Source organism: Jaculus jaculus, chromosome 4 (assembly GCF_020740685.1).
Source record: "Jaculus jaculus isolate mJacJac1 chromosome 4, mJacJac1.mat.Y.cur, whole genome shotgun sequence".
NCBI lineage: Eukaryota > Metazoa > Chordata > Mammalia > Rodentia > Dipodidae > Jaculus > Jaculus jaculus.
In genome coordinates this window covers 63,925,668-63,997,756 of record NC_059105.1, presented here as the reverse complement: position 1 = coordinate 63,997,756, position 72,089 = coordinate 63,925,668, and the positions used below count along the sequence as shown (strand labels likewise).

The 72,089-nt window shown below is 41.1% G+C and overlaps 1 long non-coding RNA gene and 1 pseudogene across 1 annotated transcript; one reads left to right on the top strand and one right to left on the bottom strand.

The window, feature by feature from the left end:
- The first annotated feature begins 18,103 nt into the window (after positions 1-18,103).
- On the top strand, positions 18,104-49,717 carry LOC123460158. The gene is made up of 4 exons (XR_006636820.1): positions 18,104-18,253; positions 26,412-26,515; positions 28,556-28,657; positions 49,664-49,717. It is a non-coding gene; the product is annotated as an uncharacterized LOC123460158 (long non-coding RNA).
- Positions 35,087-35,574, bottom strand: LOC101615167 (annotated as a pseudogene).
- Positions 49,718-72,089: the final 22,372 nt, after the last annotated feature.

Sequence of the window (72,089 nt, the reverse complement as noted above, 5' to 3'; positions counted from 1 at the left end):
AACTATACATGTTTGAGTATACATGTTTGATTGCCAAAAAAGACTCTTTTGGAGAAAACACAATTGCAATATCATTATCACATTTAACATTGGAAGTATTTAGCACTAATATCTTAATTTCAATACCCACTTAATATTCAGATATCACTTATTGTCAAATGACACTTTTCTTTTTTTTAAAAAATATGTATTTATTTATTTTATGTTTCTATTTTTATTTATTTGAGAGTGACAGACAGAGAGAGAGAGAAAGAGGAAGATAGAGAGAATGGGCACGCCAGGGCCTCCAGCCACTGCAAACAAACTCCAGACGTGCGCGCCCCCTTGTGTATCTGGCTTATATAGGTCCTGGGGAATCGAGCCTCCAACTGAGGTCCTTAAGCTTCACAGGCAAGTGCTTAACTACTAAGCCATCTCTCCAGCCTTATTTATTTATTTATTAGAGAGAAAGAGGCAGATCAGAATGGGCATGTCAGGGCCTCCAGCTGCTGCAAATGAACTCCAGATGCATGTACCACCTTGTGCATTTGGTTTATGTGGGTACTGGGGAATCAAACCTGAATCTTTGGCTTGCAGGCAAGCACCTTGACCACTAAGTCATCTCTCTAGACCTCTTTTTTTTTGGCTTTGTATATGTGTAGTGTGTGGCATGATGGCTGAGCAAGTACTTTATCCACTGAACTGTCTCCCAGATCTAGCTCATGGTATTTTTTTTTTAAAGTTTCTTGACATTAAAGATCTGGCCAGTCATGGGTGTGCATACCTGTAATCTCAGTACTGGGAAGGCTGAACCAGGAAAATTTTAAGCTGTAGGTCAGTCTGGACATAGGAGGATCCTGTCTGAAAAACCATTAATCAAATAAGCAAATAGGATCTGAATAAGCTTACATGTTGTAGTTAGCTATATATCTTTTTTAAAGTTCAAGAGAGAGAGAGAGACAGAGAGAGAAAGAGAGAGAGAGAGAGGCAGATAGAGAGAGAATGGGCTCACCAGGGCCTTTAGCCACTGGTGCAACTTTAGCAAACAAACTCCAGTCATGTGTGCCACCTTGTGCATCTGTCTTACATGGGTCCTGGGAATTGAACCTGGGTCCTTTGGCTTGTAGGCAAGCACCTTAAGTGCTAAGCCATCTTTCCAGCCCTAGCTATATATCTTTTCAATCTCTTTCTCTACTTCCTCTTTAGAAATTTGTGTTGTACAGTTGCTTACATTCTGAACTTTGACAATTTTATCTTCCTGATGTCACCTCACATGTTCACTAGAAATCCATATTTCCTGTAAGTTGGCAGTTTGATTTACAGGGCTGGTTATATTTGGGCTTTTGACTTTCTTAAAATAATCTCTTTAAAAAATATATTTTAGCTGGGCATGGTGGCGTACGCCTTTAATCCCAGCACTCGGGAGGCAGAGGTAGGATGATCGCTAGGAGTTCAAGGCCACCCTGGGATTACATAGTAAATTGTAGGTCAGCCTGAGCTTAAGTGAAACCCTACCTCAAAAAACCAATATATATATTTATTATATATATATAATAATAATAACATAATATATATTTATATATAAATTATATATAATATTATATATAATATAATCATATATATATATATATATATAAATTTATTTATTTGTCAGGGAGGAAAGAAAGGAGGGAGAGACAGAGAGGAGACAATGTGTACACTAGGGCTACAAAACGAACTCCAGATGCATGTGCCACTTTGTGCATCTGGCTTTATGTGGGTGCTGGGGAACTGAACCTGGGCCATCAGACTTTGCAAGCAAGTACCTGTAACTGCTGAGCCATCTCCCCAACCCAAAATAGCTTTCTTTAATTTTAAAAAATTTATTTATTTTTTATTTTTATTTATTTATTTCAGAACAACAGAGAGAGAGAGAGAGAGAGAGAGAGAGAGAAAGAGGCAGATAGATAGAGAGAGAATGGGTGCGCCAGGGCCTCCAGCCACAGCAAATGAGACGCGTGTGCCCCCTTGTGCATCTGGCTTATGTGGGTCCTGGGGAATCGAGCCTCGAACCAGGGTCCTTAGGTTTCACAGGCAAGCGCTTAACCGCAAAGCCATCTCCCCAGCCCTAAAAAATTTATTTTCATGCAGGCGTGCATGTGTGTATAGGTGTATGCCAGAGCGTATTGCTGATACAACCACCAGATGCTTGCGATACATTTTTTTTTTTTTTTGTGCTGGGTTACTTGAGTGGCCTGGGAATTGCAACCAGGTTGGCTGACTTAGCAACCAAAAAAAGCCTTTAACTGCTGAGCCATTTCCCTAGCCCAAAATGCCTTAAGTGTACCATTTAGGGAGCACATTATAACCGATTGTCTTTATTTTGATGTTAAAGTTGATCAGTGAGGGCTATAGAAGTTGCTCACTAAGTAGAGTGCTTGCCATACAAACAAGAAGACCTAAGTTTGGATACCCAACACCAACATAAAATGCCAGGTATGGTGGTGCATGTCTGTAATCCCAGTGCTGGGAAGGCAAAGACAGGGAATGCCTGGGGGCCACTGACCAGTTTGTCTAGCCATATAGGTGAGTTCTAAATTTAGCCAGGAATCTTATCTCAAAGAATAAAGTAGAGGGCCACTGAGGAACTCCAAGGCTCTTTTCTGCCCCCAGCCCCACACCACCCACAATGACCACCACATGATGCACACATACACATATGAACACACACATGCATAACCACATACACTTACAAAAACCCAATTTGGTGAGGTCAGCCTGATACTTTTCATTGTAAAGTTCCCCATGCTATTAAAAAAATATCTTATTTATTTATTAGAGAGAGAGAAAGAGACAGGGAGAGAGAGAGGGAGGGAGAGAATGGACACGCCAGGGCTTCCAGCCACCTCAAATGAACTCCACACGCATGCACCACCTTGTGCATCTGGCTTTACCTGGGTGCTGGGGAATCAAACCTGAGTCCTTAGGTTTGTAGGAAAGTGCCTTAAACCACTGAGCCATCTCTGTAGCCCCTTACAGCTTTTCTCATAGTGATTTTAGTGTCCACTGATGATTGCTGCCTCAATGAATTGTTTCATTAGAACTGAAAAATGACATCATTCTCTATCATTTCTTCTCCACTTAGTAATTGGAATTATTTTACAAAGAATTTTCCCTCATCAGCTATTTTTGTTATGTTGTATTCTAGTTAGAACCCAAAACAGGATGAATTCTGATTCTTTCCCTTACCATTTTTCCAAATGAGCCATATGTAATTTCAAACAATTAGGAAATGAGGCCACAGTGATTCATCCCACAGAGTATTCATGGGTGATAGCTCTTAAGTGAGGGGATTGGATGGTTTTCCATGTTTGAGAAAACGCAGGCAAGGTGCTCTCTAAGGTGAAATCTTACAAATCAGATGTCTCATGAGCACTTATGGCACATCATTTTTCTCATTCAGGAGCAGTAAGCTTTAATTCTTAATATACTCTACTGTTCTTTAAAGTCAGACAATTAGCCACTAGACTAATTTTCATTAGTCATTACTATAATATGTAACATACTTTATTTGCTGAAGAGTTTGCAACAATCTTGTCTCAAGTTCTGGATAGTTAAGTAATGTTTTTTTTTTTTTTGTTTGTTTTTTTTTTTTTGAGGTAGGGTCTTACTCCAGCCCAGGCTGACCTGGAATTCACTATGGAGTCTCAGGGTGGCCTCGAACTCATGGTGATCCTCCTACCTCTGCCTCCCGAGTGCTGGGACTAAAGGCGTGCACCACCATGCCCGGCTAGTAATGTTTTCTTTAAGGATGACCTTATTTACAATTTTTGCAATTTTTTTTTTTTAGTAAGTATACAAAGTAAAAGGGTTTATTTATTATTTTACTGGCAATTGAACCTAGGCCTTGTGTATGTTAGGTAGGCATTCTATCGCTGATGTGTACCCCTGCCATGATTTTCCTTTTTGGTGTGCATGTGTGCAGTGAGTGAGCATGGGTGCACATTGTCATGTGGCTATGTAGAGGTCAGAGGAAAAGTTTGGGGTGTGTTAGGTCACTCCTTCTACTTAGTTGGAGATAGATGCTCTTGTTCACCATGTGAGGTACCAGGCCAGCTGGTTCATGAACTTCCAGCAGATTTTCCTGGCTCTGCCTCTCCTTTTACTATAGATATTCTAGAGTTACAGATGCCCACTATAATGTCTGTCTTTTATGTGGGTTCTGGGGATCTAAACTCAGGTATTCACACTTGTGTGGTGAGCCCTTTATTCACTAAGCCATCTTCTCTGCTCCATTTTTTTTTTTGGCATGTGTGTATATTTGTGTGTGTATGTAGAGTATGTGTGGTGTGACGTGATGTGGGTAGTGTATACACATGTGTTTGCAGAGTTTTGTGCCCTGTGCCCGTGTAGGGAGGCCAGAAGAGAGAATATAAGATGGCTTCTTTTTGCTCATTCACCTGTTTACCTGAGATGAAGTCTCTCAGTCAACACAGAGCTGCCATTGTGGTCATTTTTTTGTGTGTTGTTGTTGTTGTTTTTTTCAAGGGAGGGTCTCACTCTAGCCCAGGCTGACCTGGCATTCACTATGTAGTCTCAGGCTGTCCTCGAACTCATGGTGATCCTCCTACCTCTGCCTCCTGAGTGCTGGGATTAAAGGTGTGTGCCACCACACCTGGCTGTTTTGGTCATTTTTATTCTGTCAGCAAGCCCCAGTGATTCTCCAGTCTCCACCCTGTTTAGGACAGAGGTTACAGGCCTGTGTGGCCCTATATGGCTGTTTACGAGAGTGCCGGAGAACTGAATTTGTGTGATTTCATGCCCTCATGTTTGTGTAGCAAGTGCTTCTAACTGCTGAGCCATCTTCCCAGCCCCAATATTTTAAAATTTAATTTTAATTTTGAAATTTAAGCTTATAGTCTTTAAATCTTAAACAATGAAACGTTTTAAGAGTGTAATGAATGAATACCTGTTTACTCTTCACCAACTTTTACTGTTTTCTGAACTTTTTTTTAGAAAAATATTTATTTTTATTTATTTGCAATCAGAGAGAGAAAAAGAGAGAGAGAGGGAGGGAGAGAATGGGCATGCCAGGGCCGCTAGCTACTACTTGCATCATCTTGTACATCTGGCATGTGTGGGTACTTGGAAATTGAACCTGAGTCCTTAGGCTTTACAGGAAAGTGTCTTAACTGCTAAGCCATCTCTCTAGCCCTGAACTTTTTAATATTTGTCCTTTCTTTCTCTGACTACACATACACATATACACATGCATGGTACTATCTATATATATATGCATGTATGCATCTATCAACAGTACACATACACAGAGACACATGTATTTTTGTTATTTTTCTAAGCCATAAAAGAGTTGCATACATTGTGCCCTCAATATTTCTTTACATGTTTCCCAGGGGTGAGAAAAATCTCCAATATAATGAGAGTATATCAAATTAGGGAAATTCAACATTGATACAAAACTTTTATCCAATCTACAATCCATATTCCAATTTTATCAATTATCCAATATGTCTATATTTATGGAATTTACTCCTTTAAAACAAGATCTGGTACAAAAATACACATCATGTTTACTTGTAACTCATTAGTGTATATAATCTGTAGCATTTCCTTACTCTTTCATTATCTCTTATGATATTGACAGTTTTGAAGAATGCAGATCAACCTCATTCTTTTTTACTGCTATAATCATATAAATTCCTCCGTTCTTAGTTGTAAATGACAGAAATTCCCTCTGGCTGATTACAGTAAGAACAGAGTTTATTGTAAAGGTATTGGGGAGCTCTGGAAAATTCAGTGCTTAAAAATATCTCAATAAATATGTTATCTTAAACACACACATATGTATAAATTGTTTGAAAACAATAATGATAAATGATACTCATTAAGCACTTATAATGTGCTAGACTCTTATTACATTACATGAATTGCCTTATATAATACATAACCATATGTGGTAAATTCTTTTTTACGATACTCCTAAAATCCTTTCAGAAAATGAGACAATCTATATTTTGACTCCCTGTACTGTGGATTAGGGAGGATAAGTGGGTGCCCATGTTTACACAGTTAATAAGTTGTGTTTGAATTCAAGCTTTGTCTGACATTGAAGTCTATCGTTTTTTTTTTTAAGTCTATCATTTTAATACTCTGCTTTTATCAGATAGTATAACTAGAAAACCTTCACTTAAGATGTTCGCTGGACAATAAATGGTCTGTGGTGACCTGGAATAGTAAGTATTGTTTCAGTTGATGTTATGTGACAGTGAGAGATGTATGCTGAAAAACATATACACTTTTTAACTTTTCCCCCTGTTTAAAAATACTCTACTTTTATGACCTAATACAAAAGGCACTGGCCAGAAAATCCTTCACATGCACATCAAACAGTTCCCACTTGGGGGCACCCACAATGCAGTTTTTCTATCTGTTCTGCCTGGAAGCTTCCAGCCCTGCAAAGCTGGAATCGAGCCAGCTGAGAAGCTCAGTTTGCTCCAGAGGACTTAGCCAGCCAGATCTGATGTGTCCAAGGAGCAGCTCCCTCTCTCTCCAGGTCTGGGGAGGATCTTAATATGCTGCTTAAAACATTAATAACCAGTGTATTTACTATAGGCCAAATGCACTGGACAGAATGTTAAGATTTAATGACTAAGGCTAAAAATAATTTGCTGATTAAAATGATATATTATGCAAACAATTTCTTTGGATGTATGCTATGCCAAAATTAGGAACATAATAATTTACTAGCAAGAATAAGGTGCCATGGGCTCAGACAGAGTGCTTTAAATTGCTGTAGTATTGACATGTGCTCTCCATAAGGCTGGGTGTTGTTGGTCTTCAGAGTGAGGAAGGCTTCTTGCAGGTAATGCTGCTGCCACCATCTCCATTCACTCACTTGCTCTTCCACTCCACCTGCTAGTAGAGATTCTATTGAGAGACCCAGTGGAGTTGCTGTGGCTTTTCCTAGGAAGGCGCTCTTATTTTAGGACACAGGGAGAGAAGGTATAGAACTGGCCATCACACAGTCCTTGTTAAAGAGGCATTTAAGGGTGATTTGTTTGTGGGGGTGGCCAATTTTGAACCATACGTATCTGCCTTCATATGACTGATTGGAGTAGAGGAAGTTAAAATATAGATTACTGACTAGATTCTAGCGCATCTGACTTCAGAGGCTCCACTCCAAGGAGAAATTGGGCCAATCATTTGTCCATTCATGAGACTCATATTTGGGAAATAGAATATGTGGTGGGCAATAGTAGGAACTGATGTAAAGAATGTGTAAGAGGAGTGTAACAGAATAGAGGCCAAGAGCAAAGGCAGGTTATGAGAGAGTCACATTTTGAAGAAGGTGAGATGTTAAACAGAGTGACAGAAGGGGAGCAGATAGAGAAGAGGAATCCAGTCTTTAGGGTGGGGGATCAGTGTGACAGAAGACGAGAACAGTGACAGAGTGGCTGAGCTGGGTTTCTGGGGGAGCCCTTTCCAGAAGTTGCAGCTCTTGAATCTGAGTGTCCTTGGGAGAAGTCTCAGTTTCTGTTCCAGCTCTGATTCCTGCTCACTGGATTGTCATGAGATCTCAGCTTCTATCCGAAGTCTTATAATAGCTATGATTTTGGAAACTTGAACAAACATCTTTCCCCTATAACCATGATCATTAACTAAAGGAAATATATAAGGGAATAATATTACTGTTTCTACTTTTGAAAATTGCAGTAAAATGCACCAGTTTTCCCATTTAAGTTTGCAATTCAAAGTATAGTCATGGTATTGTACAAATACCACCATTTTCAATCTCCGAAACTTGTTAATTTCTTCAACCTCTTTTTACCTGTTTAAAAAATATTTTTATTTTTGTTATTGACAACTTCTATAATTATAGATAATAAAACCATGATAATTCCCTCCCTCCTCACTTTCCCCTTCACAGTTCCATTCCCCATCATATCCCCGCCCCCTCTCAATCAGTTTCTCTTTTATTTTGTTGTCATCATCTTTTCCTCCTAGTATGATGGTCTTGTGTAGGTAGTGTCAGGCACTGTGAGGTCATAAATATCCATGCCATTTTGTCTCTGAAAGAGTACATTGTAAGGAGTCCTACCCTTTCTTTGACTCTGACATTCTTTCTGCCAACTCTTTTGCAGTGGACCCTGAGCCTTGGAAGGTATGATAGAGATATTTCAGTGCTGAGTACTCCTCTGTCACTTCTCAGCCCTGTGGTGCCTTTTGAGTCAGCCCAGTGGTCACTGCCATCTGAAAAGAGAAGCTTCTCTAACCAAAAGTGAGAGTAGCATTAATATATAGGTATGAACATTAAGAGAGGTACTTACTGGGCAGTTTGGTGAGTGTTATATATGTGTTTAGCTAGACACCAGTAGGTGTTATACTCCTAGGTCTCATGACTTCCCCTCATAGGTTTTCAAGATCAGGCATGTGTTCCCTCCCATGGAGCAGGCTTCCAGTCCACTTAGAGAGTAGTTGGTTTACCCCATAACAGATGTGCCCCTATTGCACCCATTAGCTCATTTGGCCTGGCTGGCCAAACTTAAGGCTTGCAGTGTCCACTGTTGTTTATCTGCACTGATGACTTCTCTCTCTCCCATTGAGCTGCATGCAGCATAGCATTTTCCAGCTTTCTGTCAGCTGGTCTACACGGAGGAGGTTTTCAGCTCAGCTCCATCAGGGTTTCTCAGTGACCTTGCAGCCCAAGTATGTGGAGTCTTCAGAGATAGGGTGTTACCTACCATCTATTCATAGTGGGAAACCAAGAGCCTCAGCAATGGCCTGCAATGTTTTGGGGGAATCAGGGACCTTTCTGATCAACAACTCATAGGAAGGTATACCATCTCTGGCACTGAAAATTTTCTAGTAACATCTATGGCTTCTGGGTACACCATTGTCCAAAAAAGTAAGTTTCCACATGACTTATTCATACCCTCTTAGATTTTGATAACCCTCCCCCACCCTTCCTTTACTCAGGCCTTTTCACCCCCAGTAATCTGTTCTACTTACATATATACAATATTATCCCCTTAAATCCTTTCCTCCTTTCCCTCTTTTATAACTCATAGACCCCTTTCTAGTTTACTGGCCTCTGTTACCATGTTTTATTCCAACTCACATATAATTCCAAACATTTGTAGCTAGTATCTACATATAAGAGAAGATGCAGCATAGCCAGGCGTGGTGGCACATGCCTTTAATCCCAGTACTCGGGAGGCAGAGGTAGGACGATCGCCATGAGTTCGAGGCCAGCCTGAGAATACATAGTGAATTCCAGGTCAGTCTGGGCCAGAGTGAGACCCTACCTTGAAAAACCAAAAAAAAAAAAAAAAAAAAAAAAAAAAAAAAAGAGAGAGAGAGGGAGAGAGAAAACATGGGATGTTTGGCTTTCTGGGCCTGGGTTACCTCACTTATATAATTCTCTCCAGATCAATCCATTTTCCTGCAAATTTCATAACTTCACTTTTCTTTACTGCTGAGTAGAACTCCATTGTGTAAATGTGCCATATCTTCATTATCCACTCATAAGTTGAGGGACATCTAGGCTGGTTCCATTTCCTATCTATTGTGAATAGGGTGGCAATAAACGTGGTTGAGCAAGTATCTCTAAGGTAATGAATGAGATGAGTCCTGAGAATATATGCCTAGGAGTGCTATAGCTGGGTCATATGGTAAATATATTTTTAGATGCCTCAGGAACCTCCACACTGATTTCCACAATGGCTGTACCCAATTACATTCCCATCAACAGTGTAGAAGGGTTTCCTCTTTTTCTGCATCCTCACCAGCATTTATTGTCATTTGTTTTCTTGATAATATCCATTCTAATAGGAGTGAGATGGAATCTCAAAGTAGTTTTAAGTTGCATTTCCCTGATGGCTGAAGATGTAGAATATTGTTTTAGATGTTTATATGCCATCTGTATTTCTTCTTCTGAGAACTTTCTGCTCCTTACCTGTTAACTAGTATCTCCTAGCTCTCTGCAGCATTTAGTAATCACCATTCTATTTTATGTGTCCATGAATTTATGTACAATTCTTTTATGTTGTTATTTATTTATTTATTTGAGAGAGAGAAAAAGACAGAGACAGAGAACAGGTGTGCCAGGGTCTCCAGCCACTGCAAACGAACTGCAGACGCATGTGGCACCTTATGTATCTGGCTTACATGGGTGCTGGGGAATCAAACCTGGGTCCTTTTGCTTTTCAGGCAAACACCTTAACTGCTAAGCCACCTCTCCAGCCCTATGATTCTTTTTGAACAAATATTGATACTGAATAGTTTGGATTTATTTGTCCATTAGGTGACAAAGATCATGCCCAGGATTTTGGGTGAACTAGAATTATCTCATAGAACCTAGAAAGTATAGACTATATTATATTCAATCAGCCAACTTAAAAAAGAATATACCTCAGACAGGAAACCAAGTCTGATATTGTTCTATGGTCTATATTCTAGCAGTGTTTGGAATGTGTGGAACAATTTCTCTATATATGGAATAAAATGACCTTTTTTTCTGTTGGACAAATATTATAACCTGGGGTAGCCAAGGAAATTGTGGGTCAATTTCTGCCATTTCTATATGGCTAGAACAGAATTCTTACAAAAGTCGGACCATTGAATTTTGTGTTGTTTTGGTTTTGATTTCTTTTGAGACAGGACCTTACTTGTGTAGTCCAGGTAAACCTCAAACTTGCTGCCTCTCTGCCTCAGCCTTCTGGGTACAGGGATTACAGGTATGTCCCCATGCCCAGCAGTGTAACAAAACATTGAAGGCGGTACTTTGGAAACAATCTCCTAGGGGCCTGTGAGATGTCCGGAACAATCTATAATTTGCCAATGAGTATCCTTTGCCTTCAACAGTGGATCTATGGAGACATGACAATAAACTGAAGCTTTAGGGATCAACCAAACTAATCTCCAAAGAAGCCGGACCAAAACAACAACAACAATAACAACAACAACAAAAACCCACACAATTCAAATTAAGGTGTCAGTAAAGGTGAGCTGTTTCTTGCAGGAAGTTTCTCTTGAGCAATGACTATGTTGGTGTTACCCATTGGGGAATATCATTTTGGTTCAGGTCCAAGTAGGATCTCAGACAGCAAGTAGGGATCAGGAATATAGTTCAGATCCTTAGAAAATGACCAGGAGTAGAAGGATGGATAGTGCTCCAGGAACTTATTTGCATTCAAGGCAGGGATTGAATAAATAAGAGCTGGTATCAAAAAGCCACCCTAGGCTGGAGAGATGGCTTAGCGGTTAAGCGCTTCCCTGTGAAGCTAAGGACCCCAGTTTGAGGCTCGATTCCCCAGGACCCATGTTAGCCAGATGCACAAGGGGGCGCACGCGTCTGGAGTTCGTTTGCGGTGGCTGGAAGCCCTGGTGCGCCCATTCTCTCTCTCTCTGCCGCTTTCTCTGTCTGTCGCTCTCAAATAAATAAAAATAAATCAAAAAATTGTTTATAAAAAAAAGCCACCCTACTGACTAAATTCCTACAAGTAGAAATCGGTGTAGAGGACTATTGTTTTTCTCAGATAGAGTTAATAATAGAACTAATACCTGAAACAGCTATGTCTGGGTGGGATATAAGCCTCAGATAGAGCTGGCCATGTTAAATGGCTGCTGCTTGGCCAGACAGGTAGGAACAAGTAGTGAGACAGTGTCACGCTGTATAGGCAGACTGAACACTGAGGGTTCACCTTTTTCTACAGATTTTGTCCCTCATTGTTGTGCAATGCCAAGATCTTTCCTTAATGAAGTGCTTGTTAACTTTGCTGACAGGAGTGCTGTGGGTAGAGATCCTTCACCTATGTGCCCCTTCTGGTTGTTTCTAATAAAGTAGCCTAGTTCAGGGTCACGCCTTTCCAGAGCACATGATCTGCATAACCCGAACGTCACTGTCTCTGCCCAGGTGAGATGGCTTTGATGGGCTGCTCTGTCCCCAGCTCCTCCCATGGCTGACTGGCTCCACTTGGATTCTACCTCTGCCCAGGCTTGCCTCTGTTTCCTTCCTTCCATGGTGCTAGGCTCTTGACTGCTTATTTATTTATTTAACAGCAACAGACAGACAGAGAGAGAAAGAGGGAGGGAAAGAGAAAGAGAGAGAGAGAGAGAGAGAGAGAGAGAGAGAGAGAGAGAGAGAGGGAGAGAGAGAGAGAGAGAATGGGTGCCAAGGCCTTCAGCAAATGAACTCCAGACACATGCACCCCTTGTGCATCTGGCTTACATGGGTTCTGGGGAACTGAGCCTCAAACCTGGGTCCTTAGGCTTCACAGACAAGCACTTAATCACTAAGCCATCTCTTCAGCCCCGCTTTTTCTAAAAAAAAAATATTAAGTTTTATTTTAATTTATTAGAGACAGAGAAGGAGAGAGAGAGAGAGGGAGAATGGCTGTGCCAGGGCCTTTAGCCATTGCAAACAAACTCCAGACGCATGCTCCACCATGTACATCTGGCTCATGTGGGACCTGGAGAATCGAATCTGGGTCCTTAGGCTTTACTGGCAAGTGCCTTAACCACTAAGCCATCTCTTGAGCCCTTTTAAAAGTTTTTAAATTTTTTATTTTTTTTCCTTTTTATTGGCAGCTTCCATACTTACAGACAATAAACCATGATAATTCCTTCCCCTCTCCTACGTTCCCCTTCACAAATCTACACTCCATCATATCCCCTCCCTCCATTAGTCTCTCTCCTATTTTGATGTCATCATCTTTTCCTCCTATTATGAGGGTCTTGTGAAGGTAGTGCGAGGCACTGTGAGGCCATAGATATCAGGACCAATTTCTGTCTGGTCAATTGCACTGTAAGCAGTTCTACTCTTTCTTTGGCTCTTTCATTCTTTTTAACAAAAGCACAACAAGACCTTCAGTTTGCACTTTGGTATTCAGTTTATACTTTACGCATACTCTCAGTTCTTAATTCTTAAGTCCCTGTTCTGCTGACCTGCCTTGCAACCCACTCCTGACCAGGAGCCTGGTCTTATGCTGGCTTTGTTCTTAGTATGGGTGATACTGCCACTTTGATTAGAGCCATCTATGGATTCTACGAAATTTAGCAACAGTGGCTAAATGCCAGTAGCATTCTGTAGCCATAAACATTTCTAAAAACCTCATAGTCTAGGGTGTCACCCTGTGTTAAAAAAAAAAAACAAAAAACAAAACATTTCTCTTTAGGGACTGGGGACACTATGCTTAATTAAGCCTAAAGCTTCATTGACAAAGGCCAGTGATGCCTCATAACTTCCCTGGACTATTTTGTGCCCTGTTCTGCCTGAGAGAATGGCTAAACGTCCACTTCTTCAGTAGGTCTATCAGTTGGTGGAGGCAGAGATAAAGGAGAATGACTGTAAGCTAGCAATAGGTCCATTCAGTACTGTCCAGTCCATCACTAAATGTAACTGCTACTAGTTAAAGTAGCAAGCTGAAAAGATGGCTTAGTGCTTAAAAGCTTTTGTTTGGAAAGCCTGATAGCCTGGATTTGATTTACCAGTACCCATATAAAGTCAGATGCATAAAGCGGTGCATGCATCTAGAGTTTCTTGGCAGCAGCAGGAGACCCTGGCATGCCCATACTCTCTCTCTCTAATAAATAAATAAATAAAAAATGTTTTTAGAAAGTAGTGACCACTGAAGCTTACCATGCCAATGTAGTTCCATACACTGGCTCATTTAATTGTCACAACAAGCCTGTAAGACAGGTATCATTTCTTGGCTTTATAGGTAGGGAAAATGAGGTAAGGTCACATAGCTTTAATGTGAAATAGGATGGGAATCCTAGAAAATTTGTTAACACCTCATATTTCTTGTTGCTGCCTTCTTAGTCAAATACTTATGAATACTAGATATGCTGAATAGCTTTGTGGCTTAAAGAGCCCTTTTTTATTCATTTTATGTTTTCTTCTCTCAATTTAGATTGGTTGAATCATTTTTCCCTCCCTCCCAACCTCCTTTCCTTCCTTTTCCCCTCCCTCCTTCCCTTCCTTCCTTTCTTTCTTTTCCCTCTGAGACAGAGTCTCATATAGCCCAGGCCAGCTTCAAACTTTCTTTATATTTCAGGCTGGCCTTGATCCTCTTGCCTCCATCTACCAAGTACTGGTGACATTTTATTTTCTGATATTAGATCCCTCTCAGGCAGAGAAGATGAAAGTTAGTGTCTGCTAGTCACATGAGCAGGATACCAATTAAATAGGAAGTCCTGGAAATCAGAGGCAAGAAAATATAATGTGTAAGGTTCAGGACTGATCAAGACCACGGAGACCACTCGGAGGCAAAGATGGAAGTTTTTATTTGGGAAAACCATGAGCTGCCAGGACTGACTCTTAAGAGCAGTGCAGTCAATTTGGGGTTATAGATAGTGGGCTATCAGTTGGGAGAAGGTGAGGAAGGGGGAAGTAAAGAAAAGGTTTCTTTAGGGGAGATTAAGATAGCCAGGGTGTGACACCAGAACAGTAACCTGGTGTCCTGAGAGATAAGGGGCAGGACACCTAGACCTGGGCATTGTTAGGCAAGGAAGGGATGATGGCTGGGTAGTTCTCTGAGGAATGTGGATGACCCACTTCCTTGTGTCTCTGTTGCCCTCCTGCTGTCCTCAGTGACTCCATTTTGTCCTGACCTAACATAATGGTGCTGTGGAGAAAAGGTGAACTTGAAGGAAATGACCCCCACACTTCAGAAGGCTTCACTGGGATCCAGAAATGACACAAATTTCATCTTACCTATGGACGTAAAATAAGGCGATCCATCAATGCAAGAGCTATTGACACAAAGACCTCTGCACAAACTCTTTCAACAGGAGCCTTCCTGCATTCACGTCTCAGGGAGGCTTGTGCTGCTGCGTAAACTGTTCCCCTTAGCTCAAAGCAGCGTCTCTCACCTTCGGCTCACCTGTGGTGATTTAAAGACGTGCTCAAGCTGCATCTTGCTCCGATTAAATCAGAACCTCTGGAATGGATACACAGACATCAGTACTTAAAACATTTCACAATTTTACTGTCTGAATCAGTAGTTTAGAGCAGTGGCTCACATACCGTGGCTATCTTAGAGTTACATGTGGGCTTGCAAAGAGATACATTGCTGAGTCTCACCCCCAGAGTTTCTGATTTAGGAAGTTAGACTGGAGCCCGAGAATTTATGTTTCTTGCAATATCACAGATGCTGCTGCTGCTGCTGCTGCTGGTGGTGGATCCAGTGAACCATACTTTGAGAACCACCTGTGTGGAGAATTATTTGCATGTTTATTAATGCCATTTGAAGACATGAAAGTCATCATGCTTTTTTCCAGGCAGCCTAAGTGGATGCAACATCCTTGGAAAGGAATCCAACCACAGTTGTGAGCTCATCGCACACACTGATTCTCTGGCAGGGTTACATTCAGGCCCATCTGTTAGGCTGGCAGCATGCCCACAGAGGACGTGCTCTGCCAATTTCAGCAGGGCATAGGTGCTAACCAAACACGGTTTTAGAAGGACGGCTTTCATCACACAGCAAGCGCCGTTTCTTGGGCCCGGCAGTCCTGCTGTTTGCACACAGCTTCGGTCTGCGTCCCCACACCTCCTTACATCTGTAGCTGCTCGAGGACATGATTAAAAAATAAATAATCAACAAATGGTTGATGATATTCCTCCCTCAGTCTGCCTGGGCAGTGTAATTTGGCATGTAGAGAAGCGCTCTCTTTTCGGCGAGCTGGAAACCTTCTAAAGGACCGACCGCACGCGATGCTTGAAAGCTGCACAATTTGGATCAGCTACATTTGTTCCTTGGAAGATGTTACCGGATTTTTTTTTTTTTTCCTTTTTTTCTTTTAAAGCCTTTTATCTGTTCCTGAGCTAAATTTTCTCTCCTGTAAGTTTACTATGGGCACTCTGTCTTTTCTAATTTGGCTTAAAAAATTAATTTATATGTTTTAAGATACTTTATTTTTTAAATCAGTTCTAGGTTATCTGTGCCAAGAAAAGTACCAGAGATGTCTCCTTGAGCCTCTGTCCCCATGCATCTTATCACCATTCTCCACTACTGTGATTCCTTTGTCACAGCTTACCCAATGCCCATAGTGTACATTAGGGTATACTTTTGGTACTATCCATTGTGGAGTCTGGATAAATGCACAGTAACATATATTTACCATGATAGTATCATGCAGAAGAGTTTCACTAACCCTGAAAGTCTCCTGTGCTTCATTCACCGATCCCTTCCTCCCCCCATCTCTTGCAACCATTGAGCTTTGTACTATCATGATGGTTTTTCCCCCTTTTCCAGAATGCCATATACATGGAATCATATAGTATGTGGCTTTTTCAGGTGATTTTCATTTGGTTATTTGCATTCTAGTTTCTTCGATGGCTTCTCATAGCTTTATAGCTTTTTGTTTTGTTTTGTTTTGTTTTTTGAGGTAGGGTCTCTCTCTGGCCCTGGCTGACCTGGAATTAACTATGTAGTCTCAGGGTGGCCTCGAACTCACGGTGGTCCTCCTACCTCTGCCTCCCGAGTGCTGGGATTAAAGGCGTGCACCACCATGCCTTTCTGCTTATAGCTTATTTTTTGTTCCTAAGTAATACTCCATTGGTTGGCTATTTGGATGCAACTGGATACATTTTAGCTTATACATTTATTTATTCACTAAAGAGCACCTTGGCTGTTTCAAAGTAAAGGTATTAAACATCCACATGCAGGGGTTTTTGTGTGGATGTAACTTTTCAGCTGCCTTGGGTAAATACCAACAAGCACGATGGCTGGATTGTGCAGTTTTGTAAAGCACCCTCAAACTGTCTCCCCCAATGGCTCGCACCTTTTTTTAATTTATTTTTGCATCCTTACCAACACTGAAGAAACGTTCATGTTACTTTATTGCCTCATTGGGAATTGGTATGTTCTGGATTTTCTCTTCTCATAGGTGAGTAGTGGTTATCTATTGTTGTAATTTGCACTTCTCTGATGACACGTGATGTGGAACATCTTTTCATGTGCTTATTAAGAAGAAGCAGCATCATTCAGCATTGTTACAAGCGGACAACTTTCAGGTCATGTACATTTGGTCCTGGAACCTGGAAGTCTGCTTTGGCTTTTAAAATACAGAAAGACTTGGGCTGAGGAAGATGGCTCACTCAGTCAAGTGCTTGATGCATGAATTTGGGGACCTGAGTTTGGATGCCCAGCACCCACATAAATGCCAAACGTGGCCATATATGCCTGCAATCTCAGCACTCAGGAAATAGAAAGTGGGTCTCTGAGGCAAGCTGGCTAGATAGGCTAGCTGAATAGGTGGGCTTTGGGTTCAGTAAGACACACTGTCTCCATTGATTAGGTGGAGAGCAAACTTCTGGCTACCACGTGCATATGAACACTCATACAAATGCATACATGTAAAAAATGCAGAAAAGTTCCATTACAATGGAGGGATGGATTTCTGTTACATATGAACACTCATATAGATGCACACATGTAAAAACAATGCAGAAATGTTCCATTAGAATGGAGGGGGTGGATTTCTGTTACACAGTTCTCCCCTCCACCCCCAGGTAGGGTTTCACTCTAGTCCAGGCTGACCTGGAATTCACTATATAGTCTCAGGCTGCCCTTGAACTCAGGGCGATCCTACTACTTCTGCTTCCTGAATGCTGGGATTAAAGGCGTGCGCCACCATGCCCAGCTCTATTATACAATTCTAATTGCATCAATTCTAAATCAAATTTTTATCATAGTCAAATTTGGAATATGTGAATTTGGTATTTAAATTTTTAAAGATTTTTAGATGAGCTCTTTAAAATAAATAAGTAAAAGGTCAAATATACAATAAAAGAAATCTGTTGATTTATGAAAAAGAAAACAAGCCCATTGATTTAAAAGACTTGAAAAAATAATTATTTTCTTTTAAGAAGGTGAACTGATTTTGCTGGGGCTCTACATGCTGAGCTAGGACTGGGAAAATGGAGGACTTTAGTATCCCTGAAGTTTGATATTCATAAGGTATGGTTGTTTGAATGGATGTCCCCCAGTAGATTCAGGAGTTCATTAAAGCTTCTTATATTTCCAGCTACCTGGCTGGAGGAGGTATCACTGGGCGGATCCTGGGGTTCAGCCCTAAAGTGTGGTGGTGGATTTGAAATTTCACTCTAAAGATACGTTAAGTACCTGAGGTCCATCTTGAATTCCTGAAGTGTGTTGTGTCGTGTGGCTTTTGTTTTGTTGGCTTGTGGCTTTCTCTCTCTCTGCTTGGACCTGTGAAAGCAGACCAGCTTCTTCTGCAGTTTGAAGGAGATGCCTGACAGGTACAAAAGGTAGGTGTCAATATCAGATTATAGGAAAGAAAAAGAGGTGTTCACCTGAAACTTATCGATCACAAATAAATGTTTTCCAGAAAGCTATCAGAAAACATTTGAGCTGGGCGTGGTGGGGCATGCCTTTAATCCTAGCACTTGGGAGGCAGAGGTAGAAGGATTGTTATGAGTTCTAGGCCACCCTGAGACTATATAGTGAATTTCAGGTCAGCCTGGGCTAGAGTGAAATCTTACCTTGGAAAAATAAATTTTTTGAGGGCCAGTTAAGGCATTTGCCTGCAAAGCCAAAGGGCCCAGGTTTGAATACCGAGGACCCATGTTAGCCAGGTGCACAAGGGGGCACACAAGTCTGGAGTTCGTTTGCAGTGGCTAGAGGCCCTGGAGCACCCATTCTCTCACTCTCCTTCCCTCTTTCTCTGTCAAATAAATAAATGAAAATAAAATATTTTAAAAATTTTTGAAGAAAGTCATATATGTTTCATTCTCAAGTGGTAGGGAAATTTTACTTTCTTTTGGCATTCACTTGTTGATGTCTCCTTTCTTCTTGAAGTGATTTTTCTGTGTACAAGGCCTTTGAGCTTCTCCTGTTATAAGTTTTCTTTCTCAATGAGTCCCCTTGCTGTGATTATCTGCTGTCTCCTTGTCCATCATCCCCACTTTCCCTCCTTAGCCTTGTTCTCTTACTTTTTAATTTTTCTTTTTACTAGAGGGAGAATTTGCCAGGGCCTGAGTCATTGAAATAGAACTCCAGATGCTTGTGCCACCTAGTGGGCATGTGTGACCTTGCGCTTGCCTCCCCCTTGTGCGTCTGGCTAATGTGGGATTTACTCTGTTTCTCTCTAAATGTGTTCCATTGATATTTCCAGCTTCTCCAGTATATGTGTATACTCATATACTAATAAAAATCTACACAGACTGTGGCCCAATACCCAATTGAAAACAACCCAAATCATTACCTACTCTATATGCAATTTTATCATTTTTCTCTTGTTTCAATAAATTGTCTCTATGTATCCAGTAACTCAGTTCTGAAATACTAGAATTATTCCAGACTTCCTCACTACATTAAAGTAATTTTCATATTTGGTGATATTCCTTCTTGTATATATTTTTTATTTTGTTCTTTCCTCTTTATGTCATAATCTTAGTTCAATAACTTGTCATCCATTGTCTGAATAATTTCTTGCTAACCCTTAACTGGCTCTCCTTCATCCATGTCGTACTCTCTGATTCATTCTTTGCATTTTTACCACAGTAATTTTTAAAAAAGTTTTATTTTTATTTATTTATTAGAGACAGAGAGAGGGAAGGAGTTAAAAAGACAGAGAGAGAATGGGTGACCTTCCAGATTTCACGTACGCCAGATGCACAAAGGTGAGGCAAGCTGCACATGCCCACTAGATGGTGAAGGCACCTGGAGTCTGATTGCAGTGACTGAGGCTCTGGTGTGCCAATTCTCTCTCTTTAAAATTAAAAAAAAAAAAGATAGTTAAGTAGATTTAATGAGAGATGTTAGAACTGTGTATTAAAAGTCACAAAACTGGGCTGGAGAGATGGCTTAGCGGTTAAGCGCTTGCCTGTGAAGCCTAAGGACCCCGGTTCGAGGCTCGGTTCCCCAGGTCCCACGTTAGCCAGATGCACAAGGGGGCGCACGCGTCTGGAGTTCGTTTGCAGAGGCTGGAAGCCCTGGCCCGCCCATTCTCTCTCTCTCCCTCTATGTGTCTTTCTCTCTGTGTCTGTCGCTCTCAAATAAATAAATAAAAATTAAAAAAAAGGTCACAAAACTTTGTTGAAAGGAATTTAAAACTTTAAGTAAACAGAAGACATCCATTGTATGCCTATTAGAAGACAATATTATTAAAATGGGAATACTTTTCAATTGATCTTCAGACTCAACACAAATCCCATAAAAATATAATACAAGCTAGCTTTTTGTAGAAATTTATAACCTGATCCTAAAATTTCATTTGAAAAAGTAAAGAACTCAAAAGTAATTTTGAAAAATAGAAGTTGGAGGGTTCATATGTCTTGGTTTGAAAGCAACAATATTCAAGATAGTGTAGTAAGAAAGAAAGAATAAATATGTAGATTGATAGAATAGAATTGAGAGTCCAGTAACAGTCTTTTACATTTTTGGTCAATTTAGATACATACCTCACACCAAACACAAAATTAAATTAAAAATAGAACAGAAGCCACAATTTAAGGTATAAAATTATATAATTCTTGGAAGAAATTTACATCAGTACATTTTTTATTATCTTGGACTAGTCAGTAATTTCTTGGATATGACATCGAGACTATAGAAGATAGAAGTCACTGGTGCTCCTTTGTTTACTGCAGTCCTGTTCATAGTAGATAAGGAATGGAGGTAACCAGTGTCTTTTGAATGGTGAATAAAGAAAATGTGATACATATACAAAATAGAAAATTATTTTGTCACAGCAAAGAATGAAATACTGTCCTTTGAAGCAAAATGTATAGAATTAGAGATCAATTATATTAAATGAAATAAGCCAGGCACAGAAAGACAAAAGCTATATGTTCTCATTTGTATGTGGAATATATTAAAAAAATCTACTTAATGAAAATTGAGAGTAGAATGTTGGTCAGAGGCTGGAGAGTCTAGTGGGGAGAAATGGGTGGGGTAAGTTTGATCAGTGGGGCCTAAATTACAATTAGGTAGGAGGAAGAAGTTCTGGTGTGCTATTGCATGGTAAGATGACTACTAATAATACATTGTGCATTTAAAAACTAGAAGACAGGTTTTGAAATTTTTTATCACAAAGAAATTAAATGACAAATTCCTAAAGCTATAGATATGTTGAATCTGACTTAAACATTACACTATATGTCCAAATCAAACCGTCACATGATACCCCATTAGTATGCACATTTTTTATGTTTTATGTATCAGTTCAAAATTCAATTTACAGACATAAAATAACAAAAGCACAGTTAACTAAAATAGTTGAATTGGACTTCATCAAAATAAAAAAATAACTTTTGGGGCTGGGGAGATAGCTCAGTGGGTAAAGTGCTTCCAGGCACGCAGACCTGAGTTTGATCCCCAGAACCCATGTAAAAATGCTAGGCTTGTTTGCATGTGCTTGTTGTAATCCAGATGCTGGAGAGGTGGAGGCAGGAAGATTACTGGAGCTCGGCAGCTTGATCCTAGTTGGTGAGCTTCAGACCAGTAAGAGACCCTGTTTCGAAAAGACATGACTGGTCCTGAGGACCATCTGAGGTTGTCTTTCAGTGTCTACATGCACACATGTGAACACACACACACACACGCACACTCACACACACAAGAAACAACACCAACAAAAAGCTTTTGTGTTTCTTGTGTTGGCCCATAGACACTGTGAAATCAAGCTGGTACTGCCCTGGAAGCCTCCTCTCTGATGGCTAGCTGCCATAGTGCTGGAAAGTGCTGTGCAGGCTGCTAGGGGAGAAAAGCCATCAGCAGTCTTACCCAGCTGTGGACCCTATAAACTACACACTACTATCTAGTCAAGAGGAGCCCATCAGTGCAATAGTGACATGGCTGTTAATGGGGGTAACCAACTTTTCTCTGATTGGATTTGAAGCCTGCTCCACAGGAGGGAATTCATGCCCGGTCTGAAAACCTGGTTAAAAGCCTGTGTCTTGGAAGGTCATAGGTGCTAGGGGGGAAGCTACTACTGTTGTTTGGATAAATGGATATTTTATACCCATCAAAATGCACTCTAAATACTTATGTTCATGCTCACAGAGTAGTACTGCTCTCACTTTTTATTTTAATTTTAGTTTTAGAGAGCCAGTGAATGAGAGACACAGAGAGACAGGGAAAGAATTGGCATGCCAGGGCCTCAGTCACTGCACTGGAACTCCAGATGCTTGTCACCTAGTGGGCATGTACAACCTTTCACTTGCCTCACCTTTGTGTGCCTGGCTAATGTGGGATCTGCAGAGTTGAACATGGGTCCTTAGGCTTTACAGGCAAGCGCCTCAATTGTTAGGCCATCTCTCCAGCCCTGCTCTCACTTTGATCTGAGAAGCTTCTTTTTGCAGATGTCAGTGACTACTGGGGAATCTCAAAGCACATTAAAGTACTAAGAAGTAGCTGGGCGTGGTGGCGCACGCCTTTAATCCCAGCACTCGGGAGGCAGAGGTAGGAGGATTGCCATGAGTTTGAGGCCACCCTGAGACTACAGAGTTAATTCCAGGTCAGCCTGGACCAGAGTGAGACCCTACCTTGAAAAACCAGAAAAAAAAAAGTACTAAGAAGTGACAGTTAAACACTCAGCATTAAATGAGACATCTCTCTTACACCTGCCAAGGTTCAGGGAACCTTGTGGAAGAGGTAATGGAAAGAGTGTAAGAGCTGGAGGATGGGGAGGAGTGCTGTGGAGTATTGTAGCCCAGAAGAGAGGTGGCTGTTATAGCAGCTGTTGTTGTTTGTACAAGACTGGGCCCATCAGCATGTCATCATGGATGATGAAGGAAAGTTAAAGGCAAAAAGACATCAAAACAGGACATGGACTGGTTGGAGGGAGGAAGGGGTTCAGTGGAAAGAGGTATTGGGGAGGGAGGACCAGAGAGTGATAGGAAGGGATTATGCTAAAATGCATTATATGCACATATAAAAGTTATCAAAAAGAAAAAACAACAAACTTTTCTGTTTTATAGGGAGCTATAAAAAAGTAAAAAGTACTTTAGTTATCAGTTGATTTATGTCCCCCTAATAGATATGTTGCTGCGCACCTGTGACTATGGCCTTATTTGGGAATAGGGTTTTTGCAGATATAATCACATCAAGATGAGGTTATACTGGGTTAGAGTGGGCCCTAATATAATATGCCTGGAGAAAAAAGACTGAGGCAAAGAATGTCATGTGATGAATCAGAGACTGGATTAATGCATCTGTGAGCCAAAAGATTACTATTACTGATGACACATGGGACAGAGATAACCATGCAGCAGTTTTTTCCTAGAGCCTTCAGAGAGAGCATGGTCCTGTTGCTACTTTGATTTCAGACTTTTTAGCCCCCAAACTGCAAGAGAATAATTAATTTCTGTTTCTTTTGTCCTTCCTTCCTTCCTTCCTTCCTTCCTTCCTTCCTTCCTTCCTTCCTTCCTTCCTTCCTTCCTTCTCTCTCTCTCTCTCTTCCTTCCTTTCTTTTTTTTTTTTCTTTCAGTTTTTCGAGGTAGGGTCTCACTCTGGTCCAGGCTGACCTGGAATTCACTATGGAGTCTCAGGGTGGCCTTGAACTCATGGCAATCCTCCTACCTCTGCCTCCTGAGTGTTCGGATTAAAGACATATACCACCATGCCCAGTTCTTTTCTTTTTAAAATTTTTTTGGTTTATTTTTATTTATTTATTTGAGAGAGACAGACAGAGAAAGAAAGAGACAGAGAGAGAGAGAGAGAGAGAGGGAGAGAGAGAGAGACAGAATAGGTGCACCAGGGCCTTCAGCCACTGCAAATGAACTCCAGATGTGTGCACCCCCTTGTGCATCTGGCTAATGTGGGTGCTGGGGAATCAAGCCTCAAACCAGGGTCCTTAGGCTTCACTGGCAATCGCTTAACCGCTAAGCCATCTCTCCAGTCCTCTTTTCTTTCTCTGTCTCTCTTTCTTTCTTTCTTTCTTTCTTTCTTTCTTTCTTTCTTTCTTTCTTTCTTTCTTTCTTTCTTTCTTTCTTTCTTTCTTTCTTTCTTTCTTTCTTTCTTTCTTAGAGAGAGAGAGACAGAGAGAGGAGACAGACAGAGAGAGAGAAATGGGGGGGGGGGAGGATGGGCATGCCAGGGCTTCCAGCCACTGCAAACGAAATCCAGACACATATGCTCCCTTGTGCATCCAGCTTATATGGGTCCTAGAGAATTGAACTGGGATTTTTTGGCTTTGCAGACAAACGCCTTAACTGCTAAGCTATCTATCCAGCTCCTCCCCCCCCCCACATTTTAAATTTGAGGTAGGGTCTCACTCTAGCCCAGGCTGACCTGGAACTCTGTAGCTCCAGGCTGGCCTTGAACTCATAGTAATCCTTCTACTTCTGCCTCTCAAGTACATTTGTTTCTTGGAGCCATGTTGGTTGTGGTTATTTTCTATAGCAAGTCCTCAGAAATCAATAAACTTTCTGCGCACTAATGGCAATACTTAAAAAGACTGGCAACAACACAACTGTTTGTAGATGTGTGGAAAAATTGGAACTCTTACACATTATTGATGGAAATATGAAATGTGGTGCAGCAACTTTTAGAGCATAGTTTGACATTTCTGTTAAAAGCAAACATATAGTTACCATCTGATCTAGAAGTTCTACTTCTAAGAATATACAAGTGTAAGAAGAGCCTGGGGAAATAGCTCAGTGCTTAAAGTAGCTTGGCAAAGCCAGAAGATCCAGATTTAATTCCCCAGTATCTATGTAAAGCCATATGCAGTATGTGGTACACGTATCTGGAGTTCTTTTGCAGTAGCAAAAGGCCCTACTGCCCATGCATTTTCTCTGCCTCTCTCTCTCTCTGTTTTCTCTATATCTTTTTTTTTTTTTTTTAAATTTTGGTTTTTTGAGGTAGGGTCTCACTCTAGTCCAGGCCGACCTGGAATTCACTATGGAGTCTCAGGGTGGCCTCAAACTCATGGTAATCCTCCTACCTCTGCCTCCCGAGTGCTGGGATTAAAGGCGTGTGCCACCATGCCTGGCTTCTCTCTATGTTATATAAAAAGAGTGATGGAAATGTATGCCCATAAAGCTGAATGATTTGAATGTTTATAGTGATATTATTAATAATAGATACAATGCAGAAAAACCCAAGTTATCTATCAATGGATGCATAAATAATAAAAATGTGATATATCCATACAATGGAATATTATCTGGCAATAAAGAGGAAAGAAATGCTTATTTATGTGACAATGTGGATGAACTTTGAAAAATATGTTGGCTGGGCATGGCAATGCAAGTTTTTAATCTCCAGGGGCTGAGGTAGGAGGATCATGATGAGTTCAGAGCCTGCCTGAGACTACATAGGTCAGCCTGGGCTACAGTGAGATCCTACTCCAAAAACCCATTGAAAAAATATATGTTGAATCAAAGAATGCACTTGGGTGAAGAGATGGGTCAGCAGCTAAACTGCTTGCCTGCAAAGCCTAATGATCTGGGTTTGATTCCCCAGTACCCACACACAGTCAGATGCACCAAGTGGTGCATGCATCTGGAGTTTATTTGCAGTGGCTAGAGGCCCTGGTGTGTTCATTCTCTCTGTCTCTCTTCTCTCTTTCTTTGTGTGCAAATAAATAAATAATTTTTTAAAAAAGAATACAGTCACAAAATATCACAAGCTTTATGATTAATTTGTGATAAAATATGCTGAATGGATACATCCAGATTAGGACAGTGGTTGCTTAGTGCTAGGGGTGGGGAGTTCATTATATGGGTATATTCATTGCTTTTCTAATGCAGTGACAAAATACCTGACCAAAGTACCTTCAGGTTTATTTGGGCTGATAGTTGGATGTGATATAGCCCATCATGGCAGGAAAGGTGTGGTGGTGGGAATGACACCAGCTTTGGTGGTAGCAACATGAGGTAGCTAGTCGAGTTAGAACCCACAATGAAGAACAGAGAGATAAATGCAGGTACGCAGCTGCCTTCTTCCTTTCCCTTCCCCCTTTTCTTAGACAAGGAAACAAACACGTATTCCCACTATTCTTTTTTTTTTTAATATTTATTTGCTTATTTGAGAGAGACAGACAGGGAGAGAGAGAGGGAGGGAGGGAGGGAGGGAGGGAGAGAGAGAGAGAGAGAGAGGGAGAGAGGGAGAGAGGGAGAGAGGGAGAGAGAGAGAGAGAGAGAGAGAGAGAGAGAGAGAGAGAGAGAGGGAGGGAGAGAGAGAGAAAGAGAATGGGCACACCAAGGTCTCTAGCCACTGAAAATAAAATCCAGATGCACGTGCCACTTTGTGCATCTGGCTTTATGTGGATACTAGGGAATCAAACCCAGGTTGTTTTTTTTGCAGGCGCACACCTTAACTGCTAAACCATCTCTCTAGCCCTACATCATCCCTTTTGTGATGCTTTTGTTTGTTTGTTTGTTTTGTCTGTATTTGGAGTTTGTGTTCACAGTTGCACACTTCTTACTATATGGGCACTTATTGCTTTTTTTTCTTCAGTCTCTCCTGTAGAGTGTGTCTTCCTGAGGGCAAGGATCTAATCTTACTACCTCTGTATCCATCACCAGTGCATACTTCAGTGTGTGACACATCACAAGCACTTGGTAAGTACTTGCTAAAAGGAGGTGAGCAAAGTGTGTGGAACAAAGCTCAGGATTAAATAGCAAAGAAAGGATTACATAAAGCTGTGGTCAAGAATAGCATTTTCAGCTGGGCGTGGTGGTGCATACCTTTAATCCCAGCACTCTGGAGGCAGTGGTGGGAGGATCTCTGTGAGTTCAAGGCCACCCTGAGACTACTTCATGAATTCCAGGTCACCCTGGGCTACAGCGAGATCCTACCTTGATAAACAAAACAAAACAACAACAACATTTTCTAGATTGCCAAGAATATAGGTAACAACATGGTATTTGAGGTACCTATAGTTGTAAAAGTTCTCAAATATATTAGTCTAGGGTTGGTGGGATGGTTTAGCAATTAAGTGTGTTTCCTGCACAAACATGAGAGCCTTAGAGAGCTCAAGTTCAGATCTCCAGATCCCATGTAGAAAACAGCTGGGCTTGGCCAGGCATGCCTGTAACTCCAGAGCTGCTGGGGAGAAGAGAGCCAGGAGTCTTCCACAAGCTCCAGCATCAGTAAAAGAAGGCTCGAGCTCACAAACAAGCTCAGGTAGACAAACAACTGGGTGGAAGAATGACTGAGCGCTCAGGACTCCCAGCGTTCCACTCTGGCCACCACAGGCTTCCAAACCCCTGTCTCAGGCAAACATTTGGGGCACTGCCAAGGCATATATACACACATGCATACACCACACATGCACACCACACCACATTACACACACACACAAAAGCAAAAATTATACACACACACATATATAATCTGGCTATACTTTCAAAAACCAGCTGGCTTTTGGGGTTCATTCCTTCTGGCCTTCTACTCTTCATCTCCCCACCCATTTCTTTCATCCTTTTGATTCCTATGTCAACGAATGCATACTGTTCTTATTTTTAGAAATTAACTTTCCATTCTGAAATAATTTTAAATTCATAAAATGACTATATAGATGAATACTCTTATGACCTTCACCCAGCTCCCCAAATGTTAATTTTACAAAATCATATCACAATGAATCCAACACAGAGCGTTAGTACTTATACAATAATATTAACTGACCTACTAACCCGATTCAAACTTTGTCAATTGTCCCACTAATGTGCTATATAGTATGAGAGGTATTCCTTCTTGAACTTCGTCCTACTATTTGGAAATTTCTGTCTTCCCATAACTGTGGCACTTTTATGAAGCATAAGGCAATGTTTTTGAAGAATATTCCTTCAAACGGTGTTCCTTCACAGATGCATATCAGTTACTGTCTGTGGTCCCTATACTAGGAGCTAGAATTTCAGTCTAGGTTCAGATCTGCCCCCACGACATTGATTTTTATCGTAGAGATGGTCAGAGATGCACAGATGAGCAGGAGGCACAGCGCCATGTAATACATATGACAATGGAGGCAAACCCTGAATATGGAGAGAGGATGTGCAGGGGAACCCACCTATGTACTGTGGGACCAGGAAAGGCTTGATAAGATGACACCTAACTCAACAGCAGAAGCACGAGGAGTGGTGAGGCCGCCAGAAGGGGTAGCCCTAGAGAGAAGAACATTCCCGGCAAAATTTAATCCATCAAGCATAGCAGAATACTGCAGTCATTTAAAGGGATAACCTAAATACTCCTTGTAAAAATCTTTATAATCAGGACCACATTTGAACATGTTGAAGAAACCTGCTTTGACCTTTTCTGTCTTGTCAGAATTCATTTTAAAACCCTTGACATTCTGACATTCATCCTTGTACTTTGGCAATTTCGGAAGTTCCGTTGATAAAATTGACTTTAAGAAGCACAATAAATGTGCAGCTAAAGCAGAGGGGGAAAAGATCCTTTTATTGAGGTGAATTACTACAAGTAAATTCAGAAGTACATGAGCCTCTGAAGAGAATGATTAAGGGTGGTATAAAAGAAAATTAATTTATCAGAGGGACTCTGGCCTTGGTTATTACCAAAAAGCAATCATAAATGTCATCATAAAGTTAGACAGAAATCATGCAATTGTGTAACCTTTTGTATTGTGTAATAACCAACAGGATAGGCCCATCTCGACAGAGGCTGTGAGTGGTGGCTGGCCAGCCTCAGTTAAGGGTGAGCACCCACAGTTGGTCTATGAACTGGAAGTTTCCACTGCTCAGGTACAAATCTTTTTAGTTAGGAAACTGTGAATAAGGTTTTGGCTGTGATTTAGAATCAAGTTAATTAGGGTTAGACTGTAGACTACAAATCTCAAAAACCTCAGGTAGACAATATCTTCTTTTCTTCATCACCCTCCTCTTTTTTTTTTTTTTTTGTAGTTCTGGGATTAAGGGTGTACACCACCACACCCAGCTTTTTCTTTCTTTTCCTTTCTTTCTTTCTTTGTTTTTTTTTTTTTTTGAGAAATGGTCTCACTGTAGCCCAGGCTGATCTGGAATTCACTCTGTAGCCCAGGCTGGTCTCAAGCTCATGATGGTAACCCTCTGGCCTTAGCCTCCTAAATGCTTGGATTATAGGAATGGGGTCTTTTCTTTTCTCCTTTCTTCTTTCTTTCCTTCCCTCCCTCCCACCTTCCCTCCTTCCTTTTTTCCTTTTGAGGCAGGGTTTTCCTCTATAGCCCAAGGTGACCTTGAACTTACAATGTCTCTCCTACCTCAGCCTCCTGAATGCTGGGATTATAGGTGTGAACCATTTTACCTGGCTTCTTTTCCTTCCTTCCTTTTTTTTTTTTTTAAATTATTTATTTATTTATTTATTTGAGAGCGACAGACACAGAGAGAAAGACAGATAGAGGGAGAGAGAGAGAATGGGCGCGCCAGGGCTTCCAGCCTCTGCAAATGAACTCCAGACGCATGTGCCCCCTTGTGCATCTGGCTAATGTGGGACCTGGGGAATTGAGCCTCGAACCGGGTCCTTAGGCTTCACAGGCAAGTGCTTAACCTCTAAGCCATCTCTCCAGCCCCTTCCTTCCTTTCTTTATCTGCCCGCCCCCCCCCCCCCCCGCCCCCAGAGTCTCACTCTAGCCCAGCTTAAAACTCATTTGTAGCCCCAGGTTGGTCTCAGGTAAGTGCTGGAATTAAAGGTGTATGCCACCACACCTGGCTCTTCTTTCCTTCCTTTTTGTTCTGTTATTTTTTTTTTAAGATTTCTTTTTATTTATTTATTAGAGACAGAGAGAACGAGAGAGATAGAGTGAGAATGGGCACGCCAGGGCCTCTAGCCACTGCAAACGAACTCCAGACACATGCGCTTCCATGTGCATCTGGCTTATGTGGGACCTGGAAAATCAAACCAGGGTCCTTAGGCTTCACAGGCATGTGCCTTAACTGCTAAGCCATCTCTCCAGCCCCTCTTTTTCTGTTCTTTATTCTGCTTCTAATAACAGCCTATTCTCACTTTCCTCCACCTACCAAAACGTGACCAAATCATCTTTTATATCTTTGGCCGTGGCAGCTGGCTTGAATAATGGGGACAATATTTCATCAGGACCAATCAGAGACTTTTTCTGGAATATTTCAAACTATATCTATGAAGAAAAGCCTCATTACTCTCTAGTTGTGGAGTTCAGTCGGTGTCTTGAAGACAAGAGTGTCTGTGTATCTCCCTGTACTGAACAAGATCTGTAGTACACTTGGGACAGACAGAAAGGAGGTTAAGGAAGAGTTCTGATGGTCTTGGCTGTAGCCATCCTTGTTTGCATTTCTTTTTTCTTTGTTCATTCATTCATTCCTTCACAAGCAGAGACAGAGAGAATGGGCATGCCTGAGCCTCCAGCCACTGCAAAGGAACTCCAGATGCACGTGCTGCTTTGTGCATCTGGTTTTATGTGGGTACTGGGCAATCAATCAAACCTGGCTCATTAGGTCTTGCAGGCAAGCGTCTTAATTGCTGAGCCATCTCTCCAGTCCCTTTTTCCTTTATTTCTTAATAGCTCTATTGGGATATAATTCAGTTACCATCTAAAAGACACAATCTAGTAATATTTTAAGAATGTGAACAATGGTTTGTAGGTAGTTAGATAGTAACGGGTTTGAAGGTTATTAGAAATGGACCTCTTCTTCATAATCATCAGCTTGTAAAACCAGGGAGTAAAACTCCAGATTTCTGATTACTGGTCAAAAGAATAGGATCTTAGTCTTATCTCTGGCTGTGAATGGAGATATGACATTATGACCTGCTCAGGTCATAAGATTATTATCTAGCCACAGGCTTTCTGGTAAAGACTCCTGACAGAGTTAATAAAAATTTTAAAGTATTTTTATTTATGAGACAGAGAGAGAGAGAGAGAGAGAGAGAGAGAGAGAGAGAGAGAGAGAGAGAGAGAAAGAGAGAGAGAAAGAATGGACAAGCAGGGCCACTGTAAATGGACTCCAGATGCATGCACTTTGTGCATCTGGCTTTATTTGGGGACAGGGGACTCAAACGCAAGCAGATAGGCTTTACAATCTCTTCAGCCCCTGTAAGAATCAATTCAAATGGGCCTGTCAGTTGCCTGGGTAAGAAAATGCCCTTCAGGAAAGCTGTCTTCTGCAGAGACTATAGAAAAAAATGTCTACCCAAACTCTAGGTTGGGACAGTTGTCCCTTTGCTACTGAACACTTGACCCCTCGTGAGTGTTTTACTTCACTCTGTAACACACTGTACCTATCATCTACACCACTCTCTGTGACCTATCTGAATTGTTCTGAGAGATAACCAGGACCACGGAGCTGAGGGAGGGCCAGTTCAAGAGCCTTAGGGCTGGAGAGATGGCTTAGCGGTTAAAGGGCTTGTCTGCAAAGCCTGCTGGCCTGGGCTTGATTCCCTAGTACCCATGTAAAGCCATTTGTGACACCTGCATCAGGAGTTCGTTTGCAGTGGCAAGGGGACCTGGCATGCCCATACTGTCTCTCACCCTCTGTGTCTACCTCTTTCTTTCCGTTTCAAATAAATATAGATTTTTAAAAACAGAGCCCCATGACAACAGTGTCATGCAGACATCACCACATTCAATTTAGAATATTTCCTCACCCCCTAAATAAATTTGCATCAGTTAGAATCTGCTCTTCCCTAGCTCGATGTGGTGGCACATGCCTTTAATCCCAGCACTCAGATGCTATGTGGTCTTCAGTGACTGGCTTCTTTCACTCAGCATAATGTTTCAAAATTTATCCATCTTGTAGCATGGATCAGTACTGCGTTTTTTATGGCTTAATTTTGCATAGCAGGAAGGACAATTTGATTGATACACTCAGCTCTTTGCTGTGAATATTTGTGAACAAGCTTTTTCATAGACATATGTTTTAACTATCTAGAAGATTCATATACCTTCCGGTGGAATTGCCAGGTCATATATAGCAAGGCAGGTTTTACATTTTTGAGGATCTGCCAAATTATTTTCCAAAGTGGCCGTGGCATTTTACATCTATCAGCAGCATGTTTCTCTAACAAATGTATCTTTGTCTGTCTTTTTAATTTTTTTTTAAAGGTGTGTATGTGTGTTTGTGTGTGTGTCCGCATGCATGTGCCATTCAGATGCTAGTCCTTGCCTTCTGCCTCATTACAAGGAAAGGTTTCTGGATGGCATTCACTGCTCCATTTGCAAGCTTTGAAGATATTCTCCTGTTTCTACCTCTCTTCTTTTTTCCTAAATTATTACTTATTTTATTATTTATTTTTCAGAGAGAGAGAGAGAGAGGGAGAGAATGGTCATGCCAGGGCCTCCAGCCACTGAAAATAAACTCCAGATGCATGCACCCCCTTCTGCATCTGGCTTACATGGGTCCTGGGGAGTAGAACCGGGATCCTTTGACTTTGTAAGCAAATGCCTTAACTGCTAAGCCATCTCTCCAGCCATTCATTGTAATTTTGACTTGCCTTTCTGTAATTTCTTTTTTCCAATGTTAATAAGGTTTATTGGATTATAGATATGATTAAAGAGAGACTAGGAATACAGGGCTCATGCCCAAGAAGCATGAGCAGGGTTCCCAGAAACGGGGAAACCCAGAGCTTAAGAGAAGGAAGGGAGAACACAGAGAGCTTCTCCTACCCAGGAGAAAAAATGGTGATGCATGATTTAGGGGGTTCAGGAGGGGTCCCCAAGATTTATGAACCCCAAGTTTGAGTTCTGTTCTACATTTAACAAAGAACTTATAAAGATGGATTCAAGAAGGATAAATTATAAATTATCAAGTTTATTTAGGGAGAAATCACATATTGTGGGGTTTATATAAGGGAGACTGGGATCTAGGAAGGAAAGCTAGAACAGTACCACAAACACATGGGAAGTATGAAACATGCTGTCATGTGGAAACGGCATGGTTTATAAAGAGAAATTGAGGTTCTGGGGGAAAACCTGGAGTAGAGCTGCAAGCATGTGGAGGAGAGCTAAACTAAAGCGTTTAAGGATAGACCAGCGCAGGGCTGCACGCAGTAAAAGGCAGACTTTAGGAGTATGTAGGGAGACTTAGAGGGAATATATATAGCGTCTGCCATGTGCTTTCCTGTGGAGGGAAGTTAGGAGGGCAAATGCTCAGGCTCAAGAAAAAATAAGAGGGAAAATACCAAAGCAAGGACCAAGAAATCCAGAGGAGAAATGAGTAATGAAGAAAGTTACACTCATGGTTACCTGAGTTTAAACAAATTATACAGGTAGTAGACCTAGAGTTATTGACAACATCCACCTCATGTGGTAGATCTGCAGTGGAAGAGAAATACACATGTGATAGATTAGGAGACCAGAGAAAAATAATCAAAGTGAGAAGTTACCCCAAACTATAAAGCAGAGTCAAGTAGAAGAGTTCCTCAGACCAAGAAACAGTTTGATGCTCTCTGGCTGAGGGAGGGGAAACCAGACTCACATGTGTCCCTGTGGCTCAAGTGAGGAGAGTGAGACACTGAGCTGAGTAGAGCCAGAAAGAAACAGGGGTCAGAGCCAGCAACAGGAAGAAGACAGTAGCTCACATAGGCAACAGGAAGACCCGATTGGTTTGTGGATTTGGAGGGTGGACCCTAGAGCCATCATACCTGGGCCAGCCCACCTGAGCCAGCCCATCCAGGTAGCACACTGGACTGTGGGAAGCAGGGGTCACTGTAGATCAATCTTGATCAGACACGGGTTCCATTTCTGCCAAGAGTTCCATTGTTGTGCCAGGGAGAGGTGGCGTGTGGGGTGGCATTTCCTGGTTCTCGCTGAGCCTCAATTTCTAACTGAAACTGCCTGTAAAAAACTAACTTTTTCCTATCTTTTTTTAGTGGGAGGAGGTAAAGCCCACCTACAAACCTAAATTAGGGTAATTTATAGGTTCTGAATCTAGGCTGAGCTAACCAACCCCAGTGCTAAGTTTTCCAGGCTGAGCTAACCAGCCACAATGCCAGGTTCAAGTTTAGTCCTAGGAGTCTTAATTTTAGGAAAGGAGAATGCCTTCCTAGGGAGGGATTGAGGTTGAGTTTATGGAAAAACAGATCTAGAGAACTTTAATGTAATTTCTTTTCAGTGCTATTGGTCATCTGTAAGTCTTCTTTGTTTATTTAGATTATTTGCTAATGTTTAAATTGGTTGGTCTTTTAAAATATATTTTTTTAAGCCGGGTGTGGTGGCGCATGCCTTTAATCCCAGCACTCGGGAGGCAGAGGTAGGAGGATTACCATGAGTTTGAGGCCACCCTGAGACTCCATAGTGAATTCCAGGTCAGCCTGGGCTAGAGTGAGACCCTACCTCAAAAAACCAAAAATATAAATAACTCAACAAAAATATTTTTTAAAATTTATTTTTAAAATATATTTATTTATTTATTAATTTGAGAGAGAATAAAAGGGAGAGAGAGAGACAGAGACAGGGAGGGAGGGAGGGAGAGAGAGAGAGAGAGAGAGAGAGAGAGAGAGAGAGAGAGAGAGAGGGAGAATGGGCATGCCAGGGCCTCCAGCCATTGCAAACAAACTCCAGATACATGTGCCACCTTGTGTATCTGGCTTATGTGGGTCCTGGGGAATTAAACCAAGGTCCTCTGGCTTTGCAGGCAAGCGCCTTAACAGCTAAGCCATCTCTCCAGCCCTATTTTTGTTATATTTATGAGAAACAGAGAGCGAGGGAGAGGGTGAGGGAGAGGGAGAGAGAGAGAGGGAGGGAGAAAAAGTGAATACAACACTTTGTGTATCTGGCTTTATAAGGGTAATGGGGAATGGAACCTGCCGGCAGGCTTTGCAGGCAAACACCTTTGACTTCTGTGTCATCTCTCCAGCCCTGATTTATCTATTTTAAATGGATTATTTATTTTTAGAACCATTTTAGATTTATAAAAAAGAGTTTTTGTCATTTTATTGTTGTTGCGTTATAGAAATTCTTTTTCTTTTTCTTTTTTCTTTTTTGGTTTTCCAAGGTATGTTCTCACTTTAGCTCAGGCTGACCTGGAATTCACTATGTAGTCTCAGGGTGTCCTTGAACTCACAGTGATCCTCCTACCTCTGCCTCCTGAGTGCTGGGATTAAAGGTGTGCACCACCACACCTGGCTTGAAATCCTTTTTCTTTATAGATTTTTTTTTCATTTACATTATTTTATTTGGAAATATTTATAACAGTACAGTGAAACTAAATTTGAGACAATGGATGTCAGTTGCTTAGATATCACCAGTTTATTATAAAAGGCATGGAAATTATTTACATGAGACATTTCAGACTTCCAGTGGAATGGGCAGCTTCATATGGTGCCATTTCAACGGTGATTTCAGTCTACATACTTGCCAAGAATGTCACCATCTCTAAATAAGAAATAATCCTTGTCGTCTAGAACTACTTTGGTGCCTCCATATTCTGGGAGAAGAACTTTGTCTACAACTTTCACACTAACTGGTTGAATCTCTCCACCCTTTCCTTTAGAGCATGATCCCACAGCTACTAACTACTGTTGCTTGCAATACTTTTCCTTGAGATTTTTCCGGAAGCATAATGCCACCTTTGGTTACAGTTTCAGCTGCACTCCTTTCAACCAACACTCTGTCAAAGAGCGGAAGGAACTTTCTAAATGCTTGTCCCGCCATGACTCTCAATGCCGCAGCTCGGACTCCGCTCTCCCGCCGCCACCGCAAGGAGAGAGAGAGACTTGCAGACGGGCAGGACCGAGGGACACGTGAAAAAAAAAGGGGCTCTTTATAGATTTTAAGATATAAGTCACTTAACAGATTTTCAATTAGTTACTTATATGATTACCAAAAAATTCATCCCATTTTGTGAGCCATTCTTTCTTTCTAAGGTGTGTGCCATCATGCCTGGCCCATCTTTTTAAAAATTATTTTAAAATTTTAATTTATTTATTAGAGAGAGAGAAAGAGAGAGAGAGAGAGAGATTGAGAGAGACAGATAGAGAGAGAATAGGCCCACCAGGGACTCCAGCCACTGTAAACAAATTCCAGACACATGTGCCACCTTGTGCATCAGGCTTATGTGGGTCCTGGGGAATCGAACCTAGGTCTGTTGGCTTCTCAGGCAAACACCTTAACCACTAAGCCATCTTCCCAGCCCCCTTTCACTTTCTTGATGATCTCCCTCGAAGCATTGAGTTATATATTGTGATGTTCAATTTATCTGCTTTTTTCATTATCACTTATGCTTTTGTAGACCTCAGCTCACAAAGATTTGCACTTGTATTTTCTTCTAGGAATCTGGCAGTTTTCAGCTTTCATTTAGAGGTAATTTTTGTGTACAGTGTAGGAAAGAAGCCATTCTTTGGTTATCCACTTGTCCCAGCACTATTGTTGAAAAGATTATTCCTTACCACTGAGAGCTGTCTTGACACTCTTGTCAAAAATCAAGCGAGGGCTGGAGAGATCGCTTAGTAGTTAAGGTGTTTACCTGCAAAGCCAAAGAACCAGGTTTGATTCACCAGTACCGACATGAAGCTGGATGCACAACTGGTACATGTGTCTAGAGTCCATTTTCAGTGGCTAGATGCCCTGGTGCACCCATTCTCTGTCTCAGATAAATAAAATATTAAAAAAAAAAAAACACCCAAGTGACCATGGGCTGAAGAGATGATTCTGCAGTTAGGGTGCTTTCCTGTGAAGCCTAAGGACCCAGGTAGCATATGCATCTGGAGTTCATTTGCAGTGGCTAGAGGTGCTGGTACAACCATTTTCTCCTCCTGTCTTTCTCTGCCTCTTTCTCCTCTCTCAAATAAATAAATTTTTTTTTAAAAAATCAAGTGGCCATAGAAGTATTAGTTTATCACTGGACTCTCAACTTTCTTCCATTTTATTTCTATGTCTGTCTTTAAGAGTATTTCCTTTAGTCTGCTGTTCTTTCTGCTGGTTTGGAGTTCATGCTATTTCTGTTGGTAACTACAGAGATTTTATTGTACATACTTAACTCAGCAAAGCTTAAAGTTACACTCATGTTTTTTTTTTTTTTTTTTTTTTTTTTTTTTTTTTTTTGAGGTAGGGTCTCACTCTAGCTCAGGCTGACCTGGAATTCACCATGTAGTCTCAGGGTGGCCTCGAACTTATGGCCATCCTCCTATCTCTGCCTCCTGAGTGCTGGGATTAAAGGCGTGTGCCACAACACCCGGTTTACACTCCTGTTATCTTAATACCCCTTTGAACAATACAAATCTACAGAACTGTCCATCTTGGATTATATCCTTTCCCATTCTGATTTACATGCAGCTGTTAAATATCTTAGGTTTTCTCCTTTTCTCTTTCCATCCACATAAATTAGGCATTATTAATATTACCATTTAAACAGATGGTAATTGCAGACACCATTACCATTTTATTCCCTCATTATTCCTTCTCACATCTCAGATAATCATTTTGGAGTAATTTTTTTTTTTTAATTTTTATTAACATTTTCCATGATTATAAAATATATCCCATGGTAATTCCCTCCCTCCCCACCCCCACACTTTCCCGTTTGAAATTCCATTCTCAATCATATTACCTCCCCATTACAATCATTGTAATTACATATATACAATATCAACCTATTAAGTATCCCCTCCCTTCCTTTCTCCACCCTTTATGTCTCCTTTTCAACTTACTGGCCTCTGCTACTAAGTATTTTCATTCTCACACAGAAGCCCAGTCATCTGTAGCTAGGATCCCCATATGAGAGAGAACATGTGGCGCTTGGCTTTCTGGGCCTGGGTTACCTGACTTAGTATAATACTTTCCAGGTCCATCCATTTTTCTGCAAATTTCATAACTTCATTTTTCTTTACCGCTGAGTAGAACTCCATTGTATAAATGTACCACATCTTCATTATCCACTCATCTGTTGAGGGACATCTAGGCTGGTTCCATTTCCCAGCTATTATAAATTGAGCAGCAATAAACATGGTTGAGCATGTACTTCTAAGGAAATGAGATGAGTCCTTTGGATATATGCCAAGGAGTGCTATAGCTGGGTCATATGGTAGATCAATCTCTAGCTGCTTTAGGAACCTCCACACTGTTTTCCACAATGGCTGGACCAGATTGCATTCCCACCAGCAGTGCAGAAGGGTTCCTTTTTTTCCACATCCCCGCCAACATTTATGATCATTTGTTTTCATGATGGTGGCCAATCTGACAGGAGTGAGATGGAATCTCAATGTAGTTTTAATCTGCATTTCCCTGATGACTAGTGACGTAGAACATTTTTTTAGGTGCTTATATGCCATTCGTATTTCTTCCTTTGAGAACTCTCTATTTAGCTCCTTAGCCCATTTTTTGATTGGCTTGTTTGATTCCTTATTGGTTAACTTTTTGAGTTCTTTGTATATCCTAGATATTAATCCTCTATCAGATATATAGCTGGCGAAGATTTTTTCCCATTCTGTAGGTTGCCTCTTTGCTTTTTTCACTGTGTCCTTTGCGGTGCAAAATCTTTGTAATTTCATTAGGTCCCAGTGGTTAATCTGTGGTTTTATTGCCTGAGCAATTGGGGTTGTATTCAGAAAGTCTTTGCCAAGACCAATATGTTGAAGGGTTTCCCCTACTTTTTCCTCTAGCAGTTTCAAAGTTTCCGGTCTGATGTTAAGGTCTTTAACCCATTTGGACTTAATTCTTGTGCATGGCGAGAGAGAAGAATCTATTTTCATCCTTCTGCAGATATTTATCCAGTTTTCAAAACACCATTTGCTGAAGAGGCTGTCTCTTCTCCAATGAGTATTTTTGGCATTTTTATCGAATATCAGGTGGCTATAGCTACTTGGGCTTACATCTGGGTTCTCTATTCTGTTCCACTGATCTACATGTCTGTTTTTGTGCCAGTACCATGCTGTTTTTGTTACTATGGCTCTGTAGTATAGGTTAAAATCAGGTATGGTGATACCACCAGGCTCTTTTTTGTTGCTCAGTATTATTTTAGATATTCGAGGTTTTTTGTGATTCCAAATGAATTTTTGGATTGTTTTTTCTATTTCCATGAAGAAAGCCTTTGGAATTTTGATAGGGATTGCATTAAATGTGTAGATTGCTTTAGGTAAGATTGCCATTTTCACGATATTGATTCTTCCAAGCCAGGAACAAGGGATGTTTCTCCACTTTCTAGTGTCTTCTGCAATTTCTCGCTTGAGTGTCTTAAAGTTCTCATTGTATAGATTCTTTACTTCCTTGGTTAGGTTTATTCCTAGGTATTTTATTTTTTTTGATGCAATTGTGAATGGGAGTGATTCTCTGATTTCATCCTCTGTGTGTTTGTTGTTAGCATATACGAAGGCTACTGATTTCTGTGTATTTATTTTGTATCCTGCTACATTGCTGTAGGTTTTGATCAGCTCTAACAACTTGCTAGTAGAGTCTTTAGGGTCCTTTATGTATAGAATCATGTCATCTGCAAATAATGATAACTTGATTTCTTCCTTTCCAATTTGTATCCCTTTTATGTGTGTCTCTTGCCTTATTGCTATGGCTAAGACTTCCAAAACTATATTAAATAGAAGTGGAGACAGTGGACACCCTTGTCTTGTTCCTGATTTTAGTGGAAAAGCTTCCAGTTTTTCCCCATTTAGTAATATGTTGGCTGTAGGCTTGTCATAAATAGCCTTTATTATATTGAGATATGTTCCTTCTATTCCCAGTCTCTGTAGGACTTTTATCATGAAGGGATGTTGGATTTTGTCAAATGCTTTCTCTGCATCTAATGAGATGATCATGTGATTTTTGTCCTTCAACCCCTTTATGTAATGTATTACATTTATAGATTTGCGTATGTTGAACCATCCCTGCATCTCTGGGATAAAGCCTACTTGGTCAGGGTGAATGATCTTTTTGATATACTCTTGTATTCTGTTTGCCAATATTTTGTTGAGAATTTTTGCATCTATGTTCATGAGGGAGATTGGTCTGTAATTTTCTTTTTTTGTTCTATCTTTGCCTGGTTTTGGTATCAGGGTGATGCTGGCCTCATAGAAGGAGTTTGGTAGGATTCCTTCTTTTTCTATTTCCTGGAAAAGCTTAAGAAGCAATGGTGTTAGCTCTTCCTTAAAAGTCTGGTAAAATTCAGCAGTGAATCCATCCGGGCCTGGGCTTTTTTTAGTTGGGAGATTATTGATAACTGCTCGGATCTCCATGTTTGTTATAGGTCTATTTAAGTGATTAATCTCATTTTGATTTAATTTAGGTAGGTCATATAGATCAAGGAAATCATCCATTTCTTTCAGATTTTCATACTTGGTGGAGTATATGCTTTTATAGTATGTCCCTATGATTTTTTGAATTTCTCTGGAATCTGTTGTGATGTTACCTTGTTCATCTCTGATTTTATTAATTTGTGTCTCTTCTCTTTTTCTTTTGGTCAGATTTGCTAAGGGTTTATCAATCTTGTTTATCCTTTCAAAGAACCAACTCTTTGTTTCATTAATTCTTTGGATTGTTCTTTTTGTTTCTATTTCATTAATTTCTGCCCTAATCTTTATTATTTCTTCCCGTCTACTACTTTTTGGTTTGCCTTGTTCTTCTTTTTCCAAGGCTTTAAGGCGAAGCATTAGGTCGTTTACTTGCGACCTTTCTAATTTCTTAATATAGGCACTTAAGGCTATAAATTTACCTCTTAGAACTGCCTTCATTGTGTCCCAGAGATTTTGGTATGTTGTGTTCTCATTATCATTTGACTCTATAAATTTTTTGATTTCCTTTTTGATTTCTTCATTGACCCACTCATCATTTAGTAGTGTATTGTTTAGTTTCCATGATTTTGTGTATGCTCTATAGCCTTTCTTGCTACTGATTTGTAGTTTAATTCCATTGTGGTCAGATAGAATGCAAGGAATTATTTCAATTTTCCTGAATTTGTTAAGATTTGCTTTGTGTCCTAATATATGGTCTATTTTAGAGAATGTTCCATGTGCTGCTGAAAAGAATGTATATTCTGCAGCCTTTGGATGAAATGTCCTGTATATATCTGTTAGGTCCATTCCTTCTATGACCTCATTTAGTCCAGATGCCTCTCTGTTTATTCTTTCCCTGGATGACCTGTCAATTGATGAGAGTGGGGTGTTAAAGTCACCCACCACCACTGTGTTTGGTGTTATCTGTGACCTTAGTTCTAATAGTGTTTGTTTGACGAATTTGGGAGCCCCCATGTTAGGTGCATATATGTTTAGGATTGTAATGTCCTCCTGTTGGAGTGTGCCCTTAATCAATATAAAGTGACCTTCCTTATCTTTTTTGACTAACGTCGGACTAAAGTCTACCCTGTCTGATATTAGGATAGCAACCCCTGCTTGTTTTCTAGGCCCATTTGCTTGAAACACTGTCTTCCAACCTTTCACCCTAAGATAATGTCTATCCTTTGTAGAAAGGTGAGTTTCTTGGAGACAACAAATTGTAGGATCCTGCTTTTTAACCCAGTCTGCAAATCTATGTCTTTTCGTTGGGGCATTGAGACCGTTGATATTAAGAGATATTATTGAAAGGTGAGTATTTATGTTTGCCATTTGTGTGTGTGTGTGTGTGTTACTTGTTCTACCTGTGCTCTCTTCTGTTAACTGGTATTTGAGTATAGCTGGTTTTTTCTAGGTTCCTTATATGTGTGCTTTTCCTTTTGTTCAGCATGGAGGAGTCTATCAAGTATTTTCTGTAGAGCTGGTTTTGTCTTCAGATACTCCTTTAACCTGCTTTTGTCATGGAATGTCTTTATTTCTCCATCTATTTGGATGGATAACTTTGCAGGATAAAGTAACCTTGGTTGACAGTTGTTATCTTTCAGAACTTGGAATATATCACTCCAAGCCCTTCTGGCTTTAAAAGTTTGTCTTGAATAATCTGCTGTAATCCTGATGGGCTTGCTTTTGTAGGTAACTTGATTTTTCTCTCTAACTGCTTTCAATATTTTTTCTTTGGTTTGTGTGTTTGGAAGTTTGAGTATAATGTGGCGAGGAGAGTTTCTTTCTGGGTTTTGTCTGGCTGGGGTTCTAAAGGCTTCCTGTATCTGTATTGGCACCTCTTTCCCAATTTGGGGAAAATTTTCCTCTATGATTTTGTTGAAGATGCCTACTATGCCTCTGGAGTGGAGTTCTTCTCCTTCTACTATGCCCTGAATTCTTATATTGGATCTTTTCATAGTGTCCCGAATATCTTGAAATTCCCACTCATACTTTTCTATAAGTTTGTCTTTCTCTTTGTTGGACTGCATTAGGTCTGCCACCTGATCTTCTAGCTTAGATATTCTGTCCTCTCCCTCATCCATCCTACTGGTGAGATTTTCTACAGAGTTTTTTATTTCATTAACTGTGTTCTTCATTGCTAGTAATTCTGACTGGTTTTTCTTTATTATTTCTATTTCCCTATTTATGTCTTGTATTGCCTTCTTTATTTCATTAAATTGGTGTCCTGCCTCTTCTTTGATTCCTTTGATTTCCTCTTTGATTTCTTCTTTGATTGTTTTCATGTGTTCTTTGACCTCTTTGAACATATTTATAATTATTCTTTTGAACTCTTTCTCAGGCATTTCCTCTAACTCTTTCTCACTGGAGGACATTTCTGATGCATTAATACTTTTAGGTGGATTTATATCGTCTTGCTTTTTAGTGTTTCTTGTGTTATAATGTATATATTTTTGCATCTTGGATTAAGTTAATGCTTGGATTTTCTAGCTAGCTGTTTATTCTTAGCTGTATCAATTGATTTGATGTAATATATTTTCAGGGTAGGACCTTAAGGTATTAGGTGTGGCTCTTAAGACTCTCAGAGTATCTACAAAGATGTTCTTAGGGGTTGAGTTTCCCTGTTATAGGAGTATTTAAGCAGGCTGAGTGGAATAAAATACTGGTAGATTCTAAAATTTAACTAAACACTGTACACATTCAATCAAAAACAGCCCCGAGTATGTATGCAAGAGTAGTTATTATAATGACCAGATCCTCTATCAACAAAGAGGTTTAGATTTCTGGTCTGTTGAGGTATCCAAGTCAGCTTGTGACCAAGTGAGACCCTTCCCTGGTGCAATCCCAGTTACCTTGGGTGATTGTGGTCTCAGTCAAGTTGCTGCCTGGGTCGTCGGGCTGCTGTTCTGATTTCTGGAGCTGGGCACTTGCTTTTCCTATGGGGCAAACTGAGCCGCTGCTGCTGCCTCTGCTGCTGTTGTAGCTGCCACCCCCGGAGCCACCAGCGCTGCTGAAGCTGCCGCTGCCGTGTCCACCGCCGCTGCTCACCCCGAAGCCACTGCTGCGGGATCCGCCGCCGCTGCCGCTCCTGGGTCCGCTGCTGCTGGGGCCACTGGTACCGGTGCTGGAGCCGCTGAAGTAGCTGCCGAACTCTGCTCCTGCTTGGGTCCTGCTGTCAGCCCAAGTTGGCGTGGCCGGGTCCCGGGCCGCTGCTGTGTTCGCTGGAGCTGGGTTCAGGTGGTGGGGGAGGGGAGGGAGCCGCGGCTCCTCTGGTTGTATCGCTGTTTCACGTGTGCTTCTACCTCGCGGTCTGCTCCTCCCTCCGTTGCTCGCTGCCGCTCTCCCCTCACGTCTCCCGAGTTGCGGAGAGCGCGGTGTGAGGGGAAAATCCCGCACCTGGCTTGTCCTGCGGCTCGAGCCGAGAGTCCGGCGGCTTTCTGCCGCGCCGCGGCTGCGGCGGGTGGCCGAGCCGCCCCGGAGCCGCTGTTCCCGCCTGTGCAGGCTCTGGATGCTCTGGAACTCTTCTACTCCGCTGCCGCCTCAATTTCCTATACACCTCACTTTTTAGTAAAACTGTGTATTTTGCTGAGTTTTTTTGGTCTTTTTCCCCCCTAGGCTGCTTTGGCGTGGTACCTACGCCGCCATCTTAACCGGAAGTCTGGAGTAATTTTTAACTTGTCCCTAACCTATCTCATTTTTTCTAGTGTTAGGAAACATAGAGCCTTGAATGTGCTAGGCAGGTGCTGTACCAGTGAGTTGTATCCTCAGCTCTTTACTATTGTTCTTTTAAACACTAATTTATTTACTTATGTGTATGTGTGTGTGCATGCATGTGCATGCATGCACATGCCTATGTATGTGTGTGCATGCTTTTTATATGGAGCTGGGAAATTGAATCCAGACTGGCAGGCTTTGCAAACAAGTGCCTTTAACCACTGTGTCATCTCTGTAACTTCTTCTTTTTTTTTATAATTTTTTTATTTATTTGAGAGTGACAGACACAGAGAGAAAGACAGATAGAGGGAGAGAAAGAGAATGGGCGCGCCAGGGCTTCCAGCCTCTGCAAACGAACTCCAGATGCGTGCGCCCCCTTGTGCATCTGGCTAACGTGGGACCTGGGGAACTGAGCCTCGAACTGGGGTCCTTAGGCTTCACAGGCAAGCGCTTAACTGCTATGCCATCTCTCCAGCCCCTCTGTAACTTCTTACTCTTAGTCCTTTTCTTAATTTTTACTGAAAACTTTAATGTATGCACATATTACAATTTGGTTCTATTCCCATCAAGGTATACTCCTATGTTCCCTCTTTATGGCCCCCATTTATGGAGGGCTCTCCGAAATGGGGTTATTGGCAAGCACTGTGGTATCACGAATGCATCAGTCAGTCCCTGTGTGGAGGACAATGCCTCAGAGTATTCCTTCTTACCCTGTGGCTTGTATTCTTTCTGACCCCTTATCTGCAATGTTCCCGGAGCCTTGGAAGGAGTATTCTAAGTCTCCATCCGTGTTAGCTCTTGGAGCCTCCAATTTTCTACTTTCTGAGTTTTGGGTCTCAGTGTTTACCACCATCCCCCTGGAGGAGGTTCTCAGGCTAGCCGTGAGAACAGCACCCATATGTCATCTGATACGTCCTTTGTAGTATTTCCTGGGTCCTGGAGGGTGTGCTAAAGATAACTTGTCTTGTGCTAGACTTTTTTCCTTGTCGTTCTGATGGGTCTTGGGTCTCCCTGGTATTATCTATAAAAAGCAGATTCTCTAGTGAACAGTTAGAGTGGCATGGACCAAAGGGGATAGATATTTAGAAGATATCGTGCTGGGACTAACCTCTTCTCTTAGCCATAGAACAGTAGAAGCTTCTCTCTAGGGTCTGTAACCCTCCAAGCCATAGGCTTCTGACTTGGCTCCCAGTACCAGGCATGAATTCCCTCCCACTGAGTGGGCCTCGTATCTAATCAGAGCAATGATTGCCACCTATATAACTCCCCCCCATATAACCTACGTGCCACTATTGCACCAGTACATACATTTTACCTGGCTGCTTGATTCTGTAGCCTGCAGGATCCTGTGCTTGTTCACCCTGTTGTTGACGTCTCTTCCCCAGCAGCTTGCAAAGCACTGTCCATCACTATGAGTGCTAGCCAGCAGGGAGCTGGTTTGCATCTCAGTTCCAGTTTGATTTCTCAATGTCCTGATGCAGCCTGCCTCACTCTCATTCTTGAATAGGGGTACAAAGTTTCAAATTGAGATTTTTTTGGTATCTCTTTGTATTTGCAAGAAATATTTTTGCCTGGATTTCATTATTAACATTGAGAAATATGACAGTTCATCATTCTTTTATTTATGGTTTCTCTTTTACTGATTTTAGAATTCTCATCTGCTAGTTTTCATTTTCACATGTGCAAATTCCTCTTTCTTTTTTAATAAATATTTTATTTTTATTGATTTGAGAGAGAGAAAGAGGGAGAGAGAGAGAGAATGAGTATGATTGGGTGTGTCAGGGCCTCCAGCCACTGTAAATAAACTCCAGATGCAAGTGCTACCATGTGCATCTGGCTTATGTGGGTCCTGGAAAATCAAACCTGGGTCCTTTGGCTTTGTAGGCAAGTATTTTAACCATTAAGCCATCTCTCCAGACAATTTCCCTTTCTTTTCTTGTCTTTTCCTTTCTCTTCTTTTTCTCTTCTCTTCTCTTCTTCTTTGTATTTTTGAGATAGGGTCTCACTCTAGCCCAGGCTGACCTGCAACTTACACTGTAGTTCCAGCCTGGCCTCGAACTCACAGTGATCCTCCTACCTCTGCCTTCCAAGTGCTTGGATTAAAAGTGTGTGCCACCACGCCCAGCAATTTCCCTTTCTTTGTACTTTAGTCACAGAAAATTCTAGCTGTTATTTCTCCAAAGTTTCCTTTATGATTCTATTTAATTTTTTTCTTTTGTGATTCCAATTAAACATTGAAACATATCTTGCATGATATCCAAAAATAGTTTGGAGTAAAACTTACATCTGAAAGGCAATTAATATGACTTAGGGATAAGGAAGGATTTCTTGAACAAGACATAATAAAGCCTAAACTTAAAGGAAAATATTAATGAATCTAATTACATTGAGGTTAAAACATCTGGATTAAAAAATAACATGATTAGAATATAAAAGCTTTTGCTGGATTTTGCTATGAATTTGTGAATTCAAGCATGGAAGCTGTGTTTCAATCCTCAAGTTATTCTTAATGTTCAAACTACCTTCTGTTTGACCAGTGACTCCTGAACATCACTGATGCTATTCTGAAAGCATCCTCACTTTCAGGTTTGACACTGTAGACTCATCCTATATATTTCCTGTCACAGATTGGAAGATAAGACACTTATTCAACTATCCTTAGCTTGTTCAATGGGAAATACCATTTTGAGTCCACAGTGGTTCCTCTTTGTCCTATTATAGGGAGCCAACATATTATTATGAAAACTGTTAAAAGGGAAAACAGCATTTATCTTGCTTTCCTATATTAACAGTATCTTGGAGTACCAATAGTTCACCAGACATATAGCAGAGGAAGGTATTTTAAAGGGGTTTTCATAGAAGTGTCTCAGCTGACAAATGAAGGCAGATTTACAGGATTTGACTATTACCTTTTTGCAACTCTAGTGAACTATTAAATGGACTGAAGCAATGGTTATCAAAGGCTGCCAGAATTTCATAAAAAGAGACCTCTTGATGAACTTATACTACCTCATTGATGACACAAATCTTGCTATGGTAGTTTACATTGAATTTATTGAAATGTTTCAATTTAACTGGTAGTACAGAAAATGTAGAGGACAGAGGAATATTGAGAACTGTAACTATATCATGCCACATAGATTCAAGCATTAAAATTCCAATTTTAGGAATACTGTAAGAAAAATCCTAGCTTCATCAACAATAATGGAAGTATTTCTAAAAAATACAAGGGGGAGAGCTGGAGAGATGGCTTAGTGGTTAAGCACTCGCCTGTGAAGCCTAAGGACCCTGGTTCAAAGCCAAATTCCCCAGGACCCATGTCAGCCAGATGCACAAGGGAGTGCACACATCTGGAGTTTGTCTGCAGTGGCTGGAGGCCCTGGCACGCCCATTCTCTATCTGCCTCTTTCTCTCTGTCTGTCACTCTCAAATAACTAAATAAAAAATTAAACAAAAAAAAGAAAAAATACAAGGTGGAGAAGAGAGAGAGAGAGAGATCTGTAGATTAAAATGTACTTAAGTGACATTGGTTAATTGTCGTAGTCATTGGATATTGGTTGTTGAATATTGATAGTAATTGAGTTTTGACTCAAACTTTAAAAACATATTTTAAGCCCTTAATCCCAACACTCGGGAGGCAGAGGTAGGAGGATTGCCATGAGTTCAAGGCCACCCTGAGACTACATAGTGAATTCCAGGTCAGCCTGGACTAGAGAGACCCTACCTTGAACCCCCCCCAATAAATTATTTTTATTTATTCATTTGAAAGAAAGACAGACTTTGCAGGCAAGACTCTTAACCACTAAGCCATCTCACCAGCCAAAATAAACTTTTTTTAAAAATTTATTTTTATTTGAGATAGAGAGGGAGAGAGAGAAAGAGGAGAGAGAATGGATGCACCAGGGCCTCTAGCCACTGCAAACTAACTCCAGACGCATGTGCCACCTTGGGCATCTGGCTTACATGGGACCTGGAGAATTGAACCTGGGTCCTTAGGTTTTGCAGGCCTGCACCTTAACTGCTAAGCCATCTCTTCAGCAGCCCTGAACTAAACTTTTAAAAACACTTATTAAATTTATAGATTTTAAAGATAAAACATATCTTATAAAATATGTCTATAAAAATAAACTTGAAAAAGGAATTGAAGGGGCAGGGTAGATAGCTCAGCTGGGAAAGTGCTTGCCTTGCAAGCATGAGGACCTGAGTGCAATCTCAGGAATACATATTTAAAACGAAGCCAGGTATGGTGATGTGCACTTCTCATTCCAACACAGGACAGGCAGAGACAGGCAGACCTCTGGGGCTTGCTAGCAGTCCAGCCTAGGTAGGTGAATTCCAGGAACATAAGAGACCCTTTTTCCAAAATCAGTGGATGATCTACCTGAGAAACAATACCCAAGTATGTCCTGTGGCCTTCACATGTATGTGCACAGACACACGCGTGCATGCGCACGCACGCACACGTGTGCACACACACACACACACACACACACACACAATCAACTGGAGAAATTTGAGTAATGTCTGGGTAATTTGATGATACAGAGGCATTGACTTATTTCAACATATTAGGTTAATAATGGTATTATGGTTCTGATTTTATGAGTCCTTAGCCTTAGAGATTTGTACTGAACTATATCTATGTAGGAAATAAAATGTTATTTCAGAATTGTTCTCTAACTTAATGTGGGAGGATATGAGATGGTGGAGTAGATGAAATAAGACTGTGAGCTGGATGATGAGGATATTGGTATTCATTATACTATCTCAATTTTGTATATGCTTAAAGATTTCCCAAATAAGACTGCTTTTTTGTTTGTTTGTTTGTTTTGAGGTAGGGTTTCACTCTAGCTCAGGCTGACCTGCAATTTACTATGTAACCTCAGGGTGGCCCCGAACTCACGGCGATCCACCTACCTCTGCCTCCCAAGTGCTGGGATTAAAGGCATGTGTCACCATGCCCAGCTTCCAAATAAGACTTTTTAGAAAAAATGTGAATAAACAACCTGCCACTTAGGGAGAGATATACTTATTATTTAGAACCTTAAAAACATCACATTATGTCTGGGTATGGTGACTCACACCTTTAATCCCAGTACTTAGGAAGCTATGGCAGAAAGATGGTCATGAGTTTGAGGCCAGCCTGAGGCTCTAGAATGAGTTCTAGGTCAACCTTGGCTAGGGTAAGACCATGCTTTAAAAGAACACAGAAGGGCTCAAGAGATGGCTTAGTGGTTAAGGCACTTTCCAGCAAAGCCAAAGGACCCGGGTTAGATTCCCCAGTACCCATGTATAGCCAGATGCACAAAGTAGCTCATACATCTGGAGTTTGTTTGCAGTGGCTTGAAGCCCAGGTGTGCCCATTCTTTCTCCGTGTGTGTCTCTCTCTTTCTCCCTCTACCTCTTTCTCTCTCTCAAATAAGTAAATAAAATATTTTTTTTTTAAAAAGAACAAAGTATGTGTATACGTTCTGTATGTTAATAAGAAAAAGGTCAGAAACCAAATTTAAAAACTGGGCAAGGCATTCAGTGTTGGAAAACACTACATGAGCTACTGGGGGAAAGTGGCCGACAAGTGTGAGCAAGCAGGGGTCTAAGCCCCTCAGAAACAACCAGCCTGAGGGTGCAATGGTGGCACACAGCCTTGGTGGGCAGTTAATGGCTTTCTGATTGGCTAAGAGATCCGCTCAGTGTAAAGGAACCCATATCTGGAACTGGGAACCAGGCCAGAGTCCTATGGAGACAAAGATTGTGGTCTCCAATGACAAGCTCTCGCTAGTTTCTGGCTAAAAGAGGGACTACATCCATCAAAATCGCCTTAAATTAACCTTAATCATCCCATTTAATCTATGCTGACATCATTCCCCATTGGGGAATTTATTTTTCTTTTTCAGAAGGTAGCGAGACTGGAGGAGATAAACCACCCCATTGCACTTCAGCCAAGCCACACTGGAAACCACAGAGGAACTGGGGAGATGAGCAGAAGTGCTGCTTCCATGGTGAACCGGACAATCAGTGCCGGGGTGAAGGAGACAGATGCTGAGGACACTTAACACTTTCCAAAGCAGAGATCCAGAGGCTCTTAAGAGCTCATTACTGGGCTGGAGAGCTGGGTTAGCAGTTAAGTGCTTGCCTGTGAAGCCTAAGGACCCCGGTTCGAGGCTCAATTCCCCAGAACCCACGTTAGCCAGATGCACAAGGGGGCGCACGCGTCTGGTGTTCGTTTGCAGTGGCTGGAGGCCCTGGTGCGCCCATTCTCTCTATCTCCCTCTTTCTCTCTCTGTCTGACGCTCTCAAATAAATAAATAAAAATAAACAAAAATTAAAAAAAAAGAGCTCATCACTGAAGTAGACTTAAAACCCACTCACCATGGCTCAGGGAATTTTGCAGAAGAGGAGGTGGGAGGATTGTAAGAGCCACAGGTTGGGACATCATGCCCAGAGGCATTCCTCCCCCAGTGACTGACTGTTGCTCTCATAATGCCTAACCCACAACTCCCTGGGGAATACCAGAAACCCTACTGAGGAGGGCCCCCAGCATAATGGGGGCAGGGATGAGGGGAAAGATGGTACCAACACATGATGCATCCATACAAAATATGTTCTTAATAAGAAAACATGGACAAGGGAATAAATGGGTATTTTATAGAAATTCTAATGACAGATGGGGAAATGGCTCACTGGTAAAGGCACTTGCATGCAAAGGCTGCTGGCCCAGGTTCAGATTCCCCAGCACCCACATAAAGCCAGATACACAAAGTGGAGCATGCATTTGGGGATTATTTGCAGTGACAAGAGGCCCTGGCATGTCCATACTCTTTCTCCTCTGTATCTCTTGCAAATTCATAAAGAAAACTTTTTTTAAAAAAAGAAATACTAATAACTATTAAGCATAGTGAAAGAGGCTTCACTGTCAGTCAAGGATATTATAAGTTAAAGCTACATTAAGATTTCTTTTTCCAGCTATTAATTTGTCCCATATTAAAATATCAATGTAAATATTTGTATTTATTTTAGTTTATTTTAAATTTTTACTAGCATTTTCCATGATTATAAAAAATCCTATGTTAATTCCCTCCCCCCACACTTTCTCCTTTGAAATTCCATTCTCCATCATATTACGTCCCCATCACAATCATCGTACTTACATATATACCATATCAACCTATTAAGTATCCTCCTCCCTTCCTTTCTCTTCCCTTTATGTCTCCTTTTTAACTTACTGGCCTCTGCTACTAAGTATTTTCATTCTCACACAGAAGCCCAGTCATCTGTAGCTAGGATCCACATATGAGAAAGAATTGTGGCGCTTGGCTTTCTGGACCTGGGTTACCTCACTTAGTATAATCCTTTCCAGATCCATTCATTTTTCTGCAAATTTCATAACTTCATTTTTCTTTACCGCTGAGTAGAACTCCATTGTATAAATGTGCCACATCTTCATTATCCACTCATCAGTTGAGGGACATCTAGGCTGGTTCCATTTCCCAGCTATTATAAATTGAGCAGCAATAAACATGGTTGAGCACGTACTTCTAAGGAAATGAGATGATTCGTTCGGATCTATGCCTAGAAGTGCTATAGTTGGGTCATATGGTAGATCAATCTTTAGCTGTTTTAGGAGCCTCCACACTGATTTACACAATGGCTGGACCAGATTGCATTCCCACCAGCAGTGTAGAAGGGTTCCTCTTTTTCCACATCCCCACCAACATTTATGATCATTTGTTTTCATGATGGTGGCCAATCTGACAGGAGTGAGATGGAATCTTAATGTAGTTTTAATCTGCATTTCCCTGATGACTAGTGACGTAGAACATTTTTTTAGATGCTTATATGCCATTCGTATTTCTTCCTTTGAGAATGCTAATATTTGTATTTATATACTAATATAAGATGCTACTGTTAGACAATACCATGGGTTGGAAACCATGTAAAGAAATGGGAACTGCCTTTCACTATGGCAGGACTTAAAAATTTTATATCCAACTTGGAGAGAACTTGTGGGAAGTCTGAACATCTGCATGCCATCCAGCAATGCAACAAAGCAAGACAAACGGCCTCTGCAGGCTTCTGAAAGTATAGGATGCAGGTGTTTAACTTAGTCCATCAAACAGGTGAACTGACTCCAAATTTTGAATCTGAAGAGGCGTATTTTAAAGTGGAAACTAGGGCTGGAGAGATGTCTCAGTGGTTAAGCACTTGCCTGTGAAGCCTAAGGACCTCAGTTTGAGGCTTGATTCCCTAGCACCCACGTTAGCCAGATACACAAGGGGGCGCACATGTCTGGAATTTGTTTGCAGTGGCTGGAGGCCCTGGCATTCTCTCTATTTCTATCTGCCTCTTTCTCTGTCGGTCACTCTCAAATAAATAAATAACAATAAACCAAAATTATTGAAAAGAAGTGGGAACTAAGCAGAACTCCTGCAGTGAAGGCATGGAGGAACGGTTTCTGGAGGGAGCAATAATAACATTCCCAGAAACACCACCAGTCTCCAGCATGTGCCATGTTGGAAGTACTGCCTGTAGGGTCAGGGCTAGAAAGTGGTGTGGAAATCTCCCCATCAGGTCATTCCATGATGTAATGTTAGGTGGTTGCCCTTCAAGTTTGATTGTCAAGCCCTTCTGGAATTTCTAGATGCTCACCGACATGCTTAAAACATCACTTTCTTGTCTAAATGATCCGTAAGAGCTTTCTGTTATGTATATGGAAAGCAATATAATAACATGTATTAAAACTGAGGGTATTAATATCATATGGCTTAGCCATTCCATTTCTGTATGTACACTTCAGACCAGCATTGTCCAATAGAAATCTCTATGATGATGGCAATACCATCCAATATGGGAGCCACCAACAATGTGTGGTTACTGGATATTTACAGTGTTACCAGTATAAGTAAAAATTAAAATGTTAATTAATCAATCAATAAAGTTGCTGTTTATTAAGTTTTCATAGCAACATGTGGCTAGTGTCTGTTTTATTTTTATTTTTTTATTTTTAATTTTTAAAAAATTTTTATTTATTTATTTGAGAGTGACAGACACAGAGAGAAAGACAGATAGAGGGAGAGAGAGAGAGAATGGGCGCGCCAGGGCTTCCAGCCTCTGCAAACGAACTCCAGACGCGTGCGCCCCCTTGTGCATCTGGCTAACGTGGGACCTGGGGAACCAAGCCTCGAACCGGGGTCCTTAGGCTTCACAGGCAAGCGCTTAACCGCTAAGCCATCTCTCCAGCCCTAGTGTCTGTTTTATTGACTAGCATAACTATAACCAAAAAGGTTATAGTTGTGCTCATGTGCACAAAACCCTCACGGTAGCAACATTTATGTTAAAAATAAGAAAAGGCTATGCTCACACAAATAAGTATCATAAAGCAGTGTAAATGGAGGAACTGAGTTTATGTTATCAACATTAAATCGAAAAAACATGATTTGGAGAGAAAACACAAGTTGCTACTATGGAGGGAAAATTTGGGCTAGGAGGATAGAAGCTCTTTTATTATAATATGATGTCATATGGCTTTATGTGAAGTTAAAGAAACATGTCATTTTTGTGACGTTATTTATTGATTTTAAAAATTAGGGTTAGAGGGATGGAGAGATTGCTTAGCAGTTAAGTTCTTGCCTTTGAAGCCTAAGGACTCTGGTTTGAGGCTTGATTCCTCAGGACCCATGTTAGCCAGATGCACAAGGCGGCGCATGCTTCTGGAGTTCGTTTGCAGGGGCTAGAGACCCTGGTGTGCCCATTCTCTCCCTCTCTGCCTCTTTCTCTTTCTGTCTGTCATTCTCAAATAAATAAACAACAAAAAAATTTAAAAACATTAGGGACGGAGAGATGGCTTAGCAGCTAAGGTACTTGCTTGCAAAGCCACAAGACCCAGGTTCACATGCAGTAGAGACCCTGGAATGCCCATTTTCTCTCTCTATCTGCCTCTTTTTTGTATAAATAAATAACTAATATTAAAAAACTTTTATTGCCAGGTGTGGTGATGCATGCCTTTAATCCCAGCACTTGGGAAGCATACTTAGGAGGACTGCTATAAGTTTGAGGCCATCCTGAGACTACATAGTGAATTCCAGGCCAGCCTTTGCTAAAGTGAGGCCCTATCATGAATCTCCCCTCCTAAACTCATTATTTGAGAAAGAGAGGAGAGAGAGAGAGAGGGAGAGAAAGAAAGGGAGAGAAAATGGGCATGCCAGGGCCTCTTGCCACTGCAAACAAACTCCAGACACACATGTCACTTTGTGCATCTGGCTTTTCGTGGGCACTTGGGAATCAAATCTGGGTCTGCAGGTTTTGCAAGCAAGCACCTTTACCTACTGAGGCATCTCCCTAGTCTGTAAATTCTAAAATTTATAAATTCTAAACTGGCAAATTAATTATTAAATTATTAAATAAATTATTCAATTAATTTGTTTTATTATGACTAAATTTTATTTTATATGAATATTTCATACAAATGTGAGACAGTTTGAAAAACATGTTCACATATATGTTCATATACATACATGTATATTATCTATATATTGAAAATAACAGTTGAACCTGCCTTTCCAGCCATGTCTCATTCCAACCGTCATAAGGGTTATCTGCACATTCCTCCTTCTGCTTTTTTTGGGGGTTTTTGAGGTAGGGTCTCACTCTAGCTCAGGCTGACCTGGAATTCACTATGCAGTCTCAGGGTGGCCTTGAACTCACAGTGATCCTCTCACTTCTGCCTCCCGAGTTCTAGGATTAAAGGTGTGTGCCACCATGCCCAGCCTTTTCTTTTTCTTTTTCTTTTTTTTTTAATTTTTATTTATTTATTTGAGAGAGACAGACACAGAGAGAAAGACAGATAGAGGGAGAGAGAGAGAATGGATGCGCCAGGGCTTCCAGCCTCTGCAAACGAACTCCAGACGCGTGCGCCCCCTTGTGCATCTGGCTAAAGTGGGACCTGGGGAACCGAGCCTCGAACCGGGGTCCTTAGGCTTCACAGGCAAGCGCTTAACCGCTAAGCCATCTCTCCAGCCCTCTTTTTCTTTTTCTTTTTTTTTTTAAGGTAGGGTTTTGCTATAGCCCAAGCCAACCTGAAATTCACTATGTATTCTCAGGGTGGCCACGAACTCAGGGCAATCCTCCTACCTCTGCATCCTGAGTGCTGGGACTAAAGGCGGGCCCCACCAAGCAGGCTCATTCTGCTTTTGTTCTATTATAATGGAGATTTGTCTGGGTTGAGATGGTCCATTTCCCAGCTCCCATCGCAGGACTATGATTGATGTATGGGTGAACATTTATCAAAGGAAAATGGGTTGGAAGTAATATAAGTAAACTGCCTTTCACCAATTTCTAGTCCTTGCTTCTTCCATCCTGGTGGCTGTAATGGCAGAAACAGAGGCCTTGGCAGCCCCATGCAGAGGGCACTTCATCATCAGTGTCTGGAACTGAGACTGTCCGCCTGTGACCATTACCTGAAAGAGAAACAAGCATTCTTCTTAGTTTTAAAATATTTTATTTATATTTACTTATTTTTGTTTTTTTTTGAGGCAGGGTCTTACTCTAGCCCAGGCTGACCTGGAATTCTCTATGTAGTCTCAGGATGGCCTCAAACTCATGGCAATCCTCCTACTCCTGCCTCCCAAGTGCTGGGATTAAAGGCATGTGCCAACACGCCTGGCAAAAGATTTTTATTTATTTATTTATTTGACAGAGAAAGAGGGAGAGATAGAGATAGATAGATAAATAGAGAGAGAGAGAATGGGTGTGTCAGGGTCTCCAGGCACTGCAAATGAACTCCAGACACATGCGCCCCCTAATGCATCTGGCTAACCTGGGTCCTGGGGGATCGAACCTGGGTCCTTTGGCTTTGTAGGCAAATGCCTTAACCACTAAGGCACCCCTCCAGCCCAGCCCAGGATTTTTCTTTCTTAAGTCTCATTTTTAAAAAAAATTTATTTATTTATTTATTTGAGAGCGACAGACACAGAGAGAAAGACAGCTAGAGGGAGAGAGAGAGAATGGGCGCGCCAGGGCTTCCAGCCTCTGCAAACGAACTCCAGATGCGTGCGCCCCCTTGTGCATCTGGCTAACGTGGGACCTGGGGAATCGAGCCTCGAACCGGGGTCCTTAGGCTTCACAGGCAAGCGCTTAACGGGTAAGCCATCTCTCCAGCCCTTAAGTCTCATTTTTGTTGAGCTTCATAATGGTATCTTTTTTTGGGCGGGGGATAAATACTTCTGTCTTTCACAAAGTAAAATCAGCATTTCCACTCCTACTTAGGATATACATATATATATATATATATATATACATATATATATATATATATATATGTATGTATGTATGTATGTATGTATATGTATATGTATATGTATGTATATACACATTATATATACCTAAAATAACCTAGAAATGATTTTATAGCAGTTATAATTTGCTGAGAGCTTTATATTTGGCACATGTAGGCCTTTCTCTAGCTCCAACCTTTCACTGACAGATAAAGAAACCATGGCCCAAAGTTGTACCTGCCTGAGGTCAGTCTTTGAGTTAGTGGCAGAGCTTCCTGGATTATTTTCTACCTCATCTCTCATCTCCGGCATGCTCTGTCTTGCTTGAAGAGGAGGTTAGGGATGATTTGGTGGATGTATGGTGTTTGACTTCTACCCATGAGAATTTATTGAACAGGAGGACAACGTGCACAGACTCCTGGGAATTCATAAATCCAGACTACTCTTAGTGTTCGCTCGTACACATATTGGAGGAATAAACTTCTTAGGGCTGGTGAGACATTTTTAGACACAGGAATGTCTGACTATAAATTCTGAGGCACTCAAAAGTATGAGTGACCTTTTTCACACTAGAATTTTAGAATTCCTTTCTCGTAAGCAATGCTTCTCTAACTCTTCCCTTCAAGTTTCTTGGTGACTATTGCAGCCAGGTTTGCATTGCTGGTAGAAATCACCAACCAAAGAGCAGCTTGTGGGAAAAAAGAGGTTTATTTTAACTTACAGACTTGAGGGGAAGCTCCATGATGGCAGGGGAAAATGATGGTATGAGCAGAGGGTGGACATCACCCCCTGGCCAACATAAGGTGGACAATAGCAACAGGAGAGTGTGCCAAACACTGGCAAGGGGAAACTGGCTATAATAACCATAAGCCCGTCCCCAACAATACACCACCACCAGGAGGCTTTAATTTCCAATTGCCATCAGCTGGGGAGACTAGCATTCAGAATAGTTAAGTTAATGGGGGACACCGGAATCAAGCCACTACATTCTGCCCCTGGCCCCTGTAAACTGATATCCATACATGATATAAAATACAATTCATTCAGTATGATTTTAAGAGTCCCCACAGTTTTTATTAATCCTAGTGATGTTCAAACATCCACATAATCCAAGGTCTTTTAACCAGAATACCAAAAAAAATCCCCCCCAAACCCATAATGGCACAGAGTAAATCCACTGCAAAAGATGGCATTGGGCATAGCAAAAGAATACTCAACCAATACAAGATTTAAATAGGGCAAACATCAAACTCTTTAGTTTCAAGTCCAGCAACTCTAGCCAGTGACAAATCTCCAAGTCTGATAATTCTAACCATCAACAAATCTTTGGAATTCCAATTCTGCCCCTCCAGCTAGGCTACTCATAGTCCTGAAAACCTCATCCAGGGCCAGCAGCTCTCTTTGGCAGCCATCTCATGGTCCCAGTATCTCCACTGGGTCTCCAACGCAACCCATCGTTCATCCTCATGGCTTCACTGGGTCTCCATGCAGGCATCCAGCAAACCTGCTTCACACTGCCCATGGCCATTTCCAAAACACAAGATCATGTTGAAAACTCAATGACCCTCCCTTTCCTGCATTTTTTATGCTCCACAATACCAGATGGGGTGCCAATTTGTTAATCCAGGGGGGAATAAAGCAGACTTTGTAGAACAAGATACTCCTTGAGCACTCAGGCCCCTTCAAAAGAGTCTACATTCTTCCTGTTGCCCCAGTGTAGATCAGCTGGCCCATTCTCAAAAATTATAATCTCTCAATTGCAGCTGAACATGAAGCAGTTTTGGCCTAAAGATTTTTTTATGTGCCATATCCCTCTGCACAGACCAGTCCATTTCTACCTAAAGCAACCCACTTCTCAGGACACAGCCATAACCACAAGCCTCTCAAGCAAACTGCTTCTAGCTCTGCCCAAGCAAAGCTCTTCCTCACCCTCATAAGCCAAATCTCACAGTCCATAGTTCTTACTGTATTCAAGTCTTTCAACTCTGACTAGAATATTCTATCAAGCTGTACTTACAGCACTGCAAGGTGTCTCTTAGGCTAAGGTTTCAAATCCTCCCACATTCCTCTTGAAAATCAGCTCCAAAATGCTAATGCCACATAGTGAGGTGTCTAGCAGCAATTCTACTCCTTGGTGCTAGCTATTACTGCTGCAGTCAGATTCGCATTGCTTGTAGAAATCACCCAACCCAGAGTAGCTTGTGGGAAAAAAGAGGTTTATTTTTGGTTTACAGACTTGAGAAGAAACTCCATGATGGCAGGGGAAAATGATGGCATGAGCAGAGGGTGGACATCACCCCCTGGCCCTGGCCAACATAAAGAGGACAATAGCAACAGGAGAGTATGTCAAATACTGGCAAGGGGAAAATGGCTATAACACTCATAAGCCCACCCCCAACAATACACTGCCTCCAGGAGGCTTTAATTTCCAATTGCCATCAGCTAGGGAGACTAGCATTCAGAACACCTACATTTATGAGGGACACATGAATCAAACCACCACAGTGACCAAACACTCTGTACACCCTTTGTATGCAGACACACGGTGAGAGGGGGTGCTGGCTACAAACACCAAATCTCTTTGTTCACTGATAATTTTTTAAATAGTTTGTATTTTACTTTTAACAGTTAACACAGATTTTTGAATTCTACTCCACAGCATAGATGTATTTGTTATACTAAACAAAGGTCATCATTCATATTTCATTACTGGTGACTAGTCTCAAATTCCTTGTGGAAAACTGATAATTTATTTGTCCTACATCTAGATACTTTTGTTTTTTACGTCCCTAAGGGTACTAACCTACCATTTTTATAGCTCCGGTGAAGATATTTGGCATGATATTACTTCATACTCTTAATCCCAGAATAAGACCCCTCCTTCACTCTAATCAGAGTAAGGCCAAGATTATAGGAATCCATGTATTTCTACAGAGGGTGGTTAACTAACTATAAGCTCATGAAAGCCTAAAACACTTTTAAAAACATTTATTTATTTATTTTAGAGAAAGAGGGAGGGAGAGAGAGGGAAAGAGAGAGAGAGGAAGGGAGGGAGAGGATGGGTGTGCCAGGGCCTCTAGCCGCTGCAAACCATCTCCAGACACATGCAGCCCCTTGTGCATCTGTGTTATGTGGATCCTGGGGAATCAAACCTGGATCCTTTGGCTTTATAGTCAAGTGCACTAACCACTAAACTATCTCTCCAGGCCCCCTAAAACATTTTGAGGAAGGAGTCATTGGTACTTTGGCTGGGTGGAATATGGGTAGTAGAACACTTGCTAGAGGGGATACTAGGGAATATTTAATACATGGCATAGATTCATAGATGAAGAAACTAAAGTCCAGAGAAATCATGCCCCAACTCACAACTAGCCAAGTATCAGCCTTTCTCCCTGACTAATAATAGTTAGGATATCTCTTGTCCACACTGTAGATTACTATCAACTACAGGAGGTCTAGTGGCCATATGCTACTTCCTAAATTATCAAGAAGTTGTTGAACATTTTTAGTTTCTTAACTCTTCCAGGTGTTCATTATAATTAAGATAGACATTTTAGAGTCTGATGAGGTGATGCAAGCCTTTAATCCCAGCCTTTAGGAGGCTGAGGTAGGGGGATCACTGGAGTTTGAGACCAGCCTGGACTACAAAGTGAGTTCCAGGTCAGCCTGGGCTGGATAAAGACTCTGTTTTAAAGTATAAGGAATAAACAAACAGACAAAAAGTTAGATATTCTATAGATTCCTTTTGCATTTGAAATGCTATTTGACATCAACATCATTTTAAGCAATGATTACTAATAATAAGTAATAAGTATTTTTGCATCAGGAGAAAACTTAATTATTTAAGTAGAAGTAACTACCTGAAGCAGAAGTTGGCAAACATTAGCTGTAAAGAGTCAGATAGTAAATATTTTAGGGGGCTGAGGAGATGGCTTAGCAGTTAAGGTGTTTGCCTGCAAAGCCAAAGAACCTCAGTTTGATTCCCCAGGACCCACGTAAGCCAGATGCACAAGGTGGTGTGTGTGTCTGGAGTCCATTTGCCGTAGTTGTAGGCCCTGGCATACCCATTCTCTCTCTGTCTGTCTCTTTCTGCTTCTCATTCTTTCTCTATCAGATAAATAAAAAAGTAAATATTTTAGGGTTTGTAGGCTATATAGTCTCTGTTGAAAGTATTCAACAGTGTTATCACAATGTGAAAGCAGTCATAAACAGTAGGTAAAAGAATGAGGGGTGGAGAGGTGGCTTAGCAGTTGAGGCGCTTGCCTGTAAAGCTAAAGGAGCCAGGTTCGATTCCCCAGGACCCATGTAAGCCAGATGCACATGCATCTGGTGTTCGTTTGCAGTGGATGGAGACCCTGGTACACCCTTTCTCTCTTCCTCAAATAAATGAAATAAAATAAATAAGTAAAAGAATGAACATGACTATGAGCCAATACAACTTTATTTATAAAAACAGACAGGAAACTAAAATTTGACCTTCAGGCTGTAGCTTGCTGACCCCTGACTAAGAACCTATATTTTTATCGGCTGTAAGTGGCATGTGCACATAAAGTTACACAGAATGCTGAATTTTAAAGTGCTGATTATTTTTGGTTTGGTTAGGTTTATTTTTATTTTACATATCCCCTGCATATTTTAATAAATTGATTGTAAATCTAAGTGACAGTTTATTTCTAGAGATACGTGTGTGGCCTGGAAAAAGTTCAGGTTGTATGACTCATCTCAGTTACTTTATCCATAAAATGGCACATACTGTCCTTATTTAATTACTATTTCTGACCTGAATCTCTCAGGAATGGTGGTAGGATGCAGTCAAGACACAAATGGCATAATATTTAGTTAGAGATGACTTTATTATATGTATCTACCTCTTCACTTTGTTCCTTGAGAGTGCCAAGTTTCTATCATAGCCTCTTGGGTGGCCTCCTGAGGTATTTCTGCATCTTTATCTGAGTCATAAAGAATGATGCTTTCCTGCCTGGATGGGCGTGGCGTGGAAAGCTATACAGATATGCCAACTGCCATCTATCTAGCACTTACATGCTACTGGAGTGGACATGTCCACACACTCTAATTGTTGCATACTGAGGACTGCCAGGCCTTAGGCATCCAGAAAGGGCATATTAAAAAGGAAAGATGATATAAAGGAAGGCTAATGGCAGAGTGGATAACGGTGGACAACATCTTTTGGCTACCATGAGGAGAAATGAAGCCGAAGTGTTTGTTGAATGTTGTTTGTTGGTGGTCACTTTGTGTTCATTCTGAACATCTAGCACTTAGCTAAGTAAACACACATGACTGATGAAAGAAGAAAGGGACCTATTTTTACAGGGGCCATTAAATTTTAACTACCATCTGGCGGGGAATGATTAGAGAAGATCAAAATTAAGGCAGTCAACACAAATGCTGTGTGAATACCTCAGGGAATCAACATGGATAAAGACAGTGAACTTGTGGTTAAATAAAGAGACAGACATAAGAGGGAAGTGGTGAACACATCCTTTATAGCTTTGGACCTCATGGTCACATTCATTGCCAAAGGAGCTCAAAGTGGGGGAATAACAAGGAGGCCATGAGAAAATCTGAAACACCTGGAAATAATCAGATGCTCTGCCCTAATCATAAAAAAGAAAGTTAAAGAAATACACAGGACCACATCATTTGGGCTTCCTCTCTGCCCAGGAAGGAAATGTTTATAAGAGAGGTGTGTTGAAATTGGCAGGTAGTTAATATTCAGATTAGCCTACCATTTAAAAGTAGGAAATGGTTGTATATACTGCTGGGAAAACATTTGGAAGTCTATCCCTGTGAACACTAAAACCTCTATAATTTCTGGGAATCACTATTTGCCTACTAATTAAACAGTCACCCAGCAGGCATTTGAAAGAGAATATGAAGAAGGGAAGTTGAAATCTAGTCTTTGGGTCTGAGCCTCTGTCTTCCTCCAGTTAATAGCACAAGTGCTTAATCCTGGAACAAGTTCACCCTGTTAAAAAGCAAACAGGAAAGATCTTGGAGAAGTCACCATTTCTCTTCCTCCTCTTCTCTTCTACTTCTGCTCCTCCCTTTACTTTCCCTTCTCATCTTTCTTTTTTTCTCTTTTTTATTTTTATTTTTTATTTATTTGAGAGAGGGAAAGAGGCAGAGAGAGAAAGAGACACAGAGAGAGAATGGGCGTGCACCAGGGCCTCCAGGCACTGCAAACAAACTCCAGACACATGTGCCACCTTGTGCATCTGGCTTACCTGGGTCCTGGAGAATCAAACTGAGATCCTTTGGCTTTGTAGGCAAGTGCCTTAACCACTAAGCCATCACTGCAGCCCCTCCTCTTTCTTTTGAATATATCTTTAAAAAAAACTTTTTTTTTTGCTCATTTTTATTTATTTATTTGAGTGTGACAGAGAGAAAAAGAGACCCCCCCCCCCACACACAGAATGGGCGCGCCAGGGCTTCCAGCCACTGCAGACGAACTCTAGACGCGTGCGCCCCCTTGTGCATCTGGCTAACGTGGGTCCTGGGGAACCGAGCCTCGAACCGGGGTCCTTAGGCTTCACAGGCAAGCGCTTAACCGCTAAGCCATCTCTCCAACCCGAATATATCTTTTTTTTTTTTTAAAGTATTTTACTTATTTATTTATGAGAGAGAGAGAATGGACACACCAGAGCCTCCAGCCATTGCAAACAAACTCCAGATGCATGTGCCCTCTTGTGCATCTGGCTTACATGGGACCTGAGGAATCAACTTGGGGTCCTTTGGCTTTGCAGGAAAATGTCTTAACTGCTAAGCCATCTTCTCCAGCCCAAATTTATCTTTTTCTACATACAGACGGACTTAGGAAGGCAACCTTCCTAGTATCTGAATGAAGAATCATAATGCATAACTATGCTGAGTACCCCCTTAACCAAATCTAAGGATTTGTGCCTGAAGTACAGTACCTTAACTTTGATTAGTGAGGTAATCAAGACATTGGAACAATAATTCAACTAATGTGAGTGAGTCTCTTACATCATCAACATGAAAATGTCAGGAAGGAAGGAAACATGCTACCCAAGACCATGCACATGGGCATTAATAAGGCACAGTTCCTCTATCTCTATGGTTTCTTCTTCTTCTTTTTTATTTTTTTTGAGGTAGGGTTTCACTCTAGCTCAGGCTGGCCTGGAATTCACTATTCTCAGGGTGGTCTTGAACTCTCGGAGATCCTCCTACTTCTGCTTCCCAAGTGCTGGGATTAAAGGTGTGTGCCACTGTGCCTAGCTGGTTTCTTCTTCTTAAAAAAATATATATTTTATTTATTTATTTGAGGGGGTGGGGAGAGAAAGAATCAGATAGAATGGGTACATCAGGGCCTCTAGCCATTGCAAATGAACTCCAGACACATGTGCCACTTTGTGCATCTGGCTTTATGTAGGTACTGGGGAATTGAACCTGGGTCCTTTGGCTTTGCTAGCAAGTGCCTTAACCATTAAGCAATCTCTCCAGCCCTATGGTTTCTTCTTGTTTAAGGCTTTCTCCAGACAAAGTGAGTTTCTATCCATTACCTACTTTAAGATAATCTAATCGACAACATACTCTTATAAAGACAGGAGAAAGATACAGAGTGATCAAGTGACCTATTAAAGAGTAAGACCATATGATCAAAACTATTGGCAGCAGAATTCAAACCTCGATCTTTCTCCTTGTACAGTTAGAGCTCTCATGTTTCTCCCTACCATGGAACAACAACTTTCCTGTGGCCACACAACTGTACTGTCCTTACACTAGCTCCCTAGTAAAGTGGCCTTCATACTCTTCCCTTCTTGAATTAGTTTAGATTCAATGCATCTTAGTGTCAGAGTGCTGAAAATAATGGATACAGCCTAGGAAAGTGTTGGAACAATCCTACATGATCCTCTGCAGTAGGGGACAGAAGGTTCTCTGCCCAGCTAGAGAGACAGAGCCTAGCAGGGCCCACACAGCCATCACTTCAAGGGCAGGAACCTGACCCAGGCTACTTTAAGGGCTTCTGCAGATGAAAATTAGTGGGAAATAAAACAACTAAAAATGCCAACCATTGACTCATGTCTGGTGATAGCCTATACCTTGTCGCTTATTTTTAGAGTATTCTAGAATACAATTCTATTTTAATTAAAATTCAAATAGTGGCACAATTCATGCACAGGCACTCAATGTGTAGAAAAAGTCAGTGTTAAAAAGCAAAATAATTCAAAGGTATGCCAGAAACCTCATCATTAACACATTTTCTTCTGCCTTTGTACTTCTGGAATCTCTAAACATCTGGTGGTTTTTACCATCAGGAAACAGTACAGTGTCCATCTGTTAAATTGGGCTTTGGCTTGATTCACCTGGGAGGACCAACCAGATGTGGGCATCCTGTACATTATTAATGAGTTCAGCCTCCGCTTTGTACGTGCCCTGTGAGGGCACAGTGTGGGGTACAACCTATAAATCACTGAAAAGTGAAGAAGTCTTACTTTAATTTATTTTAGGCATAATGAAGAACACTTTTTCTTTTCCGTTTTTAGTCAGAGCATAAATCTTTAGAAACTACTTACATTTTTTTTTTTGCATCAAAGACTTTTAGCAGTTTATTCCCTTTGACAGAATAAAGCTTTGCACACGTTACCTCAATACACATGAGGAGTTTCTTGACGCAGAGGTATTCCTTAGCTCCGTCACTGGGTGTAGGGCTGTGTGCTCATCTACCTCTTATTCTTATTCCGTCATAGTTCGTACTCATGAATGTAAGTTAGAATGTCCTGTGACAGACCACTGACTTCAGTATTTTCCGGGGTCAGAAACAACATGGCATGATGACACATTCTAGCCTCTGTCCAATTTGACAACGACCTTTGGCTAGTTAATCAGTCTCTTCAAGTCTAATTTCCTTTTTGGTAAAATGGAGATGATGGTTGTGATAGGTACTTACATCACAGGGTTGTGTTTGAGATCAAATGGGATCAGGCGGAGAACTGTGCAGGACCCGCAGTGACAACTCAGCAATGTTAGCTACTATTACAGCTCGAGACACCGAGAGCATGCTACTTACAAAAAGCTTCCCTTGGCAAGATTGAGCGGCCGGTATAGAGATTTACCACGTCTCCCTTTCCCCTGCAGGTGCAGCACCTTCCCCATTGCCAGCACCCTACAGAGGGGTCTGCTGGCGTGGCTGATGGACGTGCAGTGACACCTCATCAGCACCCAAAGTTCATAGTTTACATCAGGTTCCACTCTTGGTGCTCTGCAGTGTGTGTGTTGGGACAGATGTAAAGGGACACATAACCTATGATTTAGGAATGCAGAGCACACACTCCCTGCCCTCAAAATCTTCTGTACTTTCTTTCTTCATTCCTCCTTCTCTCCCTTGTAGCCACTGATCTTTTCACTGTCTCCATGGTTTTGCTTTCTCCAAATGTCACAACTGGAATCATGAGTATATAGTCTTTCCAGTCTGGATCCCTTCATTTAGTAATGTGTATAAGGTCTTCTATGTCTTCTGGATTGACAATACGTATTTTTTTTTAAAAAGTTTTATTTATTTAGTTATTTATTTGTTTGTTTAATTGAGAGGGAGAGGGAGAGGGAGAGAGAGAATGGGCACACCAGGGCCTCCAGCCACAGCAAAGGAACTCCAGATGCATGTGCACCCTTGTGCATCTGGCTTACGTGGGTTCTGGAGAAGCAAACTGGGAACCTTTGGATTTGCAAGCAAATGCCTTAACCGCTGAGCCATCTCTCCAGCCCAACAATACATTTTTTAAAAAAATATTTTTATTTTTATTTGAGAGAGAGAGAAAGAGAGAGAGAGAGGGAAGGAGAGAAAGAGGAGAGAGAATGGGCATGCCAGGGCTCTAGCCACTGCAAACAAACTCCAGATGCATGGGCCACCTTGTGCATCTGGCTTATGTGGAACCTGGAGAATCGAACCTAGGTCCTTAGGCTTCACAAACATGTAACTTAACCACTAAGCCATATTTCCAGCCCAACAATACATTTTTTTTTTTTTAAGAACTGAAGAATATTCCATTGTCTGTCTATATCACAGCTTACCTATTTAACTACTAAAGGATATCATGGTTGCTTCTAAGTTTTGGACATTGCAAATAAAGTTGTGATAAGCATTGATGTACATGTTTTGTATAGATGTGCATTCTTTTTCCCCTTCCTTCCTTGCTTTGATTTCTTTCACTTGTTTTTTAAGACAGGATCTCAGTCTGTAGCCTAGACTGGTCTTAAACTTATAATACCTTCCACCTCAGCCTACTGGATGCTAGGATTATAGGTGTGAGGCATTATCTAAGTCTGGCCAGATGTAAAACTTTAATTTATTTGAATAAATACCAAGGAGTATAATAGCTGGATTGTATGGCAAGAGTAGATTTAGTTTTAACTGACAGTCTTCCTAAGTGAGTCTACTAATTAATATTCTCTTCCACAAAGCATGAGAGTTCTGCTCAGTTTTGCTGTGAACCTAAAAGTACTCTAAAAATAAAGTCTATTAAAAACTTGAACGATAGTCCCCCCCCCCTTTTTTTTTTCTTGTAAAAACATTTTCTCTTGTGACCTGGATCAGTGGCCCTGTGGTCATGGGCCTGGTCCAAGTTTGTAGTTTTCTGAATTTGCTGGCAAGACTCATCCGCATAGCAAGATTATTATGCAAGTAAACAGTGGCTGCCCACTGAGAGCTTCCCATGAGCTAGGTCTGTACCAGAAGCAGGGGACTATAACTGGAAGGCAGCAGCAGGAGACAGTCAGTATGAGAACTCTGTGATGTAGTTTGCATCTTAAGTTTGCCGAAAACAAAGAACTAAAGATTCTCAAAGATCATTTATTTATATTTGTCCAGAAGAAATACGAGGTTTTCCTTCTTTTCCCTGTGGGCCCTTCTATCTAGAGCGTCACACTCAGCAGTGAGGTTCTAGCCATGCTGCGTCCCTCTTTTGAGAGGCATGGAGGAATATGAGATTCCTGCTCGCGTCCAGGGACACAGCCCAGGAAATATGTCACTAGCATCTCTGCTCCAGTCTCTGTACTCACTGTCCAAGAATGACGGAGCCACGCTGGGGCCATTTTTCTGCAGCGCTTATGGATTCCATACTTTAAAAGCCTGTACTTGATGTTAAAGGGAAGTCTTTGGCTGACCCTCCGAGACACGCTGATTTACGAGTCAGCATTGCAAACATGACTTTTTATTAAAAAAGGATGTGGGGAATAGAAGTAGATACCGTCTTCCAACAATATTTTATTCAGATTTTTCTGGATGTAGTTGTTCTTGGGAGATTTTTTTTTTTTTTTTACTTAGTCTGAGTTGCAGTCTATCAATCTAAGATAGCCTTATCCAGGTTTTTGTATCTGGTACTAGATTCAAAGATCTGCCTAATCATGAGCTGACCTTTGCTTTTGCATGAGGTTAGTGGAAGGCAGAGGTGCAGAGGCAGACAAGGCACTGACAGATGGTTCCAGGGTAGGGTCCAGCTCCTTGAACTTTACCTTTTTCTTTTTTCTTTGTTTGTTTGTTTTCGAGGTAGGGTCTCACTCTAGCTCAGGCTGACCTGGAATTCACTATGTACTCTCTGGGTGGCTTTGAACTCATGGTGAATTGAACCTGGGTCCTTAGACTTCATAGGCAAGCACCTTATTCGCTAAGCCATCTCTCTAACCCTGAACTCTATCTTTTATGACTGGATACTGGCCCTTTTGGAAACATTTTCCAGGTTCCCATCAACTTATTGCTGATAAAATATCTTATAGTTCAGAATTCTACTTTTTCCTATGAAATACAGCCAAGTTCACTACTGTTCATCTAATAAGAATGTGGATTAAGGGGAAAACATGGAGATTAGCTAACCTATTGTCAATTTCTCCCTTGTGAAGGATAACCATTGGCTGATAAGGACATGCCAATATATAAATTATAAATATGTATGAGTGAAAATATTAATTGAACAGAGCCCCCCACATTTAGTTTATGATTTCATGAAATACAGTTAAATATAATTATTAAGTGGCAAATATTGATTTACAAAATATGGTTCAGCTTTAGTAAACAGTTGATTCAAAGGAGAAACAATTTAAATTGGATAGTAATTCATATTTGAGGAGCTGGGCAGTTGGTTCAGTGGGTAAGAGTGTTTTCTCTACATGCATGAGGACCTGAGTTCAATACAGTTCACATAAAAAGCTGATTGTGGTTGTGCATGCCTGAAACACCAGCATGCTGAGTGGGGTGGAGATACGTGAATCACTGGGGCTTACTGGTCAGTAGTCTAAATAAACAGAACAGTACAAACTTCAGGTTCAGTGAGAGACCCCGTCTCCCAGAAATAAGGTGGAAGAGAAAAAGCAGAGGATACTCAATGTCCATAGTCCCCCTCTGGCCTCTACATGTGTGTGCATGGGGTGTACCCAATCTGAATACATATGCCCATATGCTACACACACCACAAATAATACACATACACACCTACCAAAAATAGCTTTCTAAGTATACTTCACACACCCACATATATATTTAGGGAGAGTGAGAGAAGAAGGGGGAAGGGGGAGGCAGAGAGAGAGAGAGAGAGGGAGAGAAAGGGGGGGGGGAGAGGGAGGGAGGGAGATAAAGGAGAGAAAGAAGAAGAAGGGGGAGAGAAAAGGGAGTAAAAAATATGTCCTACATGTTAACCAGGAATAAAATAAAAATAAAAAAACTAGTATGAGAATAGCATTGAACCCACTTTGAATTGTTAACTTCTTGTTTTGAGATGCAATCTTTTATGTTGCTCAGGCTCTCCCTGCACTCCGGGTTGAAGTGATTTTCCCACCTCAACCTCTCAAGTAGCTGGAACTATAGGCATGGGCCACATCCAGCTCTGTACTTTGAATGCATAAGCTTCTGATAGATTTTCATACATTTAATAGATTCTTCATTATCTTTGCAGAATTAGCCTCTATTCTAAGATGTGGAAAAAGTGCATATAAGAAGACATCATTTACATGAGTCCATTTCTATGCATCATCAAGTTTCTAAATAAAGATATTGACTATTAAAAAGTAGAGATTTTTGGGGGTGCTAAGGTAGTGCTACTTTATGGAAAATTATAACTTTTTAGTTCTTTTTTTTTCTTAAATTTTTTTGTTCATTTTTTATTTATTTATTTGAGAGTGACAGAGAGAAAGACAGATAGAGGGAGAGAGAGAGAATGGGCGAGCCAGGGCTTCCAGCCTCTGCAAACGAACTCCAGACGCGTGCGCCCCCTTGTGCATCTGGCTAACATGGGACCTGGGGAACCGAGCCTCGAACCGGGGTCCTTAAGCTTCATAGGCAAGCGCTTAACCGCTAAGCCATCTCTCCAGCCCAACTTTTTAGTTCTTTGTAATGAGAATGAGAGAGCGGAAGAAAGAATATAAATGATCATGCCAGGGCCTCTTGCCACTGCAAACAAACTCCAGATGCGTCCATCACTTTGTGCATCTGGCTTTATATGGGTAATGGGGTACTGAACACAGGCTGACAGGCTTTGCAAGCAAGTACCTTTAACTACTGAACCATCTCCTCATCCCAGAAAATGATAATCACTATAATTTATGTAGTACTTGTTCTCTGCCACACTGTGTCATCCATGATGCTGTGATGCTTCACATTAGTTCACCTTGTCAGGTTACTGCCAGTACTATTCTCCAAGGATGACAAATCTCTCCAGAGATGCTGATGCTCAGGGAAATTAAATAGTAAGATATTCCAGTCGATAAACATGCAAAATTTGGTTAGCAACACATTGTTTGTTTGCCTTGAAGTTACCTTCCATCTTCATTTTAGCCCCTCATCCTTCTCTCTAGAAATTGAACCCAGAGCTTTACCTCAGGGTTACATCCCCTGCCCTTCATTCATAGTGTCTTTGGAAGTTAAAATGCCACTGTCCACTTCCTATTCTAACACTAGTGACCTTTAGACGCCCTTGGCACATAGCAGTTAGAGACAAATCTTTGTGGGCCTGCTTGGAAAATTTCAAAGGTTTCTCATTGCATTTCAAAAACCCCAGATTTTATTTTATTTTATTTTGAGATAAAAGTCTTTCTATGTATCCCTGGTATGCCTTGAACTTGCAGCAATCTTTTTGCTTCAGCACCTGAATAATGAGATCATAGGTGGGTCCCACTACTCTTAGCTAAGAAACCCAGATTAATGAACTCTGACAAGGTCTTACATGATCTGGCCCCAGCCCCTCTCCCATGACCTGCAGCCACATTCTTCCTCTGCTTTGTCTTAGTCACACTGACTTTCATCGCTTCTAGTTGTTCCTTTTCCTCAGAAAGTTCTAGTCATCTGTGCTCATCCTACAGACTGGTTTAAACATCACCTAAAAGAGCTTTCACTATTTAACCTTTGGTGTAACCCATTCATTCTCTTCATGGAATGGATACAAACACACACACATACATACATATATAGGTATACTTGCATACTTATTGATCTCTTCTATAGATTGTAAACCACACAAGGGCAGGGAGCCCATACCTGTGTATCCTTTCTGCCTTGCATCCATAGAAATTTGTGGAATGGATGAATGGGTTAGTGAATGACAGGAGACTGAACAGGAAACTCAAGCTTTTTTTTAGAAATTTTTAAAAATTTTTTTTATTTATTTATTTGAGAGTGACAGACACAGAGAGAAAGACAGATAATGGGAGAGAGAGAGAATGGGCGCGCTAGGGCTTCCAGCCTCTGCAGACGAACTCCAGACACATGCGCCCCCTTGTGCATCTGACTAACATGGGACCTGGGGAACCGAGCCTCGAACCGGGGCCCTTAGGCTTCACAGGCAAGCGCTTAACCACTAAGCCATCTCTCTAGCCCGAAACTCAAGCTTTAATAGAAAAAAAGCCCAGACCTTATATGAATTCAGGAGAACATAATAGAGTAGAGAGAGGAGACTATGTGGACAGAACATCTTGGATAGTTCAGGATGAAACTGCAAATCTTACAGTGGAAATCAACCAAACCCAGAAGATAGTCACAGCCTTTATATCCCATGTAGGACTGTTGCATGTTATAACCAACTAACTGTTTTGTAGCACATCTAGATTTTTTTTATTCATCATAAGTTTCATGATTAAAACCTCAACATTTTGAAAAGTTAGGGAACTGGGTCCCAAATGTCTTAAGCTAACTTTCTCTTAGCCCTGTGTGTGCCCCAGGGTCCCAAAGGCTGTGACAAAAAAGCATCGTGCATGGAACATTTACACGCTTGATGTAGTACATGGCAGTTGCTAAGGCAGAAAGGCAGAGGTAATGAGCACTGTGAGAATTATGTGTGGGTCTCTTTGCTGCGCTTTCCGACTGTAATTGAACTATCCCCTCCTGATCCTTCAGGTGCTATCAGCATGATTTTCTGTAGGCTTCAAGAAAATCCCTGAAGGACCAAAGACACTTTCTTGGTGTTACAATCCTTATTTCAAGTGAAGCTAAATGTTTGGCTCCTGAGTATTTTAATAAATTTCAAGAAAAAGAGCATTCCAAGTTGCAATTCTTATTTTCCCCACCCCAGATAAAAATGGAGAAATAGGTCTTAATACCTATTAATAGTTAGGTAAAAGACATGTATAATAATCAGAATTACTTAAGTATAAATCAAAACCTTGTTTTCCAACTTTAAAGTCACAATGTCTGTGATTTCCTCCCCCTCTGGTGATTCTTCTGAAAGGAAAGCAAGGGAGAATTAATATTCTATTAAATAAAAACATGTGATGTCACCATATGAGCCCTTCTAAGATCCTTTCTGACATAAGCAATCTCTAAATCTAGCAGTGGCATGCTAATTGTATAGATGTAGAAAATCCAAAAGTTGTATTTCTTTCACAGTCCATACTTGTCCCAGACATGCTAAGTCTATAGGCATTTGTTGCCAGAATTAGACATTGGCTTCATCCTTCTACAAGTGGCACCTGTGGTCTCAGGAGCCGAGAGGATGGTTTGTGCTTGTGGCCTCAGGCAGAGTCCAAGCACAAAATAAAAAGAATGGTAAAAATTCTGTCTTTTCTCTCCATTCGGAGTTGACATAAGAGAGGA